The sequence below is a fragment of the Trachinotus anak genome, unplaced genomic scaffold (genome assembly GCF_046630095.1).
Source record: "Trachinotus anak isolate AG129_WGS33_773 ecotype Australia unplaced genomic scaffold, CSIRO_AGI_Tana_v1 ptg000018l, whole genome shotgun sequence".
Lineage (NCBI taxonomy): Eukaryota > Metazoa > Chordata > Actinopteri > Carangiformes > Carangidae > Trachinotus > Trachinotus anak.
Genome location: NW_027273869.1, coordinates 249,801 through 321,889, shown reverse-complemented (window position 1 = coordinate 321,889; position 72,089 = coordinate 249,801).

Genomic DNA, 72,089 nt, shown 5'->3' with positions numbered 1-72,089 from the left:
GAAACGTTTCCGTCTCTGAGGTCCACATGTATGATGTGCTACTCTTATGTCAAATTGCACAGAAAATGACTCATATGAAGTGAATACAGATCAGAAACAACAGCTGTGCGATCTCAGTGAAACTTTTCTGTTTCTGAGGTCGGCATGTGTGTCTTACTACTGTTATGTCAAATTGCACAGAAAATGACTCAGATTAAGTGAATACAGATCAGAAACAACAGTTATGCGATCTCAGTGAAACGTTTCAGTTTCTGAGGTCGGCATGTGTGTCTTACTACTCTTATGTCAAATTGCACAGAAAATGAATCAGACTGAGTGAATACAGATCAGAAACAACAGCTGTGCGATCTTTGTGAAACTTTTCAAGTTTTTGACGTTGACTTAATGAATCCCTGCTTTTAGGTCACATTGCACAGAAAATGACTCAGATGAAGTGAATACAGATCAGAAACAACAGTTATGCGACTTTGTGAAACTTTTCCGTTTCTGAGGTTCACATGTATGCCGTGCTACTCTTATGTCAAATTGCACAGAAAATGACTCATATGAAGTGAATACAGATCAGAAACAACAGCTGTGCGATCTCAGTGAAACGTTTCAGTTTCTGAGGTCGGCATGTATGTCACACTACTCTTATGTCAAATTGCACAAAATATGACTCAGCTTGAGTGAATACTGATCACAAACAACAGCTGTGCGATTTTTGTGAAACTTTTCAAGTTTTTGACGTTGACTGCTTTTAGGTCACATTGCACAGAAAATGACTCAGATGAAGTGAATACAGATCAGAAACAACAGCTGTGCGATCTCTTTGAAACTTTTCAGTTTCTGAGGTCCGCATGTATGTCTTACTACTGTTATGTCAAATTGCACAGAAAATGACTCAGATGAAGTGAATACAGATCAGAAAAAAAAGTTATGCCATCTCAGTGAAACGTTTACGTTTCTGAGGACCACATGTATGCCGTGCTACTCTTATGTCAAATTGCACAGAAAATGACTCAGATGAAGTGAATACAGATCAGAAACAACAGCTGTGCGATCTCAGTGAAACGTTTCAGTTTCTGAGGTCGGCATGTATGTCGTACTACTCTTATGTCAAATTACACAGAAAATGAATCAGACTGAGTGAATACAGATCAGAAACAACAGCTGTGCGATCTTTGTGAAACTTTTCAAGTTTTTGACGTTGACTTAATGAATCCCTGCTTTTAGGTCACATTGCACAGAAAATGACTCAGATGAAGTGAATACAGATCAGAAACAACAGCTGTGCGATCTCTTTGAAACTTTTCAGTTTCTGAGGTCCGCATGTATGTCTTACTACTCTTATGTCAAATTGCACAGAAAATGACTCAGATGAAGTGAATACAGATCAGGAACAACAGTTATGCGATCTTTGTGAAACTTTTCAAGTTTTTGACGTTGACTTAATGAATCCCTGCTTTTAGGTCACATTGCACAGCAAATAACTCAGATTGAATGAATACTGATCACAAACAACAGCTGTGCGATCTCTGTGAAACTTTTCAGTTTCTGAGGACCGCATGTATGTCGTACTACTCTTATGTCAAATTGCACAGAAAATGACTTAGACTGGGTGAATACAGATCAGAAACAACAGTTATGCGACTTTGTGAAACTTTTCAGTTTCTGAGGTCGGCATGTGTGTCTTACTACACTTATGTCAAATTGCACAGAAAATGACTCAGATGAAGTGAATACAGATCAGAAAAAACAGTTATGCGACTTTGTGAAACTTTTCAGTTTCTGAGGTCGGCATGTGTGTCTTACTACACTTATGTCAAATTGCACAGAAAATGACTCAGATGAAGTGAATACAGATCAGAAAAAACAGTTATGCGATCTCAGTGAAACGTTTCCGTTTCTGAGGTTCACATGTATGCCGTGCTACTCTTATGTCACATTGCACAGAAAATGACTCAGATGAAGTGAATACAGATCAGAAACAACAGCTGTGCGATCTTTGTGAAACTTTTCAGTTTCTGAGTTCGGCATGTATGTCGTACTACTCTTATGTCAAATTGCACAAAATATGACTCAGCTTGAGTGAATACAGATCACAAACAACAGCTGTGCGATCTTTGTGAAACTTTTCAGTTCCTGAGGTCGGCATGTGTGTCTTACTACTCTTATGTCAAATTGCACAGAAAATGACTCAGATGAAGTGAATACAGATCAGAAACAACAGCTGTGCGATCGCAGTGAAACTTTTCAGTTCCTGAGGTCGGCATGTGTGTCTTACTACACTTATGTCAAATTGCACAGAAAATGACTCAGATGAAGTGAATACAGATCAGAAAAAACAGTTATGCGATCTCAGTGAAACGTTTCCGTTTCTGAGGTCCACATGTATGATGTGCTACTCTTATGTCAAATTGCACAGAAAATGACTCATATGAAGTGAATACAGATCAGAAACAACAGCTGTGCGATCTCAGTGAAACTTTTCTGTTTCTGAGGTCGGCATGTGTGTCTTACTACTGTTATGTCAAATTGCACAGAAAATGACTCAGATGAAGTGAATACAGATCAGAAACAACAGTTATGCGATCTCAGTGAAACGTTTCAGTTTCTGAGGTCGGCATGTGTGTCTTACTACTCTTATGTCAAATTGCACAGAAAATGAATCAGACTGAGTGAATACAGATCAGAAACAACAGCTGTGCGATCGCAGTGAAACTTTTCAAGTTTTTGACGTTGACTTAATGAATCCCTGCTTTTAGGTCACATTGCACAGAAAATGACTCAGATGAAGTGAATACAGATCAGAAACAACAGTTATGCGACTTTGTGAAACTTTTCAGTTTCTGAGGTCGGCATGTGTGTCTTACTACACTTCTGTCAAATTGCACAGAAAATGACTCAGATGAAGTGAATACAGATAAAAAAAAACAGTTATGCGATCTCAGTGAAACGTTTCCGTTTCTGAGGTTCACATGTATGCCGTGCTACTCTTATGTCAAATTGCACAGAAAATGACTCATATGAAGTGAATACAGATCAGAAACAACAGTTATGCGATCTCAGTGAAACGTTTCAGTTTCTGAGGTCGGCATGTGTGTCTTACTACTCTTATGTCAAATTGCACAGAAAATGACTCAGATGAAGTGAATACAGATCAGAAACAACAGTTATGCGACTTTGTGAAACTTTTCAGTTTCTGAGGTCGGCATGTATGTCTTACTACTGTTATGTCAAATTGCACAGAAAATGACTCATATGAAGTGAATACAGATCCGAAACAACAGCTGTGCGATCTCAGTGAAACTTTTCAGTTCCTGAGGTCAGCATGTGTGTCTTACTACACTTATGTCAAATTGCACAGAAAATGACTCAGACTGAGTGAATACAGATCAGAAACAACAGTTATGCGATCTTTGTGAAACGTTTCAATTTCTGAGGTCGGCATGTATGTCGTACTACTCTTATGTCAAATTGCACAGAAAATGACTTAGACTGAGTGAATACAGATCAGAAACAACAGTTATGCGACTTTGTGAAACTTTTCAGTTCCTGAGGTCGGCATGTGTGTCTTACTACTGTTATGTCAAATTGCACAGAAAATGACTCAGATGAAGTGAATACAGATCAGAAACAACAGTTATGCGACTTTGTGAAACTTTTCAGTTTCGGCATGTGTGTCTTACTACACTTATGTCAAATTGCACAGAAAATGACTCAGATGAAGTGAATACAGATCAGAAACAACAGTTATGCGACTTTGTGAAACTTTTCTGTTTCTGAGGTCGGCATGTGTGTCTTACTACTGTTATGTCAAATTGCACAGAAAATGACTCAGATGAAGTGAATACAGATCAGAAACAACAGTTATGCGATCTCAGTGAAACGTTTCAGTTTCTGAGGTCGGCATGTATGTCGTACTACTCTTATGTCAAATTGCACAGAAAATGAATCAGACTGAGTGAATACAGATCAGAAACAACAGCTGTGCGATCTTTGTGAAACTTATCAAGTTTTTGACGTTGACTTAATGAATCCCTGCTTTTAGGTCACATTGGACAGAAAATGACTCAGATGAAGTGAATACAGATCAGGAACAACAGCTGTGCGATCTTTGTGAAACTTTTCTGTTTATGAGGTCGGCATGTGTGTCTTACTACACTTATGTCAAATTGCACAGAAAGTGACTCAGATGAAGTGAATACAGATCAGAAACAACTGCGATCTTTGTGAAACTTTTCAGTTCCTGAGGTCGGCATGTATGTCTTACTACTGTTATGTCAAATTGCACAGAAAATGACTCAGATGAAGTGAATACAGATCAGAAACAACAGTTATGCGATCTCAGTGAAACGTTTCCGTTTCTGAGGTCCACATGTATGATGTGCTACTCTTATGTCAAATTGCACAGAAAATGACTTAGACTGAGTGAATACAGATCAGAAACAACAGTTATGCGACTTTGTGAAACTTTTCTGTTTCTGAGGTCGGCATGTGTGTCTTACTACTGTTATGTCAAATTGCACAGAAAATGACTCAGATGAAGTGAATACAGATCAGAAACAACAGTTATGCGATCTCAGTGAAACGTTTCAGTTTCTGAGGTCGGCATGTATGTCGTACTACTCTTATGTCAAATTGCACAGAAAATGAATCAGACTGAGTGAATACACATCAGAAACAACAGCTGTGCGATCTTTGTGAAACTTTTCAAGTTTTTGACGTTGACTTAATGAATCCCTGCTTTTAGGTCACATTGCACAGAATATGACTCAGACTGAGTGAATACAGATCACAAACAACAGCTTTGCGATCTCTGTGAAACTTTTCAGTTTCTGAGGACGGCATGTATGTCGTACTACTCTTATGTCAAATTGCACAGAAAATGACTTAGACTGAGTGAATACAGATCAGAAACAACAGTTATGCGACTTTGTGAAACTTTTCAGTTTCTGAGGTCGGCATGTGTGTCTTACTACTGTTATGTCAAATTGCACAGAAAATGACTCAGATGAAGTGAATACAGATCAGAAACAACAGCTGTGCGATCTCAGTGAAACTTTTCAGTTCCTGAGGTCGGCATGTGTGTCTTACTACACTTATGTCAAATTGCACAGAAAATGACTCAGATGAAGTGAATACAGATCAGAAAAAACAGTTATGCGATCTCAGTGAAACTTTTCCGTCTCTGAGGTCCACATGTATGATGTGCTACTCTTATGTCAAATTGCACAGAAAATGACTCAGATGAAGTGAATACAGATCAGAAACAACAGTTATGCAACTTTGTGAAACTTTTCAGTGTCTGAGGTAGTCATGTGTGTCTTACTACACTTATGTCAAATTGCACAGAAAATGACTCAGATGAAGTGAATACAGATCAGAAACAACTGCGATCTTTGTGAAACTTTTCAGTTCCTGAGGTCGGCATGTATGTCTTACTACTGTTATGTCAAATTGCACAGAAAATGACTCAGATGAAGTGAATACAGATCAGAAAAAACAGTTATGCGATCTCAGTGAAACGTTTCCGTTTCTGATGTCCACATGTATGATGTGCTACTCTTATGTCAAATTGCACAGAAAATGACTTAGACTGAGTGAATACAGATCAGATACAACAGTTATGCGACTTTGTGAAACTTTTCTGTTTCTGAGGTCGGCATGTGTGTCTTACTACTGTTATGTCAAATTGCACAGAAAATGACTCAGATGAAGTGAATACAGATCAGAAACAACTGCGATCTTTGTGAAACTTTTCAGTTCCTGAGGTCGGCATGTATGTCTTACTACTGTTATGTCAAATTGCACAGAAAATGACTCAGATGAAGTGAATACAGATCAGAAAAAAAAGTTATGCCATCTCAGTGAAACGTTTACGTTTCTGAGGACCACATGTATGCCGTGCTACTCTTATGTCAAATTGCACAGAAAATGACTCAGATGAAGTGAATACAGATCAGAAACAACAGCTGTGCGATCTCAGTGAAACGTTTCAGTTTCTGAGGTCGGCATGTATGTCGTACTACTCTTATGTCAAATTGCACAGAAAATGAATCAGACTGAGTGAATACAGATCAGAAACAACAGCTGTGCGATCTTTGTGAAACTTTTCAAGTTTTTGACGTTGACTTAATGAATCCCTGCTTTTAGGTCACATTGCACAGAAAATGACTCAGATGAAGTGAATACAGATCAGAAACAACAGCTGTGCGATCTCTGTGAAACTTTTCAGTTCCTGAGGTCGGCATGTATGTCTTACTACTGTTATGTCAAATTGCACAGAAAATGACTCAGATGAAGTGAATACAGATCAGGAACAACAGCTGTGCGATCTTTGTGAAACTTTTCAGTTTCTGAGGACGGCATGTATGTCGTACTACTCTCATGTCAAATTGCACAAAAAATGACTCAGATTAAGTGAATACAGATCAGAAACAACAGTTATGCGACTTTGTGAAACTTTTCAGTGTCTGAGGTCGGCATGTGTGTCTTACTACTGTTATGTCAAATTGCACAAAAAATGACTCAGATTAAGTGAATACAGATCAGAAACAACAGTTATGCGACTTTGTGAAACTTTTCAGTGTCTGAGGTCGGCATGTGTGCCTTACTACACTTATGTCAAATTGCACAGAAAATGACTCAGATGAAGTGAATACAGATCAGAAACAACTGCGATCTTTGTGAAACTTTTGAGTTCCTGAGGTCGGCATGTATGTCTTACTACTGTTATGTCAAATTGCACAAAAAATGACTCAGATTAAGTGAATACAGATCAGAAACAACAGTTATGCGACTTTGTGAAACTTTTCAGTTTCTGAGGTCGGCATGTGTGTCTTACTACACTTATGTCAAATTGCACAGAAAATGACTCAGATGAAGTGAATACAGATCAGAAAAAACAGTTATGCGATCTCAGTGAAACGTTTCCGTCTCTGAGGTCCACATGTATGATGTGCTACTCTTATGTCAAATTGCACAGAAAATGACTCATATGAAGTGAATACAGATCAGAAACAACAGCTGTGCGATCTCAGTGAAACTTTTCTGTTTCTGAGGTCGGCATGTGTGTCTTACTACTGTTATGTCAAATTGCACAGAAAATGACTCAGATTAAGTGAATACAGATCAGAAACAACAGTTATGCGATCTCAGTGAAACGTTTCAGTTTCTGAGGTCGGCATGTGTGTCTTACTACTCTTATGTCAAATTGCACAGAAAATGAATCAGACTGAGTGAATACAGATCAGAAACAACAGCTGTGCGATCTTTGTGAAACTTTTCAAGTTTTTGACGTTGACTTAATGAATCCCTGCTTTTAGGTCACATTGCACAGAAAATGACTCAGATGAAGTGAATACAGATCAGAAACAACAGTTATGCGACTTTGTGAAACTTTTCCGTTTCTGAGGTTCACATGTATGCCGTGCTACTCTTATGTCAAATTGCACAGAAAATGACTCATATGAAGTGAATACAGATCAGAAACAACAGCTGTGCGATCTCAGTGAAACGTTTCAGTTTCTGAGGTCGGCATGTATGTCACACTACTCTTATGTCAAATTGCACAAAATATGACTCAGCTTGAGTGAATACTGATCACAAACAACAGCTGTGCGATTTTTGTGAAACTTTTCAAGTTTTTGACGTTGACTGCTTTTAGGTCACATTGCACAGAAAATGACTCAGATGAAGTGAATACAGATCAGAAACAACAGCTGTGCGATCTCTTTGAAACTTTTCAGTTTCTGAGGTCCGCATGTATGTCTTACTACTGTTATGTCAAATTGCACAGAAAATGACTCAGATGAAGTGAATACAGATCAGAAAAAAAAGTTATGCCATCTCAGTGAAACGTTTACGTTTCTGAGGACCACATGTATGCCGTGCTACTCTTATGTCAAATTGCACAGAAAATGACTCAGATGAAGTGAATACAGATCAGAAACAACAGCTGTGCGATCTCAGTGAAACGTTTCAGTTTCTGAGGTCGGCATGTATGTCGTACTACTCTTATGTCAAATTACACAGAAAATGAATCAGACTGAGTGAATACAGATCAGAAACAACAGCTGTGCGATCTTTGTGAAACTTTTCAAGTTTTTGACGTTGACTTAATGAATCCCTGCTTTTAGGTCACATTGCACAGAAAATGACTCAGATGAAGTGAATACAGATCAGAAACAACAGCTGTGCGATCTCTTTGAAACTTTTCAGTTTCTGAGGTCCGCATGTATGTCTTACTACTCTTATGTCAAATTGCACAGAAAATGACTCAGATGAAGTGAATACAGATCAGGAACAACAGTTATGCGATCTTTGTGAAACTTTTCAAGTTTTTGACGTTGACTTAATGAATCCCTGCTTTTAGGTCACATTGCACAGCAAATAACTCAGATTGAATGAATACTGATCACAAACAACAGCTGTGCGATCTCTGTGAAACTTTTCAGTTTCTGAGGACCGCATGTATGTCGTACTACTCTTATGTCAAATTGCACAGAAAATGACTTAGACTGGGTGAATACAGATCAGAAACAACAGTTATGCGACTTTGTGAAACTTTTCAGTTTCTGAGGTCGGCATGTGTGTCTTACTACACTTATGTCAAATTGCACAGAAAATGACTCAGATGAAGTGAATACAGATCAGAAAAAACAGTTATGCGACTTTGTGAAACTTTTCAGTTTCTGAGGTCGGCATGTGTGTCTTACTACACTTATGTCAAATTGCACAGAAAATGACTCAGATGAAGTGAATACAGATCAGAAAAAACAGTTATGCGATCTCAGTGAAACGTTTCCGTTTCTGAGGTTCACATGTATGCCGTGCTACTCTTATGTCACATTGCACAGAAAATGACTCAGATGAAGTGAATACAGATCAGAAACAACAGCTGTGCGATCTTTGTGAAACTTTTCAGTTTCTGAGTTCGGCATGTATGTCGTACTACTCTTATGTCAAATTGCACAAAATATGACTCAGCTTGAGTGAATACAGATCACAAACAACAGCTGTGCGATCTTTGTGAAACTTTTCAGTTCCTGAGGTCGGCATGTGTGTCTTACTACTCTTATGTCAAATTGCACAGAAAATGACTCAGATGAAGTGAATACAGATCAGAAACAACAGCTGTGCGATCGCAGTGAAACTTTTCAGTTCCTGAGGTCGGCATGTGTGTCTTACTACACTTATGTCAAATTGCACAGAAAATGACTCAGATGAAGTGAATACAGATCAGAAAAAACAGTTATGCGATCTCAGTGAAACGTTTCCGTTTCTGAGGTCCACATGTATGATGTGCTACTCTTATGTCAAATTGCACAGAAAATGACTCATATGAAGTGAATACAGATCAGAAACAACAGCTGTGCGATCTCAGTGAAACTTTTCTGTTTCTGAGGTCGGCATGTGTGTCTTACTACTGTTATGTCAAATTGCACAGAAAATGACTCAGATGAAGTGAATACAGATCAGAAACAACAGTTATGCGATCTCAGTGAAACGTTTCAGTTTCTGAGGTCGGCATGTGTGTCTTACTACTCTTATGTCAAATTGCACAGAAAATGAATCAGACTGAGTGAATACAGATCAGAAACAACAGCTGTGCGATCGCAGTGAAACTTTTCAAGTTTTTGACGTTGACTTAATGAATCCCTGCTTTTAGGTCACATTGCACAGAAAATGACTCAGATGAAGTGAATACAGATCAGAAACAACAGTTATGCGACTTTGTGAAACTTTTCAGTTTCTGAGGTCGGCATGTGTGTCTTACTACACTTCTGTCAAATTGCACAGAAAATGACTCAGATGAAGTGAATACAGATAAAAAAAAACAGTTATGCGATCTCAGTGAAACGTTTCCGTTTCTGAGGTTCACATGTATGCCGTGCTACTCTTATGTCAAATTGCACAGAAAATGACTCATATGAAGTGAATACAGATCAGAAACAACAGTTATGCGATCTCAGTGAAACGTTTCAGTTTCTGAGGTCGGCATGTGTGTCTTACTACTCTTATGTCAAATTGCACAGAAAATGACTCAGATGAAGTGAATACAGATCAGAAACAACAGTTATGCGACTTTGTGAAACTTTTCAGTTTCTGAGGTCGGCATGTATGTCTTACTACTGTTATGTCAAATTGCACAGAAAATGACTCATATGAAGTGAATACAGATCCGAAACAACAGCTGTGCGATCTCAGTGAAACTTTTCAGTTCCTGAGGTCAGCATGTGTGTCTTACTACACTTATGTCAAATTGCACAGAAAATGACTCAGACTGAGTGAATACAGATCAGAAACAACAGTTATGCGATCTTTGTGAAACGTTTCAATTTCTGAGGTCGGCATGTATGTCGTACTACTCTTATGTCAAATTGCACAGAAAATGACTTAGACTGAGTGAATACAGATCAGAAACAACAGTTATGCGACTTTGTGAAACTTTTCAGTTCCTGAGGTCGGCATGTGTGTCTTACTACTGTTATGTCAAATTGCACAGAAAATGACTCAGATGAAGTGAATACAGATCAGAAACAACAGTTATGCGACTTTGTGAAACTTTTCAGTTTCGGCATGTGTGTCTTACTACACTTATGTCAAATTGCACAGAAAATGACTCAGATGAAGTGAATACAGATCAGAAACAACAGTTATGCGACTTTGTGAAACTTTTCTGTTTCTGAGGTCGGCATGTGTGTCTTACTACTGTTATGTCAAATTGCACAGAAAATGACTCAGATGAAGTGAATACAGATCAGAAACAACAGTTATGCGATCTCAGTGAAACGTTTCAGTTTCTGAGGTCGGCATGTATGTCGTACTACTCTTATGTCAAATTGCACAGAAAATGAATCAGACTGAGTGAATACAGATCAGAAACAACAGCTGTGCGATCTTTGTGAAACTTATCAAGTTTTTGACGTTGACTTAATGAATCCCTGCTTTTAGGTCACATTGGACAGAAAATGACTCAGATGAAGTGAATACAGATCAGGAACAACAGCTGTGCGATCTTTGTGAAACTTTTCTGTTTATGAGGTCGGCATGTGTGTCTTACTACACTTATGTCAAATTGCACAGAAAGTGACTCAGATGAAGTGAATACAGATCAGAAACAACTGCGATCTTTGTGAAACTTTTCAGTTCCTGAGGTCGGCATGTATGTCTTACTACTGTTATGTCAAATTGCACAGAAAATGACTCAGATGAAGTGAATACAGATCAGAAACAACAGTTATGCGATCTCAGTGAAACGTTTCCGTTTCTGAGGTCCACATGTATGATGTGCTACTCTTATGTCAAATTGCACAGAAAATGACTTAGACTGAGTGAATACAGATCAGAAACAACAGTTATGCGACTTTGTGAAACTTTTCTGTTTCTGAGGTCGGCATGTGTGTCTTACTACTGTTATGTCAAATTGCACAGAAAATGACTCAGATGAAGTGAATACAGATCAGAAACAACAGTTATGCGATCTCAGTGAAACGTTTCAGTTTCTGAGGTCGGCATGTATGTCGTACTACTCTTATGTCAAATTGCACAGAAAATGAATCAGACTGAGTGAATACACATCAGAAACAACAGCTGTGCGATCTTTGTGAAACTTTTCAAGTTTTTGACGTTGACTTAATGAATCCCTGCTTTTAGGTCACATTGCACAGAATATGACTCAGACTGAGTGAATACAGATCACAAACAACAGCTTTGCGATCTCTGTGAAACTTTTCAGTTTCTGAGGACGGCATGTATGTCGTACTACTCTTATGTCAAATTGCACAGAAAATGACTTAGACTGAGTGAATACAGATCAGAAACAACAGTTATGCGACTTTGTGAAACTTTTCAGTTTCTGAGGTCGGCATGTGTGTCTTACTACTGTTATGTCAAATTGCACAGAAAATGACTCAGATGAAGTGAATACAGATCAGAAACAACAGCTGTGCGATCTCAGTGAAACTTTTCAGTTCCTGAGGTCGGCATGTGTGTCTTACTACACTTATGTCAAATTGCACAGAAAATGACTCAGATGAAGTGAATACAGATCAGAAAAAACAGTTATGCGATCTCAGTGAAACTTTTCCGTCTCTGAGGTCCACATGTATGATGTGCTACTCTTATGTCAAATTGCACAGAAAATGACTCAGATGAAGTGAATACAGATCAGAAACAACAGTTATGCAACTTTGTGAAACTTTTCAGTGTCTGAGGTAGTCATGTGTGTCTTACTACACTTATGTCAAATTGCACAGAAAATGACTCAGATGAAGTGAATACAGATCAGAAACAACTGCGATCTTTGTGAAACTTTTCAGTTCCTGAGGTCGGCATGTATGTCTTACTACTGTTATGTCAAATTGCACAGAAAATGACTCAGATGAAGTGAATACAGATCAGGAACAACAGCTGTGCGATCTCAGTGAAACTTTTCAGTTCCTGAGGTCGGCATGTGTGTCTTACTACTCTTATGTCAAATTGCACAGAAAATGACTCAGATGAAGTGAATACAGATCAGAAACAACAGCTGTGCGATCTCAGTGAAACTTTTCAGTTCCTGAGGTCGGCATGTGTGTCTTACTACACTTATGTCAAATTGCACAGAAAATGACTCAGATGAAGTGAATACAGATCAGAAAAAACAGTTATGCGATCTCAGTGAAACGTTTCCGTTTCTGAGGTCCACATGTATGATGTACTACTCTTATGTCAAATTGCACAGAAAATGACTTAGACTGAGTGAATACAGATCAGAAACAACAGTTATGCGACTTTGTGAAACTTTTCTGTTTCTGAGGTCGGCATGTGTGTCTTACTACTGTTATGTCAAATTGCACAGAAAATGACTCAGATGAAGTGAATACAGATCAGAAACAACAGTTATGCGATCTCAGTGAAACGTTTCAGTTTCTGAGGTCGGCATGTATGTCGTACTACTCTTATGTCAAATTGCACAGAAAATGAATCAGACTGAGTGAATACACATCAGAAACAACAGCTGTGCGATCTTTGTGAAACTTTTCAAGTTTTTGACGTTGACTTAATGAATCCCTGCTTTTAGGTCACATTGCACAGAATATGACTCAGACTGAGTGAATACAGATCACAAACAACAGCTTTGCGATCTCTGTGAAACTTTTCAGTTTCTGAGGACGGCATGTATGTCGTACTACTCTTATGTCAAATTGCACAGAAAATGACTTAGACTGAGTGAATACAGATCAGAAACAACAGTTATGCGACTTTGTGAAACTTTTCAGTTTCTGAGGTCGGCATGTGTGTCTTACTACTGTTATGTCAAATTGCACAGAAAATGACTCAGATGAAGTGAATACAGATCAGAAACAACAGCTGTGCGATCTCAGTGAAACTTTTCAGTTCCTGAGGTCGGCATGTGTGTCTTACTACACTTATGTCAAATTGCACAGAAAATGACTCAGATGAAGTGAATACAGATCAGAAAAAACAGTTATGCGATCTCAGTGAAACTTTTCCGTCTCTGAGGTCCACATGTATGATGTGCTACTCTTATGTCAAATTGCACAGAAAATGACTCAGATGAAGTGAATACAGATCAGAAACAACAGTTATGCAACTTTGTGAAACTTTTCAGTGTCTGAGGTAGTCATGTGTGTCTTACTACACTTATGTCAAATTGCACAGAAAATGACTCAGATGAAGTGAATACAGATCAGAAACAACTGCGATCTTTGTGAAACTTTTCAGTTCCTGAGGTCGGCATGTATGTCTTACTACTGTTATGTCAAATTGCACAGAAAATGACTCAGATGAAGTGAATACAGATCAGGAACAACAGCTGTGCGATCTCAGTGAAACTTTTCAGTTCCTGAGGTCGGCATGTGTGTCTTACTACTCTTATGTCAAATTGCACAGAAAATGACTCAGATGAAGTGAATACAGATCAGAAACAACAGCTGTGCGATCTCAGTGAAACTTTTCAGTTCCTGAGGTCGGCATGTGTGTCTTACTACACTTATGTCAAATTGCACAGAAAATGACTCAGATGAAGTGAATACAGATCAGAAAAAACAGTTATGCGATCTCAGTGAAACGTTTCCGTTTCTGAGGTCCACATGTATGATGTACTACTCTTATGTCAAATTGCACAGAAAATGACTTAGACTGAGTGAATACAGATCAGAAACAACAGTTATGCGACTTTGTGAAACTTTTCTGTTTCTGAGGTCGGCATGTGTGTCTTACTACTGTTATGTCAAATTGCACAGAAAATGACTCAGATGAAGTGAATACAGATCAGAAACAACAGTTATGCGATCTCAGTGAAACGTTTCAGTTTCTGAGGTCGGCATGTATGTCGTACTACTCTTATGTCAAATTGCACAGAAAATGAATCAGACTGAGTGAATACACATCAGAAACAACAGCTGTGCGATCTTTGTGAAACTTTTCAAGTTTTTGACGTTGACTTAATGAATCCCTGCTTTTAGGTCACATTGCACAGAATATGACTCAGACTGAGTGAATACAGATCACAAACAACAGCTTTGCGATCTCTGTGAAACTTTTCAGTTTCTGAGGACGGCATGTATGTCGTACTACTCTTATGTCAAATTGCACAGAAAATGACTTAGACTGAGTGAATACAGATCAGAAACAACAGTTATGCGACTTTGTGAAACTTTTCAGTTTCTGAGGTCGGCATGTGTGTCTTACTACTGTTATGTCAAATTGCACAGAAAATGACTCAGATGAAGTGAATACAGATCAGAAACAACAGCTGTGCGATCTCCGTGAAACTTTTCAGTTCCTGAGGTCGGCATGTGTGTCTTACTACACTTATGTCAAATTGCACAGAAAATGACTCAGATGAAGTGAATACAGATCAGAAAAAACAGTTATGCGATCTCAGTGAAACGTTTCCGTTTCTGAGGTCCACATGTATGATGTGCTACTCTTATGTCAAATTGCACAGAAAATGACTCATATGAAGTGAATACAGATCAGAAACAACAGCTGTGCGATCTCAGTGAAACTTTTCTGTTTCTGAGGTCGGCATGTGTGTCTTACTACTGTTATGTCAAATTGCACAGAAAATGACTCAGATGAAGTGAATACAGATCAGAAACAACAGTTATGCGATCTCAGTGAAACGTTTCAGTTTCTGAGGTCGGCATGTGTGTCTTACTACTCTTATGTCAAATTGCACAGAAAATGAATCAGACTGAGTGAATACAGATCAGAAACAACAGCTGTGCGATCTTTGTGAAACTTTTCAAGTTTTTGACGTTGACTTAATGAATCCCTGCTTTTAGGTCACATTGCACAGAAAATGACTCAGATGAAGTGAATACAGATCAGAAACAACAGTTATGCGACTTTGTGAAACTTTTCAGTTTCTGAGGTCGGCATGTGTGTCTTACTACACTTCTGTCAAATTGCACAGAAAATGACTCAGATGAAGTGAATACAGATAAAAAAAAACAGTTATGCGATCTCAGTGAAACGTTTCCGTTTCTGAGGTTCACATGTATGCCGTGCTACTCTTATGTCAAATTGCACAGAAAATGACTCATATGAAGTGAATACAGATCAGAAACAACAGCTGTGCGATCTCAGTGAAACGTTTCAGTTTCTGAGGTCGGCATGTGTGTCTTACTACTCTTATGTCAAATTGCACAGAAAATGACTCAGATGAAGTGAATACAGATCAGAAACAACAGTTATGCGACTTTGTGAAACTTTTCAGTTTCTGAGGTCGGCATGTATGTCTTACTACTGTTATGTCAAATTGCACAGAAAATGACTCATATGAAGTGAATACAGATCCGAAACAACAGCTGTGCGATCTCAGTGAAACTTTTCAGTTCCTGAGGTCAGCATGTGTGTCTTACTACACTTATGTCAAATTGCACAGAAAATGACTCAGACTGAGTGAATACAGATCAGAAACAACAGTTATGCGATCTTTGTGAAACGTTTCAATTTCTGAGGTCGGCATGTATGTCGTACTACTCTTATGTCAAATTGCACAGAAAATGACTTAGACTGAGTGAATACAGATCAGAAACAACAGTTATGCGACTTTGTGAAACTTTTCAGTTCCTGAGGTCGGCATGTGTGTCTTACTACTGTTATGTCAAATTGCACAGAAAATGACTCAGATGAAGTGAATACAGATCAGAAACAACAGTTATGCGACTTTGTGAAACTTTTCAGTTTCGGCATGTGTGTCTTACTACACTTATGTCAAATTGCACAGAAAATGACTCAGATGAAGTGAATACAGATCAGAAACAACAGTTATGCGACTTTGTGAAACTTTTCTGTTTCTGAGGTCGGCATGTGTGTCTTACTACTGTTATGTCAAATTGCACAGAAAATGACTCAGATGAAGTGAATACAGATCAGAAACAACAGTTATGCGATCTCAGTGAAACGTTTCAGTTTCTGAGGTCGGCATGTATGTCGTACTACTCTTATGTCAAATTGCACAGAAAATGAATCAGACTGAGTGAATACAGATCAGAAACAACAGCTGTGCGATCTTTGTGAAACTTATCAAGTTTTTGACGTTGACTTAATGAATCCCTGCTTTTAGGTCACATTGGACAGAAAATGACTCAGATGAAGTGAATACAGATCAGGAACAACAGCTGTGCGATCTTTGTGAAACTTTTCTGTTTATGAGGTCGGCATGTGTGTCTTACTACACTTATGTCAAATTGCACAGAAAGTGACTCAGATGAAGTGAATACAGATCAGAAACAACTGCGATATTTGTGAAACTTTTCAGTTCCTGAGGTCGGCATGTATGTCTTACTACTGTTATGTCAAATTGCACAGAAAATGACTCAGATGAAGTGAATACAGATCAGAAACAACAGCTGTGCGATCTCAGTGAAACTTTTCAGTTCCTGAGGTCGGCATGTATGTCTTACTACTGTTATGTCAAATTGCACAGAAAATGACTCAGATGAAGTGAATACAGATCAGAAACAACAGTTATGCGATCTCAGTGAAACTTTTCAGTTTCTGAGGTCGGCATGTGTGTCTTACTACACTTATGTCAAATTGCACAGAAAATGACTCAGATGAAGTGAATACAGATCAGAAACAACAGCTGTGCGATCTTTGTGAAACTTTTCAAGTTTTTGACGTTGACTTAATGAATCCCTGCTTTTAGGTCACATTGCACAGAAAATGACTCAGATGAAGTGAATACAGATCAGAAACAACTGCGATCTTTGTGAAACTTTTCAGTTCCTGAGGTCGGCATGTATGTCTTACTACTGTTATGTCAAATTGCACAGAAAATGACTCAGATGAAGTGAATACAGATCAGAAAAAACAGTTATGCGATCTTTGTGAAACGTTTCCGTTTCTGAGGTTCACATGTATGCCGTGCTACTCTTATGTCAAATTGCACAGAAAATGACTCATATGAAGTGAATACAGATCAGAAACAACAGTTATGCGACTTTGTGAAACTTTTCAGTTTCTGAGGTCGGCATGTGTGTCTTACTACTGTTATGTCAAATTGCACAGAAAATGACTCAGATGAAGTGAATACAGATCAGAAACAACAGTTAGGCGATCTCAGTGAAACGTTTCAGTTTCTGAGGTCGGCATGTATGTCGTACTACTGTTATATCAAATTGCACAGAAAATGACTCAGATGAAGTGAATAAAGATCAGAAACAACAGGTGTGCGATCTTTGTGAAACTTTTCAGTTCCTGAGGTCGGCATGTATGTCTTACTACTGTTATGTCAAATTGCACAGAAAATGACTCAGATGAAGTGAATACAGATCAGAAACAACAGCTGTGCGAGCTCAGTGAAACTTTTAAGTTTTTGACGTTGACTTAATGAATCCCTGCTTTTAGGTCACATTGCACAGAAAATGACTCAGATTGAATGAATACTGATCACAAACAACAGCTGTGCGATCTCTGTGAAACTTTTCAGTTTCTGAGGACGGCATGTATGTCGTACTACTCTTATGTCAAATTGCACAGAAAATGACTTAGACTGAGTGAATACAGATCAGAAACAACAGTTATGCGACTTTGTGAAACTTTTCAGTTTCTGAGGTCGGCATGTATGTCGTACTACTCTTATGTCAAATTGCACAGAAAATGAATCAGACTGAGTGAATACAGATCAGAAACAACAGCTGTGCGATCTTTGTGAAACTTTTCAAGTTTTTGACGTTGACTTAATGAATCCCTGTTTTTCCGGACCAGAGCGTTCATGAGTCCTCTGTGGGAGCTTGTGGTGGCCAGCCCTTGAGGAGCACCGGGACACTTCCCAGTTGCCTCAGTGTTGAGTGTTGCCTTGGCCTGCGCCGCGACACGGGCCTGCTCCCTGTTGGTGTCCCATCCAACTCACGACAGCCTGCGGGTCCTCGGAACGCAAAAGCTCCTCGCAAAAACAGAGCATACACTCTTACACAAAAAATACAGGGGAAAAACACTTACAAGTCAATAATACGGCCAGGACCTCAGGAGCTCAACTTATACTTAAACGTATACTTTTGTCTGTGGAGGGAGGTTTCCTGCTGAAGTGTTGGCTCGTTAAACTGTCTGTTCCTGATGAGAGGAGCTGCTGTGATTGGCTTTATCGAAGCGTCCCGTTGATCCACTTTGCTGCTGAAACATATGCTTGAGCAAGAATCAGTTAAAAGTGAAAATCATTTGATCATTATGTTGGGCGTCATTTTGGTATTGACATGATTCTAGAGGCGGAAGGAGCGTGCGTAAAAGCCACAATTACTGCCATGAGGCAGTTACAATGATCTATGGTGTTCAATTGACTGGGGAAAAACAATGATTGCCACAGCCGAGAGAAACCAAAAGACTAATAATACAATCACAAATAAAAACAACTACATAAACCACAAGGAAACAAAACAGCAGTGGCAGTCAATGTCTCTCCTGCCTCATTATTGCGCAGTCACCACACGGCTGGCTCAACACATGGCAAAGGGAATCGCTGTAACACTGGACCTGAAACAGAATAAAGCACACAGCAGCAAAGCCTCGACTTCAAAGCAAAATGAGCGGGATCCTCCTTTGATACGTCCCTGGCTTGGTGACGTCACATTCGATATGACTACTTCACCCTCGGAAGATTTTAAATAGGAGCCGTTTCTGCCATAGGTCTCATTCCACACTCCCAGAGAGGACACGCGTCTGTGACGTTTGTCGCTTTTCAGCGTTGCCGGTCTCAGACGTGGTCCGGACCAGAGCGTTCATGAGTCCTCTGTGGGAGCTTGGGACACTTCCCAGTTGCCTCATTGTTGCTTGTTTCATTCCTGCAAACTTCAGAAACTGAAAAGTGTCACAAACATCACACAAGCGTTGATTCTGACCACGATTCAATCACACTGAGTCATTTTCAGTTGTTTCAGGCTTGCAGACCTCACAAACTGAAAAGCTTGACAAAAAACACAGAAGTGCTGATTCTGACCAGTATTCACTGACACTGAGTGGTTTTCAGTTGACTTTTTTCTAAAATTTGTGTGTCATTCCTGCAAACCTCAGAAACTGAAAAGCTTCACGATAAACACAATAGTGTTGATTCTGACCACTTTTCACTCACACTGAGTCATTTTCAGTTGACTGTGCTTTAAAATTACTGTTTCATGCCTGCAAACCTCAGAAACTGAAAAGCTTCACATAAAACACACTGTTATGTTAGAAACCAGAGAACACAAATGCACTCCAGGCCTGAATGGGGCAAAGTAACAAGTGATGATGTTAATGAGCTCTTCTCTGGTGAAAGAGCTCCGGAAACCATGGGTGTTATTTCTGCCATAGGTCTCATTCCACACTCCCAGAGAGGACACGCGTCTGTGACGTTTGTCGCTTTTCAGCGTTGCCGGTCTCAGACGTGGTCCGGACCAGAGCGTTCATGAGTCCTCTGTGGGAGCTTGTGGTGGCCAGCCCTTGAGGAGCACCGGGACACTTCCCAGTTGCCTCAGTGTTGAGTGTTGCCTTGGCCTGCGCCGCGACACGGGCCTGCTCCCTGTTGGTGTCCCATCCAACTCACACGACAGCCTGCGGGTCCTCGGAACGCAAAGCTCCTCGCAAAAACAGAGCATACACTCTTACACAAAAAACACAGGGGAAAAACACTTACAAGTCAATAATACGGCCAGGACCTCAGGAGCTCAACTTATACTTAAACGTATACTTTTGTCTGTGGAGGGAGGTTTCCTGCTGAAGTGTTGGCTCGTTAAACTGTCTGTTCCTGATGAGAGGAGCTGCTGTGATTGGCTTTATCGAAGCGTCCCGTAGATCCACTTTGCTGCTGAAACATATGCTTGAGCAAGAATCAGTGAAAGTGAAAATCATTTGATCATTATGTTGGGCGTCATTTTGGTATTGACATGATTCTAGAGGCGGAAGGAGCGTGCGTAAAAGCCACAATTACTGCCATGAGGCAGTTACAATGATCTATAGTGTTCAATTGACTGGGGAAAAACAATGATTGCCACAGCCGAGAGAAACCAAAAGACTAATAATACAATCACAAATAAAAACAACTACATAAACCACAAGGAAACAAAACAGCAGTGGCAGTCAATGTCTCTCCTGCCTCATTATTGCGCAGTCACCACACGGCTGGCTCAACACATGGCAAAGGGAATCGCTGTAACACTGGACCTGAAACAGAATAAAGCACACAGCAGCAAAGCCTCGACTTCAAAGCAAAATGAGCGGGATCCTCCTTTGATACGTCCCTGGCTTGGTGACGTCACATTCGATATGACTACTTCAACCCTCGGAAGATTTTAAATAGGAGCCGTTTCTGCCATAGGTCTCATTCCACACTCCCAGAGAGGACACGCGTCTGTGACGTTTGTCGCTTTTCAGCGTTGCCGGTCTCAGACGTGGTCCGGACCAGAGCGTTCATGAGTCCTCTGTGGGAGCTTGTGGTGGGCAGCCCTTGAGGAGCACCGGGACACTTCCCAGTTGCCTCAGTTGAGTGTTGCCTTGGCCTGCGCCGCGACACGGGCCTGCTCCCTGTTGGTGTCCCATCCAACTCACGACAGCCTGCGGGTCCTCGGAACGCAAAAGCTCCTCGCAAAAACAGAGCATACACTCTTACACAAAAAATACAGGGGAAAAACACTTACAAGTCAATAATACGGCCAGGACCTCAGGAGCTCAACTTATACTTAAACGTATACTTTTGTCTGTGGAGGGAGGTTTCCTGCTGAAGTGTTGGCTCGTTAAACTGTCTGTTCCTGATGAGAGGAGCTGCTGTGATTGGCTTTATCGAAGCGTCCCGTTGATCCACTTTGCTGCTGAAACATATGCTTGAGCAAGAATCAGTGAAAGTGAAAATCATTTGATCATTACATGAAATCATTATGTTGGGCGTCATTTTGGTATTGACATGATTCTAGAGGCGGAAGGAGCGTGCGTAAAAGCCACAATTACTGCCATGAGGCAGTTACAATGATCTATGATGTTCAATTGACTGGGGAAAAACAATGATTGCCACAGCCGAGAGAAACCAAAAGACTAATAATACAATCACAAATAAAAACAACTACATAAACCACAAGGAAACAAAACAGCAGTGGCAGTCAATGTCTCTCCTGCCTCATTATTGCGCAGTCACCACACGGCTGGCTCAACACATGGCAAAGGGAATCGCTGTAACACTGGACCTGAAACAGAATAAAGCACACAGCAGCAAAGCCTCGACTTCAAAGCAAAATGAGCGGGATCCTCCTTTGATACGTCCCTGGCTTGGTGACGTCACATTCGATATGACTACTTCACCCTCGGAAGATTTTAAATAGGAGCCGTTTCTGCCATAGGTCTCATTCCACACTCCCAGAGAGGACACGCGTCTGTGACGTTTGTCGCTTTTCAGCGTTGCCGGTCTCAGACGTGGTCCGGACCAGAGCGTTCATGAGTCCTCTGTGGGAGCTTGGGACACTTCCCAGTTGCCTCATTGTTGCTTGTTTCATTCCTGCAAACTTCAGAAACTGAAAAGTGTCACAAACATCACACAAGCGTTGATTCTAACCACGATTCAATCACACTGAGTCATTTTCAGTTGTTTCATTCCTGCAGACCTCACAAACTGAAAAGCTTGACAAAAAACACAGAAGTGCTGATTCTGACCAGTATTCACTGACACTGAGTGGTTTTCAGTTGACTTTTTTCTAAAATTTGTGTGTCATTCCTGCAAACCTCAGAAACTGAAAAGCTTCACGATAAACACAATAGTGTTGATTCTGACCACTTTTCACTCACACTGAGTCATTTTCAGTTGACTGTGCTTTAAAATTACTGTTTCATGCCTGCAAACCTCAGAAACTGAAAAGCTTCACATAAAACACACTGTTATGTTAGAAACCAGAGAACACAAATGCACTCCAGGCCTGAATGGGGCAAAGTTACAAGTGATGATGTTAATGAGCTCTTCTCTGGTGAAAGAGCTCCGGAAACCATGGGTGTTATTTCTGCCATAGGTCTCATTCCACACTCCCAGAGAGGACACGCGTCTGTGACGTTTGTCGCTTTTCAGCGTTGCCGGTCTCAGACGTGGTCCGGACCAGAGCGTTCATGAGTCCTCTGTGGGAGCTTGTGGTGGGCAGCCCTTGAGGAGCACCGGGACACTTCCCAGTTGCCTCAGTGTTGAGTGTTGCCTTGGCCTGCGCCGCGACACGGGCCTGCTCCCTGTTGGTGTCCCATCCAACTCACGCGACAGCCTGCGGGTCCTCGGAACGCAAAGCTCCTCGCAAAAACAGAGCATACACTCTTACACAGAAATCACAGGGGAAAAACACTTACAAGTCAATAATACGGCCAGGACCTCAGGAGCTCAACTTATACTTAAACGTATACTTTTGTCTGTGGAGGGAGGTTTCCTGCTGAAGTGTTGGCTCGTTAAACTGTCTGTTCCTGATGAGAGGAGCTGCTGTGATTGGCTTTATCGAAGCGTCCCGTAGATCCACTTTGCTGCTGAAACATATGCTTGAGCAAGAATCAGTGAAAGTGAAAATCATTTGATCATTATGTTGGGCGTCATTTTGGTATTGACATGATTCTAGAGGCGGAAGGAGCGTGCGTAAAAGCCACAATTACTGCCATGAGGCAGTTACAATGATCTATAGTGTTCAATTGACTGGGGAAAAACAATGATTGCCACAGCCGAGAGAAACCAAAAGACTAATAATACAATCACAAATAAAAACAACTACATAAACCACAAGGAAACAAAACAGCAGTGGCAGTCAATGTCTCTCCTGCCTCATTATTGCGCAGTCACCACACGGCTGGCTCAACACATGGCAAAGGGAATCGCTGTAACACTGTTTCTGAAACAGAATAAAGCACACAGCAGCAAAGCCTCGACTTCAAAGCAAAATGAGCGGGATCCTCCTTTGATACGTCCCTGGCTTGGTGACGTCACATTCGATATGACTACTTCAACCCTCGGAAGATTTTAAATAGGAGCCGTTTCTGCCATAGGTCTCATTCCACACTCCCAGAGAGGACACGCGTCTGTGACGTTTGTCGCTTTTCAGCGTTGCCGGTCTCAGACGTGGTCCGGACCAGAGCGTTCATGAGTCCTCTGTGGGAGCTTGTGGTGGGCAGCCCTTGAGGAGCACCGGGACACTTCCCAGTTGCCTCAGTGTTGAGTGTTGCCTTGGCCTGCGCCGCGACACGGGCCTGCTCCCTGTTGGTGTCCCATCCAACTCACGACAGCCTGCGGGTCCTCGGAACGCAAAAGCTCCTCGCAAAAACAGAGCATACACTCTTACACAAAAAATACAGGGGAAAAACACTTACAAGTCAATAATACGGCCAGGACCTCAGGAGCTCAACTTATACTTAAACGTATACTTTTGTCTGTGGAGGGAGGTTTCCTGCTGAAGTGTTGGCTCGTTAAACTGTCTGTTCCTGATGAGAGGAGCTGCTGTGATTGGCTTTATCGAAGCGTCCCGTTGATCCACTTTGCTGCTGAAACATATGCTTGAGCAAGAATCAGTGAAAGTGAAAATCATTTGATCATTACATGAAATCATTATGTTGGGCGTCATTTTGGTATTGACATGATTTTAGAGGCGGAAGGAGCGTGCGTAAAAGCCACAATTACTGCCATGAGGCAGTTACAATGATCTATAGTGTTCAATTGACTGGGGAAAAACAATGATTGCCACAGCCGAGAGAAACCAAAAGACTAATAATACAATCACAAATAAAAACAACTACATAAACCACAAGGAAACAAAACAGCAGTGGCAGTCAATGTCTCTCCTGCCTCATTATTGCGCAGTCACCACACGGCTGGCTCAACACATGGCAAAGGGAATCGCTGTAACACTGGACCTGAAACAGAATAAAGCACACAGCAGCAAAGCCTCGACTTCAAAGCAAAATGAGCGGGATCCTCCTTTGATACTTCCCTGGCTTGGTGACGTCACATTCGATATGACTACTTCACCCTCGGAAGATTTTAAATAGGAGCCGTTTCTGCCATAGGTCTCATTCCACACTCCCAGAGAGGACACGCGTCTGTGACGTTTGTCGCTTTTCAGCGTTGCCGGTCTCAGACGTGGTCCGGACCAGAGCGTTCATGAGTCCTCTGTGGGAGCTTGGGACACTTCCCAGTTGCCTCATTGTTGCTTGTTTCATTCCTGCAAACTTCAGAAACTGAAAAGTTTCACAAACATCACACAAGCGTTGATTCGGACCACGATTCAATCACACTGAGTCATTTTCAGTTGTTTCAGGCTTGCAGACCTCACAAACTGAAAAGCTTGACAAAAAACACATAAGTGCTGATTCTGACCAGTATTCTCTCACACTGAGTGGTTTTCAGTTGACTTTTTTCTAAAATTTGTGTGTCATTCCTGCAAACCTCAGAAACTGAAAAGCTTCACGATAAACACAATAGTGTTGATTCTGACCACTTTTCACTCACACTGAGTCATTTTCAGTTGACTGTGCTTTAAAATTACTGTTTCATGCCTGCAAACCTCAGAAACTGAAAAGCTTCACATAAAACACACTGTTATGTTAGAAACCAGAGAACACAAATGCACTCCAGGCCTGAATGGGGCAAAGTTACAAGTGATGATGTTAATGAGCTCTTCTCTGGTGAAAGAGCTCCGGAAACCATGGGTGTTATTTCTGCCATAGGTCTCATTCCACACTCCCAGAGAGGACACGCGTCTGTGACGTTTGTCGCTTTTCAGCGTTGCCGGTCTCAGACGTGGTCCGGACCAGAGCGTTCATGAGTCCTCTGTGGGAGCTTGTGGTGGGCAGCCCTTGAGGAGCACCGGGACACTTCCCAGTTGCCTCAGTGTTGAGTGTTGCCTTGGCCTGCCCCGCGACACGGGCCTGCTCCCTGTTGGTGTCCCATCCAACTCACACGACAGCCTGCGGGTCCTCGGAACGCAAAGCTCCTCGCAAAAACAGAGCATACACTCTTACACAAAAAACACAGGGGAAAACACTTACAAGTCAATAATACGGGCAGGACCTCAGGAGCTCAACTTATACTTAAACGTATACTTTTGTCTGTGGAGGGAGGTTTCCTGCTGAAGTGTTGGCTCGTTAAACTGTCTGTTCCTGATGAAAGGAGCTGCTGTGATTGGCTTTATCGAAGCGTCCCGTAGATCCACTTTGCTGCTGAAACATATGCTTGAGCAAGAATCAGTGAAAGTGAAAATCATTTGATCATTACATGAAATCATTATGTTGGGCGTCATTTTGGTATTGACATGATTCTAGAGGCGGAAGGAGCGTGCGTAAAAGCCACAATTACTGCCATGAGGCAGTTACAATGATCTATAGTGTTCAATTGACTGGGGAAAAACAATGATTGCCACAGCCGAGAGAAACCAAAAGACTAATAATACAATCACAAATAAAAACAACTACATAAACCACAAGGAAACAAAACAGCAGTGGCAGTCAATGTCTCTCCTGCCTCATTATTGCGCAGTCACCACACGGCTGGCTCAACACATGGCAAAGGGAATCGCTGTAACACTGGACCTGAAACAGAATAAAGCACACAGCAGCAAAGCCTCGACTTCAAAGCAAAATGAGCGGGATCCTCCTTTGATACGTCCCTGGCTTGGTGACGTCACATTCGATATGACTACTTCAACCCTCGGAAGATTTTAAATAGGAGCCGTTTCTGCCATAGGTCTCATTCCACACTCCCAGAGAGGACACGCGTCTGTGACGTTTGTCGCTTTTCAGCGTTGCCGGTCTCAGACGTGGTCCGGACCAGAGCGTTCATGAGTCCTCTGTGGGAGCTTGTGGTGGGCAGCCCTTGAGGAGCACCGGGACACTTCCCAGTTGCCTCAGTGTTGAGTGTTGCCTTGGCCTGCGCCGCGACACGGGCCTGCTCCCTGTTGGTGTCCCATCCAACTCACGACAGCCTGCGGGTCCTCGGAACGCAAAAGCTCCTCGCAAAAACAGAGCATACACTCTTACACAAAAAATACAGGGGAAAAACACTTACAAGTCAATAATACGGCCAGGACCTCAGGAGCTCAACTTATACTTAAACGTATACTTTTGTCTGTGGAGGGAGGTTTCCTGCTGAAGTGTTGGCTCGTTAAACTGTCTGTTCCTGATGAGAGGAGCTGCTGTGATTGGCTTTATCGAAGCGTCCCGTTGATCCACTTTGCTGCTGAAACATATGCTTGAGCAAGAATCAGTGAAAGTGAAAATCATTTGATCATTACATGAAATCATTATGTTGGGCGTCATTTTGGTATTGACATGATTCTAGAGGCGGAAGGAGCGTGCGTAAAAGCCACAATTACTGCCATGAGGCAGTTACAATGATCTATGATGTTCAATTGACTGGGGAAAAACAATGATTGCCACAGCCGAGAGAAACCAAAAGACTAATAATACAATCACAAATAAAAACAACTACATAAACCACAAGGAAACAAAACAGCAGTGGCAGTCAATGTCTCTCCTGCCTCATTATTGCGCAGTCACCACACGGCTGGCTCAACACATGGCAAAGGGAATCGCTGTAACACTGGACCTGAAACAGAATAAAGCACACAGCAGCAAAGCCTCGACTTCAAAGCAAAATGAGCGGGATCCTCCTTTGATACGTCCCTGGCTTGGTGACGTCACATTCGATATGACTACTTCACCCTCGGAAGATTTTAAATAGGAGCCGTTTCTGCCATAGGTCTCATTCCACACTCCCAGAGAGGACACGCGTCTGTGACGTTTGTCGCTTTTCAGCGTTGCCGGTCTCAGACGTGGTCCGGACCAGAGCGTTCATGAGTCCTCTGTGGGAGCTTGTGGTGGGCAGCCCTTGAGGAGCACCGGGACACTTCCCAGTTGCCTCAGTGTTGAGTGTTGCCTTGGCCTGCGCCGCGACACGGGCCTGCTCCCTGTTGGTGTCCCATCCAACTCACACGACAGCCTGCGGGTCCTCGGAACGCAAAGCTCCTCGCAAAAACAGAGCATACACTCTTACACAAAAAACACAGGGGAAAAACACTTACAAGTCAATAATACGGCCAGGACCTCAGGAGCTCAACTTATACTTAAACGTATACTTTTGTCTGTGGAGGGAGGTTTCCTGCTGAAGTGTTGGCTCGTTAAACTGTCTGTTCCTGATGAGAGGAGCTGCTGTGATTGGCTTTATCGAAGCATCCCGTAGATCCACTTTGCTGCTGAAACATATGCTTGAGCAAGAATCAGTGAAAGTGAAAATCATTTGATCATTATGTTGGGCGTCATTTTGGTATTGACATGATTCTAGAGGCGGAAGGAGCGTGCGTAAAAGCCACAATTACTGCCATGAGGCAGTTACAATGATCTATAGTGTTCAATTGACTGGGGAAAAACAATGATTGCCACAGCCGAGAGAAACCAAAAGACTAATAATACAATCACAAATAAAAACAACTACATAAACCACAAGGAAACAAAACAGCAGTGGCAGTCAATGTCTCTCCTGCCTCATTATTGCGCAGTCACCACACGGCTGGCTCAACACATGGCAAAGGGAATCGCTGTAACACTGGACCTGAAACAGAATAAAGCACACAGCAGCAAAGCCTCGACTTCAAAGCAAAATGAGCGGGATCCTCCTTTGATACGTCCCTGGCTTGGTGACGTCACATTCGATATGACTACTTCACCCTCGGAAGATTTTAAATAGGAGCCGTTTCTGCCATAGGTCTCATTCCACACTCCCAGAGAGGACACGCGTCTGTGACGTTTGTCGCTTTTCAGCGTTGCCGGTCTCAGACGTGGTCCGGACCAGAGCGTTCATGAGTCCTCTGTGGGAGCTTGTGGTGGGCAGCCCTTGAGGAGCACCGGGACACTTCCCAGTTGCCTCAGTGTTGAGTGTTGCCTTGGCCTGCGCCGCGACACGGGCCTGCTTCCTGTTGGTGTCCCATCCAACTCACGACAGCCTGCGGGTCCTCGGAACGCAAAAGCTCCTCGCAAAAACAGAGCATACACTCTTACACAAAAAATACAGGGGAAAAACATTTACAAGTCAATAATACGGCCAGGACCTCAGGAGCTCAACTTATACTTAAACGTATACTTTTGTCTGTGGAGGGAGGTTTCCTGCTGAAGTGTTGGCTCGTTAAACTGTCTGTTCCTGATGAGAGGAGCTGCTGTGATTGGCTTTATCGAAGCGTCCCGTTGATCCACTTTGCTGCTGAAACATATGCTTGAGCAAGAATCAGTGAAAGTGAAAATCATTTGATCATTACATGAAATCATTATGTTGGGCGTCATTTTGGTATTGACATGATTCTAGAGGCGGAAGGAGCGTGCGTAAAAGCCACAATTACTGCCATGAGGCAGTTACAATGATCTATGATGTTCAATTGACTGGGGAAAAACAATGATTGCCACAGCCGAGAGAAACCAAAAGACTAATAATACAATCACAAATAAAAACAACTACATAAACCACAAGGAAACAAAACAGCAGTGGCAGTCAATGTCTCTCCTGCCTCATTATTGCGCAGTCACCACACGGCTGGCTCAACACATGGCAAAGGGAATCGCTGTAACACTGGACCTGAAACAGAATAAAGCACACAGCAGCAAAGCCTCGACTTCAAAGCAAAATGAGCGGGATCCTCCTTTGATACGTCCCTGGCTTGGTGACGTCACATTCGATATGACTACTTCACCCTCGGAAGATTTTAAATAGGAGCCGTTTCTGCCATAGGTCTCATTCCACAATCCCAGAGAGGACACGCGTCTGTGACGTTTGTCGCTTTTCAGCGTTGCCGGTCTCAGACGTGGTCCGGACCAGAGCGTTCATGAGTCCTCTGTGGGAGCTTGGGACACTTCCCAGTTGCCTCATTGTTGCTTGTTTCATTCCTGCAAACTTCAGAAACTGAAAAGTTTCACAAACATCACACAAGCGTTGATTCGGACCACGATTCAATCACACTGAGTCATTTTCAGTTGTTTCAGGCTTGCAGACCTCACAAACTGAAAAGCTTGACAAAAAACACAGAAGTGCTGATTCTGACCAGTATTCTCTCACACTGAGTGGTTTTCAGTTGACTTTTTTCTAAAATTTGTGTGTCATTCCTGCAAACCTCAGAAACTGAAAAGCTTCACGATAAACACTATAGTGTTGATTCTGACCACTTTTCACTCACACTGAGTCATTTTCAGTTGACTGTGCTTTAAAATTACTGTTTCATGCCTGCAAACCTCAGAAACTGAAAAGCTTCACATAAAACACACTGTTATGTTAGAAACCAGAGAACACAAATGCACTCCAGGCCTGAATGGGGCAAAGTAACAAGTGATGATGTTAATGAGCTCTTCTCTGGTGAAAGAGCTCCGGAAACCATGGGTGTTATTTCTGTCATAGGTCTCATTCCACACTCCCAGAGAGGACACGCGTCTGTGACGTTTGTCGCTTTTCAGCGTTGCCGGTCTCAGACGTGGTCCGGACCAGGGCGTTCATGAGTCCTCTGTGGGAGCTTGTGGTGGGCAGCCCTTGAGGAGCACCGGGACACTTCCCAGTTGCCTCAGTGTTGAGTGTTGCCTTGGCCTGCGCCGCGACACGGGCCTGCTCCCTGTTGGTGTCCCATCCAACTCACACGACAGCCTGCGGGTCCTCGGAACGCAAAGCTCCTCGCAAAAACAGAGCATACACTCTTACACAAAAAACACAGGGGAAAAACACTTACAAGTCAATAATACGGCCAGGACCTCAGGAGCTCAACTTATACTTAAACGTATACTTTTGTCTGTGGAGGGAGGTTTCCTGCTGAAGTGTTGGCTCGTTAAACTGTCTGTTCCTGATGAGAGGAGCTGCTGTGATTGGCTTTATCGAAGCGTCCCGTAGATCCACTTTGCTGCTGAAACATATGCTTGAGCAAGAATCAGTTAAAAGTGAAAATCATTTGATCATTATGTTGGGCGTCATTTTGGTATTGACATGATTCTAGAGGCGGAAGGAGCGTGCGTAAAAGCCACAATTACTGCCATGAGGCAGTTACAATGATCTATGGTGTTCAATTGACTGGGGAAAAACAATGATTGCCACAGCCGAGAGAAACCAAAAGACTAATAATACAATCACAAATAAAAACAACTACATAAACCACAAGGAAACAAAACAGCAGTGGCAGTCAATGTCTCTCCTGCCTCATTATTGCGCAGTCACCACACGGCTGGCTCAACACATGGCAAAGGGAATCGCTGTAACACTGGACCTGAAACAGAATAAAGCACACAGCAGCAAAGCCTCGACTTCAAAGCAAAATGAGCGGGATCCTCCTTTGATACGTCCCTGGCTTGGTGACGTCACATTCGATATGACTACTTCACCCTCGGAAGATTTTAAATAGGAGCCGTTTCTGCCATAGGTCTCATTCCACACTCCCAGAGAGGACACGCGTCTGTGACGTTTGTCGCTTTTCAGCGTTGCCGGTCTCAGACGTGGTCCGGACCAGAGCGTTCATGAGTCCTCTGTGGGAGCTTGGGACACTTCCCAGTTGCCTCATTGTTGCTTGTTTCATTCCTGCAAACTTCAGAAACTGAAAAGTGTCACAAACATCACACAAGCGTTGATTCTAACCACGATTCAATCACACTGAGTCATTTTCAGTTGTTTCAGGCTTGCAGACCTCACAAACTGAAAAGCTTGACAAAAAACACAGAAGTGCTGATTCTGACCAGTATTCACTGACACTGAGTGGTTTTCAGTTGACTTTTTTCTAAAATTTGTGTGTCATTCCTGCAAACCTCAGAAACTGAAAAGCTTGACGATAAACACAATAGTGTTGATTCTGACCACTTTTCACTCACACTGAGTCATTTTCAGTTGACTGTGCTTTAAAATTACTGTTTCATGCCTGCAAACCTCAGAAACTGAAAAGCTTCACATAAAACACACTGTTATGTTAGAAACCAGAGAACACAAATGCACTCCAGGCCTGAATGGGGCAAAGTAACAAGTGATGATGTTAATGAGCTCTTCTCTGGTGAAAGAGCTCCGGAAACCATGGGTGTTATTTCTGCCATAGGTCTCATTCCACACTCCCAGAGAGGACACGCGTCTGTGACGTTTGTCGCTTTTCAGCGTTGCCGGTCTCAGACGTGGTCCGGACCAGAGCGTTCATGAGTCCTCTGTGGGAGCTTGTGGTGGGCAGCCCTTGAGGAGCACCGGGACACTTCCCAGTTGCCTCAGTGTTGAGTGTTGCCTTGGCCTGCGCCGCGACACGGGCCTGCTCCCTGTTGGTGTCCCATCCAACTCACGCGACAGCCTGCGGGTCCTCGGAACGCAAAGCTCCTCGCAAAAACAGAGCATACACTCTTACACAAAAAACACAGGGGAAAAACACTTACAAGTCAATAATACGGCCAGGACCTCAGGAGCTCAACTTATACTTAAACGTATACTTTTGTCTGTGGAGGGAGGTTTCCTGCTGAAGTGTTGGCTCGTTAAACTGTCTGTTCCTGATGAGAGGAGCTGCTGTGATTGGCTTTATCGAAGCGTCCTGTAGATCCACTTTGCTGCTGAAACATATGCTTGAGCAAGAATCAGTGAAAGTGAAAATCATTTGATCATTATGTTGGGCGTCATTTTGGTATTGACATGATTCTAGAGGCGGAAGGAGCGTGCGTAAAAGCCACAATTACTGCCATGAGGCAGTTACAATGATCTATAGTGTTCAATTGACTGGGGAAAAACAATGATTGCCACAGCCGAGAGAAACCAAAAGACTAATAATACAATCACAAATAAAAACAACTACATAAACCACAAGGAAACAAAACAGCAGTGGCAGTCAATGTCTCTCCTGCCTCATTATTGCGCAGTCACCACACGGCTGGCTCAACACATGGCAAAGGGAATCGCTGTAACACTGGACCTGAAACAGAATAAAGCACACAGCAGCAAAGCCTCGACTTCAAAGCAAAATGAGCGGGATCCTCCTTTGATACGTCCCTGGCTTGGTGACGTCACATTCGATATGACTACTTCACCCTCGGAAGATTTTAAATAGGAGCCGTTTCTGCCATAGGTCTCATTCCACACTCCCAGAGAGGACACGCGTCTGTGACGTTTGTCGCTTTTCAGCGTTGCCGGTCTCAGACGTGGTCCGGACCAGAGCGTTCATGAGTCCTCTGTGGGAGCTTGTGGTGGGCAGCCCTTGAGGAGCACCGGGACACTTCCCAGTTGCCTCAGTGTTGAGTGTTGCCTTGGCCTGCGCCGCGACACGGGCCTGCTCCCTGTTGGTGTCCCATCCAACTCACACGACAGCCTGCGGGTCCTCGGAACGCAAAGCTCCTCGCAAAAACAGAGCATACACTCTTACACAAAAAACACAGGGGAAAAACACTTACAAGTCAATAATACGGCCAGGACCTCAGGAGCTCAACTTATACTTAAACGTATACTTTTGTCTGTGGAGGGAGGTTTCCTGCTGAAGTGTTGGCTCGTTAAACTGTCTGTTCCTGATGAGAGGAGCTGCTGTGATTGGCTTTATCGAAGCATCCCGTAGATCCACTTTGCTGCTGAAACATATGCTTGAGCAAGAATCAGTGAAAGTGAAAATCATTTGATCATTATGTTGGGCGTCATTTTGGTATTGACATGATTCTAGAGGCGGAAGGAGCGTGCGTAAAAGCCACAATTACTGCCATGAGGCAGTTACAATGATCTATAGTGTTCAATTGACTGGGGAAAAACAATGATTGCCACAGCCGAGAGAAACCAAAAGACTAATAATACAATCACAAATAAAAACAACTACATAAACCACAAGGAAACAAAACAGCAGTGGCAGTCAATGTCTCTCCTGCCTCATTATTGCGCAGTCACCACACGGCTGGCTCAACACATGGCAAAGGGAATCGCTGTAACACTGGACCTGAAACAGAATAAAGCACACAGCAGCAAAGCCTCGACTTCAAAGCAAAATGAGCGGGATCCTCCTTTGATACGTCCCTGGCTTGGTGACGTCACATTCGATATGACTACTTCACCCTCGGAAGATTTTAAATAGGAGCCGTTTCTGCCATAGGTCTCATTCCACACTCCCAGAGAGGACACGCGTCTGTGACGTTTGTCGCTTTTCAGCGTTGCCGGTCTCAGACGTGGTCCGGACCAGAGCGTTCATGAGTCCTCTGTGGGAGCTTGTGGTGGGCAGCCCTTGAGGAGCACCGGGACACTTCCCAGTTGCCTCAGTGTTGCTTGTTTCATTCCTGCAAACTTCAGAAACTGAAAAGTGTCACAAACATCACACAAGCGTTGATTCTGACCACGATTCAATCACACTGAGTCATTTTCAGTTGTTTCATTCCTGCAGACCCCACAAACTGAAAAGCTTGACAAAAAACACAGAAGTGCTGATTCTGACCAGTATTCACTGACACTGAGTGGTTTTCAGTTGACTTTTTTCTAAAATTTGTGTGTCATTCCTGCAAACCTCAGAAACTGAAAAGCTTGACGATAAACACAATAGTGTTGATTCTGACCACTTTTCACTCACACTGAGTCATTTTCAGTTGACTGTGCTTTAAAATTACTGTTTCATGCCTGCAAACCTCAGAAACTGAAAAGCTTCACATAAAACACACTGTTATGTTAGAAACCAGAGAACACAAATGCACTCCAGGCCTGAATGGGGCAAAGTAACAAGTGATGATGTTAATGAGCTCTTCTCTGGTGAAAGAGCTCCGGAAACCATGGGTGTTATTTCTGCCATAGGTCTCATTCCACACTCCCAGAGAGGACACGCGTCTGTGACGTTTGTCGCTTTTCAGCGTTGCCGGTCTCAGACGTGGTCCGGACCAGAGCGTTCATGAGTCCTCTGTGGGAGCTTGTGGTGGGCAGCCCTTGAGGAGCACCGGGACACTTCCCAGTTGCCTCAGTGTTGAGTGTTGCCTTGGCCTGCGCCGCGACACGGGCCTGCTCCCTGTTGGTGTCCCATCCAACTCACGCGACAGCCTGCGGGTCCTCGGAACGCAAAGCTCCTCGCAAAAACAGAGCATACACTCTTACACAAAAAACACAGGGGAAAAACACTTACAAGTCAATAATACGGCCAGGACCTCAGGAGCTCAACTTATACTTAAACGTATACTTTTGTCTGTGGAGGGAGGTTTCCTGCTGAAGTGTTGGCTCGTTAAACTGTCTGTTCCTGATGAGAGGAGCTGCTGTGATTGGCTTTATCGAAGCTTCCCGTTGATCCACTTTGCTGCTGAAACATATGCTTGAGCAAGAATCAGTGAAAGTGAAAATCATTTGATCATTACATGAAATCATTATGTTGGGCGTCATTTTGGTATTGACATGATTCTAGAGGCGGAAGGAGCGTGCGTAAAAGCCACAATTACTGCCATGAGGCAGTTACAATGATCTATGATGTTCAATTGACTGGGGAAAAAAAATGATTGCCACAGCCGAGAGAAACCAAAAGACTAATAATACAATCACAAATAAAAACAACTACATAAACCACAAGGAAACAAAACAGCAGTGGCAGTCAATGTCTCTCCTGCCTCATTATTGCGCAGTCACCACACGGCTGGCTCAACACATGGCAAAGGGAATCGCTGTAACACTGGACCTGAAACAGAATAAAGCACACAGCAGCAAAGCCTCGACTTCAAAGCAAAATGAGCGGGATCCTCCTTTGATACGTCCCTGGCTTGGTGACGTCACATTCGATATGACTACTTCACCCTCGGAAGATTTTAAATAGGAGCCGTTTCTGCCATAGGTCTCATTCCACAATCCCAGAGAGGACACGCGTCTGTGACGTTTGTCGCTTTTCAGCGTTGCCGGTCTCAGACGTGGTCCGGACCAGAGCGTTCATGAGTCCTCTGTGGGAGCTTGGGACACTTCCCAGTTGCCTCATTGTTGCTTGTTTCATTCCTGCAAACTTCAGAAACTGAAAAGTTTCACAAACATCACACAAGCGTTGATTCGGACCACGATTCAATCACACTGAGTCATTTTCAGTTGTTTCAGGCTTGCAGACCTCACAAACTGAAAAGCTTGACAAAAAACACATAAGTGCTGATTCTGACCAGTATTCTCTCACACTGAGTGGTTTTCAGTTGACTTTTTTCTAAAATTTGTGTGTCATTCCTGCAAACCTCAGAAACTGAAAAGCTTGACGATAAACACAATAGTGTTGATTCTGACCACTTTTCACTCACACTGAGTCATTTTCAGTTGACTGTGCTTTAAAATTACTGTTTCATGCCTGCAAACCTCAGAAACTGAAAAGCTTCACATAAAACACACTGTTATGTTAGAAACCAGAGAACACAAATGCACTCCAGGCCTGAATGGGGCAAAGTAACAAGTGATGATGTTAATGAGCTCTTCTCTGGTGAAAGAGCTCCGGAAACCATGGGTGTTATTTCTGCCATAGGTCTCATTCCACACTCCCAGAGAGGACACGCGTTTGTGACGTTTGTCGCTTTTCAGCGTTGCCGGTCTCAGACGTGGTCCGGACCAGAGCGTTCATGAGTCCTCTGTGGGAGCTTGTGGTGGGCAGCCCTTGAGGAGCACCGGGACACTTCCCAGTTGCCTCAGTGTTGAGTGTTGCCTTGGCCTGCGCCGCGACACGGGCCTGCTCCCTGTTGGTGTCCCATCCAACTCACACGACAGCCTGCGGGTCCTCGGAACGCAAAGCTCCTCGCAAAAACAGAGCATACACTCTTACACAAAAAACACAGGGGAAAAACACTTACAAGTCAATAATACGGCCAGGACCTCAGGAGCTCAACTTATACTTAAACGTATACTTTTGTCTGTGGAGGGAGGTTTCCTGCTGAAGTGTTGGCTCGTTAAACTGTCTGTTCCTGATGAGAGGAGCTGCTGTGATTGGCTTTATCGAAGCTTCCCGTTGATCCACTTTGCTGCTGAAACATATGCTTGAGCAAGAATCAGTGAAAGTGAAAATCATTTGATCATTACATGAAATCATTATGTTGGGCGTCATTTTGGTATTGACATGATTCTAGAGGCGGAAGGAGCGTGCGTAAAAGCCACAATTACTGCCATGAGGCAGTTACAATGATCTATGATGTTCAATTGACTGGGGAAAAAAAATGATTGCCACAGCCGAGAGAAACCAAAAGACTAATAATACAATCACAAATAAAAACAACTACATAAACCACAAGGAAACAAAACAGCAGTGGCAGTCAATGTCTCTCCTGCCTCATTATTGCGCAGTCACCACACGGCTGGCTCAACACATGGCAAAGGGAATCGCTGTAACACTGGACCTGAAACAGAATAAAGCACACAGCAGCAAAGCCTCGACTTCAAAGCAAAATGAGCGGGATCCTCCTTTGATACGTCCCTGGCTTGTTGACGTCACATTCGATATGACTACTTCACCCTCGGAAGATTTTAAATAGGAGCCGTTTCTGCCATAGGTCTCATTCCACACTCCCAGAGAGGACACGCGTCTGTGACGTTTGTCGCTTTTCAGCGTTGCCGGTCTCAGACGTGGTCCGGACCAGAGCGTTCATGAGTCCTCTGTGGGAGCTTGGGACACTTCCCAGTTGCCTCATTGTTGCTTGTTTCATTCCTGCAAACCTCAGAAACTGAAAAGTGTCACAAACATCACACAAGCGTTGATTCTAACCACGGTTCAATCACACTGAGTCATTTTCAGTTGTTTCAGGCCTGCAGACCTCACAAACTGAAAAGCTTGACAAAAAACACATAAGTGCTGATTCTGACCAGTATTCACTGACACTGAGTGGTTTTCAGTTGACTTTTTTCTAAAATTTGTGTGTCATTCCTGCAAACCTCAGAAACTGAAAAGCTTCACGATAAACACAATAGTGTTGATTCTGACCACTTTTCAGTCACACTGAGTCATTTTCAGTTGACTGTGCTTTAAAATTACTGTTTCATGCCTGCAAACCTCAGAAACTGAAAAGCTTCACATAAAACACACTGTTATGTTAGAAACCAGAGAACACAAATGCACTCCAGGCCTGAATGGGGCAAAGTAACAAGTGATGATGTTAATGAGCTCTTCTCTGGTGAAAGAGCTCCGGAAACCATGGGTGTTATTTCTGCCATAGGTCTCATTCCACACTCCCAGAGAGGACACGCGTCTGTGACGTTTGTCGCTTTTCAGCGTTGCCGGTCTCAGACGTGGTCCGGACCAGAGCGTTCATGAGTCCTCTGTGGGAGCTTGTGGTGGGCAGCCCTTGAGGAGCACCGGGACACTTCCCAGTTGCCTCAGTGTTGAGTGTTGCCTTGGCCTGCGCCGCGACACGGGCCTGCTCCCTGTTGGTGTCCCATCCAACTCACACGACAGCCTGCGGGTCCTCGGAACGCAAAGCTCCTCGCAAAAACAGAGCATACACTCTTACACAAAAAACACAGGGGAAAAACACTTACAAGTCAATAATACGGCCAGGACCTCAGGAGCTCAACTTATACTTAAACGTATACTTTTGTCTGTGGAGGGAGGTTTCCTGCTGAAGTGTTGGCTCGTTAAACTGTCTGTTCCTGATGAGAGGAGCTGCTGTGATTGGCTTTATCGAAGCGTCCAGTTGATCCACTTTGCTGCTGAAACATATGCTTGAGCAAGAATCAGTGAAAGTGAAAATCATTTGATCATTATGTTGGGCGTCATTTTGGTATTGACATGATTCTAGAGGCGGAAGGAGCGTGCGTAAAAGCCACAATTACTGCCATGAGGCAGTTACAATGATCTATAGTGTTCAATTGACTGGGGAAAAACAATGATTGCCACAGCCGAGAGAAACCAAAAGACTAATAATACAATCACAAATAAAAACAACTACATAAACCACAAGGAAACAAAACAGCAGTGGCAGTCAATGTCTCTCCTGCCTCATTATTGCGCAGTCACCACACGGCTGGCTCAACACATGGCAAAGGGAATCGCTGTAACACTGGACCTGAAACAGAATAAAGCACACAGCAGCAAAGCCTCGACTTCAAAGCAAAATGAGCGGGATCCTCCTTTGATACGTCCCTGGCTTGGTGACGTCACATTCGATATGACTACTTCAACCCTCGGAAGATTTTAAATAGGAGCCGTTTCTGCCATAGGTCTCATTCCACACTCCCAGAGAGGACACGCGTCTGTGACGTTTGTCGCTTTTCAGCGTTGCCGGTCTCAGACGTGGTCCGGACCAGAGCGTTCATGAGTCCTCTGTGGGAGCTTGTGGTGGGCAGCCCTTGAGGAGCACCGGGACACTTCCCAGTTGCCTCAGTGTTGAGTGTTGCCTTGGCCTGCGCCGCGACACGGGCCTGCTCCCTGTTGGTGTCCCATCCAACTCACGACAGCCTGCGGGTCCTCGGAACGCAAAAGCTCCTCGCAAAAACAGAGCATACACTCTTACACAAAAAATACAGGGGAAAAACACTTACAAGTCAATAATACGGCCAGGACCTCAGGAGCTCAACTTATACTTAAACGTATACTTTTGTCTGTGGAGGGAGGTTTCCTGCTGAAGTGTTGGCTCGTTAAACTGTCTGTTCCTGATGAGAGGAGCTGCTGTGATTGGCTTTATCGAAGCGTCCCGTTGATCCACTTTGCTGCTGAAACATATGCTTGAGCAAGAATCAGTGAAAGTGAAAATCATTTGATCATTACATGAAATCATTATGTTGGGCGTCATTTTGGTATTGACATGATTCTAGAGGCGGAAGGAGCGTGCGTAAAAGCCACAATTACTGCCATGAGGCAGTTACAATGATCTATAGTGTTCAATTGACTGGGGAAAAACAATGATTGCCACAGCCGAGAGAAACCAAAAGACTAATAATACAATCACAAATAAAAACAACTACATAAACCACAAGGAAACAAAACAGCAGTGGCAGTCAATGTCTCTCCTGCCTCATTATTGCGCAGTCACCACACGGCTGGCTCAACACATGGCAAAGGGAATCGCTGTAACACTGGACCTGAAACAGAATAAAGCACACAGCAGCAAAGCCTCGACTTCAAAGCAAAATGAGCGGGATCCTCCTTTGATACGTCCCTGGCTTGGTGACGTCACATTCGATATGACTACTTCACCCTCGGAAGATTTTAAATAGGAGCCGTTTCTGCCATAGGTCTCATTCCACACTCCCAGAGAGGACACGCGTCTGTGACGTTTGTCGCTTTTCAGCGTTGCCGGTCTCAGACGTGGTCCGGACCAGAGCGTTCATGAGTCCTCTGTGGGAGCTTGTGGTGGGCAGCCCTTGAGGAGCACCGGGACACTTCCCAGTTGCCTCAGTGTTGAGTGTTGCCTTGGCCTGCGCCGCGACACGGGCCTGCTCCCTGTTGGTGTCCCATCCAACTCACACGACAGCCTGCGGGTCCTCGGAACGCAAAGCTCCTCGCAAAAACAGAGCATACACTCTTACACAAAAAACACAGGGGAAAAACACTTACAAGTCAATAATACGGCCAGGACCTCAGGAGCTCAACTTATACTTAAACGTATACTTTTGTCTGTGGAGGGAGGTTTCCTGCTGAAGTGTTGGCTCGTTAAACTGTCTGTTCCTGATGAAAGGAGCTGCTGTGATTGGCTTTATCGAAGCGTCCCGTAGATCCACTTTGCTGCTGAAACATATGCTTGAGCATGAATCAGGGAAAGTGAAAATCATTTGATCATTACATGAAATCATTATGTTGGGCGTCATTTTGGTATTGACATGATTCTAGAGGCGGAAGGAGCGTGCGTAAAAGCCACAATTACTGCCATGAGGCAGTTACAATGATCTATAGTGTTCAATTGACTGGGGAAAAACAATGATTGCCACAGCCGAGAGAAACCAAAAGACTAATAATACAATCACAAATAAAAACAACTACATAAACCACAAGGAAACAAAACAGCAGTGGCAGTCAATGTCTCTCCTGCCTCATTATTGCGCAGTCACCACACGGCTGGCTCAACACATGGCAAAGGGAATCGCTGTAACACTGGACCTGAAACAGAATAAAGCACACAGCAGCAAAGCCTCGACTTCAAAGCAAAATGAGCGGGATCCTCCTTTGATACGTCCCTGGCTTGGTGACGTCACATTCGATATGACTACTTCACCCTCGGAAGATTTTAAATAGGAGCCGTTTCTGCCATAGGTCTCATTCCACACTCCCAGAGAGGACACGCGTCTGTGACGTTTGTCGCTTTTCAGCGTTGCCAGTCTCAGACGTGGTCCAGACCAGAGCGTTCATGAGTCCTCTGTGGGAGCTTGTGGTGGGCAGCCCTTGAGGAGCACCGGGACACTTCCCAGTTGCCTCAGTGTTGCTTGTTTCATTCCTGCAAACTTCAGAAACTGAAAAGTGTCACAAACATCACACAAGCGCTGATTCTGACCACGATTCAATCACACTGAGTCATTTTCAGTTGTTTCATTCCTGCAGACCCCACAAACTGAAAAGCTTGACAAAAAACACAGAAGTGCTGATTCTGACCAGTATTCACTGACACTGAGTGGTTTTCAGTTAATTCAGTTAAAAGTGAAAATCATTTGATCATTATGTTGGGCGTCATTTTGGTATTGACATGATTCTAGAGGCGGAAGGAGCGTGCGTAAAATCCACAATTACTGCCATGAGGCAGTTACAATGATCTATAGTGTTCAATTGACTGGGGAAAAACAATGATTGCCACAGCCGAGAGAAACCAAAAGACTAATAATACAATCACAAATAAAAACAACTACATAAACCACAAGGAAACAAAACAGCAGTGGCAGTCAATGTCTCTCCTGCCTCATTATTGCGCAGTCACCACACGGCTGGCTCAACACATGGCAAAGGGAATCGCTGTAACACTGGACCTGAAACAGAATAAAGCACACAGCAGCAAAGCCTCGACTTCAAAGCAAAATGAGCGGGATCCTCCTTTGATACGTCCCTGGCTTGGTGACGTCACATTCGATATGACTACTTCACCCTCGGAAGATTTTAAATAGGAGCCGTTTCTGCCATAGGTCTCATTCCACACTCCCAGAGAGGACACGCGTCTGTGACGTTTGTCGCTTTTCAGCGTTGCCGGTCTCAGACGTGGTCCGGACCAGAGCGTTCATGAGTCCTCTGTGGGAGCTTGTGGTGGGCAGCCCTTGAGGAGCACCGGGACACTTCCCAGTTGCCTCAGTGTTGAGTGTTGCCTTGGCCTGCGCCGCGACACGGGCCTGCTCCCTGTTGGTGTCCCATCCAACTCACACGACAGCCTGCGGGTCCTCGGAACGCAAAGCTCCTCGCAAAAACAGAGCATACACTCTTACACAAAAAACACAGGGGAAAAACACTTACAAGTCAATAATACGGCCAGGACCTCAGGAGCTCAACTTATACTTAAACGTATACTTTTGTCTGTGGAGGGAGGTTTCCTGCTGAAGTGTTGGCTCGTTAAACTGTCTGTTCCTGATGAAAGGAGCTGCTGTGATTGGCTTTATCGAAGCGTCCCGTAGATCCACTTTGCTGCTGAAACATATGCTTGAGCATGAATCAGGGAAAGTGAAAATCATTTGATCATTACATGAAATCATTATGTTGGGCGTCATTTTGGTATTGACATGATTCTAGAGGCGGAAGGAGCGTGCGTAAAAGCCACAATTACTGCCATGAGGCAGTTACAATGATCTATAGTGTTCAATTGACTGGGGAAAAACAATGATTGCCACAGCCGAGAGAAACCAAAAGACTAATAATACAATCACAAATAAAAACAACTACATAAACCACAAGGAAACAAAACAGCAGTGGCAGTCAATGTCTCTCCTGCCTCATTATTGCGCAGTCACCACACGGCTGGCTCAACACATGGCAAAGGGAATCGCTGTAACACTGGACCTGAAACAGAATAAAGCACACAGCAGCAAAGCCTCGACTTCAAAGCAAAATGAGCGGGATCCTCCTTTGATACGTCCCTGGCTTGGTGACGTCACATTCGATATGACTACTTCACCCTCGGAAGATTTTAAATAGGAGCCGTTTCTGCCATAGGTCTCATTCCACACTCCCAGAGAGGACACGCGTCTGTGACGTTTGTCGCTTTTCAGCGTTGCCAGTCTCAGACGTGGTCCAGACCAGAGCGTTCATGAGTCCTCTGTGGGAGCTTGTGGTGGGCAGCCCTTGAGGAGCACCGGGACACTTCCCAGTTGCCTCAGTGTTGCTTGTTTCATTCCTGCAAACTTCAGAAACTGAAAAGTGTCACAAACATCACACAAGCGCTGATTCTGACCACGATTCAATCACACTGAGTCATTTTCAGTTGTTTCATTCCTGCAGACCCCACAAACTGAAAAGCTTGACAAAAAACACAGAAGTGCTGATTCTGACCAGTATTCACTGACACTGAGTGGTTTTCAGTTAATTCAGTTAAAAGTGAAAATCATTTGATCATTATGTTGGGCGTCATTTTGGTATTGACATGATTCTAGAGGCGGAAGGAGCGTGCGTAAAATCCACAATTACTGCCATGAGGCAGTTACAATGATCTATAGTGTTCAATTGACTGGGGAAAAACAATGATTGCCACAGCCGAGAGAAACCAAAAGACTAATAATACAATCACAAATAAAAACAACTACATAAACCACAAGGAAACAAAACAGCAGTGGCAGTCAATGTCTCTCCTGCCTCATTATTGCGCAGTCACCACACGGCTGGCTCAACACATGGCAAAGGGAATCGCTGTAACACTGGACCTGAAACAGAATAAAGCACACAGCAGCAAAGCCTCGACTTCAAAGCAAAATGAGCGGGATCCTCCTTTGATACGTCCCTGGCTTGGTGACGTCACATTCGATATGACTACTTCACCCTCGGAAGATTTTAAATAGGAGCCGTTTCTGCCATAGGTCTCATTCCACACTCCCAGAGAGGACACGCGTCTGTGACGTTTGTCGCTTTTCAGCGTTGCCGGTCTCAGACGTGGTCCGGACCAGAGCGTTCATGAGTCCTCTGTGGGAGCTTGTGGTGGGCAGCCCTTGAGGAGCACCGGGACACTTCCCAGTTGCCTCAGTGTTGAGTGTTGCCTTGGCCTGCGCCGCGACACGGGCCTGCTCCCTGTTGGTGTCCCATCCAACTCACACGACAGCCTGCGGGTCCTCGGAACGCAAAGCTCCTCGCAAAAACAGAGCATACACTCTTACACAAAAAATACAGGGGAAAAACACTTACAAGTCAATAATACGGCCAGGACCTCAGGAGCTCAACTTATACTTAAACGTATACTTTTGTCTGTGGAGGGAGGTTTCCTGCTGAAGTGTTGGCTCGTTAAACTGTCTGTTCCTGATGAGAGGAGCTGCTGTGATTGGCTTTATCGAAGCGTCCCGTTGATCCACTTTGCTGCTGAAACATATGCTTGAGCAAGAATCAGTGAAAGTGAAAATCATTTGATCATTACATGAAATCATTATGTTGGGCGTCATTTTGGTATTGACATGATTCTAGAGGCGGAAGGAGCGTGCGTAAAAGCCACAATTACTGCCATGAGGCAGTTACAATGATCTATGATGTTCAATTGACTGGGGAAAAACAATGATTGCCACAGCCGAGAGAAACCAAAAGACTAATAATACAATCACAAATAAAAACAACTACATAAACCACAAGGAAACAAAACAGCAGTGGCAGTCAATGTCTCTCCTGCCTCATTATTGCGCAGTCACCACACGGCTGGCTCAACACATGGCAAAGGGAATCGCTGTAACACTGGACCTGAAACAGAATAAAGCACACAGCAGCAAAGCCTCGACTTCAAAGCAAAATGAGCGGGATCCACCTTTGATACGTCCCTGGCTTGGTGACGTCACATTCGATATGACTACTTCACCCTCGGAAGATTTTAAATAGGAGCCGTTTCTGCCATAGGTCTCATTCCACACTCCCAGAGAGGACACGCGTCTGTGACGTTTGTCGCTTTTCAGCGTTGCCGGTCTCAGACGTGGTCCGGACCAGAGCGTTCATGAGTCCTCTGTGGGAGCTTGTGGTGGGCAGCCCTTGAGGAGCACCGGGACACTTCCCAGTTGCCTCAGTGTTGAGTGTTGCCTTGGCCTGCGCCGCGACACGGGCCTGCTCCCTGTTGGTGTCCCATCCAACTCACACGACAGCCTGCGGGTCCTCGGAACGCAAAGCTCCTCGCAAAAACAGAGCATACACTCTTACACAAAAAACACAGGGGAAAAACACTTACAAGTCAATAATACGGCCAGGACCTCAGGAGCTCAACTTATACTTAAACGTATACTTTTGTCTGTGGAGGGAGGTTTCCTGCTGAAGTGTTGGCTCGTTAAACTGTCTGTTCCTGATGAAAGGAGCTGCTGTGATTGGCTTTATCGAAGCGTCCCGTAGATCCACTTTGCTGCTGAAACATATGCTTGAGCATGAATCAGGGAAAGTGAAAATCATTTGATCATTATGTTGGGCGTCATTTTGGTATTGACATGATTCTAGAGGCGGAAGGAGCGTGCGTAAAAGCCACAATTACTGCCATGAGGCAGTTACAATGATCTATAGTGTTCAATTGACTGGGGAAAAACAATGATTGCCACAGCCGAGAGAAACCAAAAGACTAATAATACAATCACAAATAAAAACAACTACATAAACCACAAGGAAACAAAACAGCAGTGGCAGTCAATGTCTCTCCTGCCTCATTATTGCGCAGTCACCACACGGCTGGCTCAACACATGGCAAAGGGAATCGCTGTAACACTGGACCTGAAACAGAATAAAGCACACAGCAGCAAAGCCTCGACTTCAAAGCAAAATGAGCGGGATCCTCCTTTGATACGTATCTGGCTTGGTGACGTCACATTCGATATGACTACTTCACCCTCGGAAGATTTTAAATAGGAGCCGTTTCTGCCATAGGTCTCATTCCACACTCCCAGAGAGGACACGCGTCTGTGACGTTTGTCGCTTTTCAGCGTTGCCGGTCTCAGACGTGGTCCGGACCAGAGCGTTCATGAGTCCTCTGTGGGAGCTTGTGGTGGGCAGCCCTTGAGGAGCACCGGGACACTTCCCAGTTGCCTCAGTGTAGCTTGTTTCATTCCTGCAAACTTCAGAAACTGAAAAGTGTCACAAACATCACACAAGCGTTGATTCTGACCACGATTCAATCACACTGAGTCATTTTCAGTTGTTTCATTCCTGCAGACCCCACAAACTGAAAAGCTTGACAAAAAACACAGAAGTGCTGATTCTGACCAGTATTCACTGACACTGAGTGGTTTTCAGTTAATTCAGTTAAAAGTGAAAATCATTTGATCATTATGTTGGGCGTCATTTTGGTATTGACATGATTCTAGAGGCGGAAGGAGCGTGCGTAAAATCCACAATTACTGCCATGAGGCAGTTACAATGATCTATAGTGTTCAATTGACTGGGGAAAAACAATGATTGCCACAGCCGAGAGAAACCAAAAGACTAATAATACAATCACAAATAAAAACAACTACATAAACCACAAGGAAACAAAACAGCAGTGGCAGTCAATGTCTCTCCTGCCTCATTATTGCGCAGTCACCACACGGCTGGCTCAACACATGGCAAAGGGAATCGCTGTAACACTGGACCTGAAACAGAATAAAGCACACAGCAGCAAAGCCTCGACTTCAAAGCAAAATGAGCGGGATCCTCCTTTGATACGTCCCTGGCTTGGTGACGTCACATTCGATATGACTACTTCACCCTCGGAAGATTTTAAATAGGAGCCGTTTCTGCCATAGGTCTCATTCCACACTCCCAGAGAGGACACGCGTCTGTGACGTTTGTCGCTTTTCAGCGTTGCCGGTCTCAGACGTGGTCCGGACCAGAGCGTTCATGAGTCCTCTGTGGGAGCTTGTGGTGGGCAGCCCTTGAGGAGCACCGGGACACTTCCCAGTTGCCTCAGTGTTGAGTGTTGCCTTGGCCTGCGCCGCGACACGGGCCTGCTCCCTGTTGGTGTCCCATCCAACTCACACGACAGCCTGCGGGTCCTCGGAACGCAAAGCTCCTCGCAAAAACAGAGCATACACTCTTACACAAAAAACACAGGCGAAAAACACTTACAAGTCAATAATACGGCCAGGACCTCAGGAGCTCAACTTATACTTAAACGTATACTTTTGTCTGTGGAGGGAGGTTTCCTGCTGAAGTGTTGGCTCGTTAAACTGTCTGTTCCTGATGAGAGGAGCTGCTGTGATTGGCTTTATCGAAGCGTCCCGTAGATCCACTTTGCTGCTGAAACATATGCTTGAGCAAGAATCAGTTAAAAGTGAAAATCATTTGATCATTATGTTGGGCGTCATTTTGGTATTGACATGATTTTAGAGGCGGAAGGAGCGTGCGTAAAAGCCACAATTACTGCCATGAGGCAGTTACAATGATCTATAGTGTTCAATTGACTGGGGAAAAACAATGATTGCCACAGCCGAGAGAAACCAAAAGACTAATAATACAATCACAAATAAAAACAACTACATAAACCACAAGGAAACAAAACAGCAGTGGCAGTCAATGTCTCTCCTGCCTCATTATTGCGCAGTCACCACACGGCTGGCTCAACACATGGCAAAGGGAATCGCTGTAACACTGGACCTGAAACAGAATAAAGCACACAGCAGCAAAGCCTCGACTTCAAAGCAAAATGAGCGGGATCCTCCTTTGATACGTCCCTGGCTTGGTGACGTCACATTCGATATGACTACTTCACCCTCGGAAGATTTTAAATAGGAGCCGTTTCTGCCATAGGTCTCATTCCACACTCCCAGAGAGGACACGCGTCTGTGACGTTTGTCGCTTTTCAGCGTTGCCGGTCTCAGACGTGGTCCGGACCAGAGCGTTCATGAGTCCTCTGTGGGAGCTTGTGGTGGGCAGCCCTTGAGGAGCACCGGGACACTTCCCAGTTGCCTCAGTGTTGAGTGTTGCCTTGGCCTGCGCCGCGACACGGGCCTGCTCCCTGTTGGTGTCCCATCCAACTCACGACAGCCTGCGGGTCCTCGGAACGCAAAAGCTCCTCGCAAAAACAGAGCATACACTCTTACACAAAAAATACAGGGGAAAAACACTTACAAGTCAATAATACGGCCAGGACCTCAGGAGCTCAACTTATACTTAAACGTATACTTTTGTCTGTGGAGGGAGGTTTCCTGCTGAAGTGTTGGCTCGTTAAACTGTCTGTTCCTGATGAGAGGAGCTGCTGTGATTGGCTTTATCGAAGCGTCCCGTTGATCCACTTTGCTGCTGAAACATATGCTTGAGCAAGAATCAGTGAAAGTGAAAATCATTTGATCATTACATGAAATCATTATGTTGGGCGTCATTTTGGTATTGACATGATTCTAGAGGCGGAAGGAGCGTGCGTAAAAGCCACAATTACTGCCATGAGGCAGTTACAATGATCTATAGTGTTCAATTGACTGGGGAAAAACAATGATTGCCACAGCCGAGAGAAACCAAAAGACTAATAATACAATCACAAATAAAAACAACTACATAAACCACAAGGAAACAAAACAGCAGTGGCAGTCAATGTCTCTCCTGCCTCATTATTGCGCAGTCACCACACGGCTGGCTCAACACATGGCAAAGGGAATCGCTGTAACACTGGACCTGAAACAGAATAAAGCACACAGCAGCAAAGCCTCGACTTCAAAGCAAAATGAGCGGGATCCTCCTTTGATACGTCCCTGGCTTGGTGACGTCACATTCGATATGACTACTTCACCCTCGGAAGATTTTAAATAGGAGCCGTTTCTGCCATAGGTCTCATTCCACACTCCCAGAGAGGACACGCGTCTGTGACGTTTGTCGCTTTTCAGCGTTGCCGGTCTCAGACGTGGTCCGGACCAGAGCGTTCATGAGTCCTCTGTGGGAGCTTGTGGTGGGCAGCCCTTGAGGAGCACCGGGACACTTCCCAGTTGCCTCAGTGTTGAGTGTTGCCTTGGCCTGCGCCGCGACACGGGCCTGCTCCCTGTTGGTGTCCCATCCAACTCACGACAGCCTGCGGGTCCTCGGAACGCAAAAGCTCCTCGCAAAAACAGAGCATACACTCTTACACAAAAAACACAGGGGAAAAACACTTACAAGTCAATAATACGGCCAGGACCTCAGGAGCTCAACTTATACTTAAACGTATACTTTTGTCTGTGGAGGGAGGTTTCCTGCTGAAGTGTTGGCTCGTTAAACTGTCTGTTCCTGATGAGAGGAGCTGCTGTGATTGGCTTTATCGAAGCGTCCCGTTGATCCACTTTGCTGCTGAAACATATGCTTGAGCAAGAATCAGTGAAAGTGAAAATCATTTGATCATTATGTTGGGCGTCATTTTGGTATTGACATGATTCTAGAGGCGGAAGGAGCGTGCGTAAAAGCCACAATTACTGCCATGAGGCAGTTACAATGATCTATAGTGTTCAATTGACTGGGGAAAAACAATGATTGCCACAGCCGAGAGAAACCAAAAGACTAATAATACAATCACAAATAAAAACAACTACATAAACCACAAGGAAACAAAACAGCAGTGGCAGTCAATGTCTCTCCTGCCTCATTATTGCGCAGTCACCACACGGCTGGCTCAACACATGGCAAAGGGAATCGCTGTAACACTGGACCTGAAACAGAATAAAGCACACAGCAGCAAAGCCTCGACTTCAAAGCAAAATGAGCGGGATCCTCCTTTGATACGTCCCTGGCTTGGTGACGTCACATTCGATATGACTACTTCAACCCTCGGAAGATTTTAAATAGGAGCCGTTTCTGCCATAGGTCTCATTCCACACTCCCAGAGAGGACACGCGTCTGTGACGTTTGTCGCTTTTCAGCGTTGCCGGTCTCAGACGTGGTCCGGACCAGAGCGTTCATGAGTCCTCTGTGGGAGCTTGTGGTGGGCAGCCCTTGAGGAGCACCGGGACACTTCCCAGTTGCCTCAGTGTTGAGTGTTGCCTTGGCCTGCGCCGCGACACGGGCCTGCTCCCTGTTGGTGTCCCATCCAACTCACGACAGCCTGCGGGTCCTCGGAACGCAAAAGCTCCTCGCAAAAACAGAGCATACACTCTTACACAAAAAACACAGGGGAAAAACACTTACAAGTCAATAATACGGCCAGGACCTCAGGAGCTCAACTTATACTTAAACGTATACTTTTGTCTGTGGAGGGAGGTTTCCTGCTGAAGTGTTGGCTCGTTAAACTGTCTGTTCCTGATGAGAGGAGCTGCTGTGATTGGCTTTATCGAAGCGTCCCGTTGATCCACTTTGCTGCTGAAACATATGCTTGAGCAAGAATCAGTGAAAGTGAAAATCATTTGATCATTACATGAAATCATTATGTTGGGCGTCATTTTGGTATTGACATGATTCTAGAGGCGGAAGGAGCGTGCGTAAAAGCCACAATTACTGCCATGAGGCAGTTACAATGATCTATGATGTTCAATTGACTGGGGAAAAACAATGATTGCCACAGCCGAGAGAAACCAAAAGACTAATAATACAATCACAAATAAAAACAACTACATAAACCACAAGGAAACAAAACAGCAGTGGCAGTCAATGTCTCTCCTGCCTCATTATTGCGCAGTCACCACACGGCTGGCTCAACACATGGCAAAGGGAATCGCTGTAACACTGGACCTGAAACAGAATAAAGCACACAGCAGCAAAGCCTCGACTTCAAAGCAAAATGAGCGGGATCCTCCTTTGATACGTCCCTGGCTTGGTGACGTCACATTGGATATGACTACTTCACCCTCGGAAGATTTTAAATAGGAGCCGTTTCTGCCATAGGTCTCATTCCACACTCCCAGAGAGGACACGCGTCTGTGACGTTTGTCGCTTTTCAGCGTTGCCGGTCTCAGACGTGGTCCGGACCAGAGCGTTCATGAGTCCTCTGTGGGAGCTTGTGGTGGGCAGCCCTTGAGGAGCACCGGGACACTTCCCAGTTGCCTCAGTGTTGAGTGTTGCCTTGGCCTGCGCCGCGACACGGGCCTGCTCCCTGTTGGTGTCCCATCCAACTCACGCGACAGCCTGCGGGTCCTCGGAACGCAAAGCTCCTCGCAAAAACAGAGCATACACTCTTACACAAAAAACACAGGGGAAAAACACTTACAAGTCAATAATACGGCCAGGACCTCAGGAGCTCAACTTATACTTAAACGTATACTTTTGTCTGTGGAGGGAGGTTTCCTGCTGAAGTGTTGGCTCGTTAAACTGTCTGTTCCTGATGAGAGGAGCTGCTGTGATTGGCTTTATCGAAGCGTCCCGTAGATCCACTTTGCTGCTGAAACATATGCTTGAGCAAGAATCAGTTAAAAGTGAAAATCATTTGATCATTATGTTGGGCATCATTTTGGTATTGACATGATTTTAGAGGCGGAAGGAGCGTGCGTAAAAGCCACAATTACTGCCATGAGGCAGTTACAATGATCTATAGTGTTCAATTGACTGGGGAAAAACAATGATTGCCACAGCCGAGAGAAACCAAAAGACTAATAATACAATCACAAATAAAAACAACTACATAAACCACAAGGAAACAAAACAGCAGTGGCAGTCAATGTCTCTCCTGCCTCATTATTGCGCAGTCACCACACGGCTGGCTCAACACATGGCAAAGGGAATCGCTGTAACACTGGACCTGAAACAGAATAAAGCACACAGCAGCAAAGCCTCGACTTCAAAGCAAAATGAGCGGGATCCTCCTTTGATACGTCCCTGGCTTGGTGACGTCACATTCGATATGACTACTTCACCCTCGGAAGATTTTAAATAGGAGCCGTTTCTGCCATAGGTCTCATTCCACAATCCCAGAGAGGACACGCGTCTGTGACGTTTGTCGCTTTTCAGCGTTGCCGGTCTCAGACGTGGTCCGGACCAGAGCGTTCATGAGTCCTCTGTGGGAGCTTGGGACACTTCCCAGTTGCCTCATTGTTGCTTGTTTCATTCCTGCAAACTTCAGAAACTGAAAAGTGTCACAAACATCACACAAGCGTTGATTCTAACCACGATTCAATCACACTGAGTCATTTTCAGTTGTTTCAGGCTTGCAGACCTCACAAACTGAAAAGCTTGACAAAAAACACATAAGTGCTGATTCTGACCAGTATTCTCTCACACTGAGTGGTTTTCAGTTGACTTTTTTCTAAAATTTGTGTCATTCCTGCAAACCTCAGAAACTGAAAAGCTTCACGATAAACACAATAGTGTTGATTCTGACCACTTTTCACTCACACTGAGTCATTTTCAGTTGACTGTGCTTTAAAATGACTGTTTCATGCCTGCAAACCTCAGAAACTGAAAAGCTTCACATAAAACACACTGTTATGTTAGAAACCAGAGAACACAAATGCACTCCAGGCCTGAATGGGGCAAAGTAACAAGTGATGATGTTAATGAGCTCTTCTCTGGTGAAAGAGCTCCGGAAACCATGGGTGTTATTTCTGCCATAGGTCTCATTCCACACTCCCAGAGAGGACACGCGTCTGTGACGTTTGTCGCTTTTCAGCGTTGCCGGTCTCAGACGTGGTCCGGACCAGAGCGTTCATGAGTCCTCTGTGGGAGCTTGTGGTGGGCAGCCCTTGAGGAGCACCGGGACACTTCCCAGTTGCCTCAGTGTTGAGTGTTGCCTTGGCCTGCGCCGCGACACGGGCCTGCTCCCTGTTGGTGTCCCATCCAACTCACGCGACAGCCTGCGGGTCCTCGGAACGCAAAGCTCCTCGCAAAAACAGAGCATACACTCTTACACAAAAAACACAGGGGAAAAACACTTACAAGTCAATAATACGGCCAGGACCTCAGGAGCTCAACTTATACTTAAACGTATACTTTTGTCTGTGGAGGGAGGTTTCCTGCTGAAGTGTTGGCTCGTTAAACTGTCTGTTCCTGATGAGAGGAGCTGCTGTGATTGGCTTTATCGAAGCGTCCCGTAGATCCACTTTGCTGCTGAAACATATGCTTGAGCAAGAATCAGTTAAAAGTGAAAATCATTTGATCATTATGTTGGGCGTCATTTTGGTATTGACATGATTCTAGAGGCGGAAGGAGCGTGCGTAAAAGCCACAATTACTGCCATGAGGCAGTTACAATGATCTATGGTGTTCAATTGACTGGGGAAAAACAATGATTGCCACAGCCGAGAGAAACCAAAAGACTAATAATACAATCACAAATAAAAACAACTACATAAACCACAAGGAAACAAAACAGCAGTGGCAGTCAATGTCTCTCCTGCCTCATTATTGCACAGTCACCACACGGCTGGCTCAACACATGGCAAAGGGAATCGCTGTAACACTGGACCTGAAACAGAATAAAGCACACAGCAGCAAAGCCTCGACTTCAAAGCAAAATGAGCGGGATCCTCCTTTGATACGTCCCTGGCTTGGTGACGTCACATTCGATATGACTACTTCACCCTCGGAAGATTTTAAATAGGAGCCGTTTCTGCCATAGGTCTCATTCCACAATCCCAGAGAGGACACGCGTCTGTGACGTTTGTCGCTTTTCAGCGTTGCCGGTCTCAGACGTGGTCCGGACCAGAGCGTTCATGAGTCCTCTGTGGGAGCTTGGGACACTTCCCAGTTGCCTCATTGTTGCTTGTTTCATTCCTGCAAACTTCAGAAACTGAAAAGTGTCACAAACATCACACAAGCGTTGATTCTAACCACGATTCAATCACACTGAGTCATTTTCAGTTGTTTCAGGCTTGCAGACCTCACAAACTGAAAAGCTTGACAAAAAACACATAAGTGCTGATTCTGACCAGTATTCTCTCACACTGAGTGGTTTTCAGTTGACTTTTTTCTAAAATTTGTGTGTCATTCCTGCAAACCTCAGAAACTGAAAAGCTTCACGATAAACACAATAGTGTTGATTCTGACCACTTTTCACTCACACTGAGTCATTTTCAGTTGACTGTGCTTTAAAATGACTGTTTCATGCCTGCAAACCTCAGAAACTGAAAAGCTTCACATAAAACACACTGTTATGTTAGAAACCAGAGAACACAAATGCACTCCAGGCCTGAATGGGGCAAAGTTACAAGTGATGATGTTAATGAGCTCTTCTCTGGTGAAAGAGCTCCGGAAACCATGGGTGTTATTTCTGCCATAGGTCTCATTCCACACTCCCAGAGAGGACACGCGTCTGTGACGTTTGTCGCTTTTCAGCGTTGCCGGTCTCAGACGTGGTCCGGACCAGAGCGTTCATGAGTCCTCTGTGGGAGCTTGTGGTGGGCAGCCCTTGAGGAGCACCGGGACACTTCCCAGTTGCCTCAGTGTTGAGTGTTGCCTTGGCCTGCGCCGCGACACGGGCCTGCTCCCTGTTGGTGTCCCATCCAACTCACGACAGCCTGCGGGTCCTCGGAACGCAAAAGCTCCTCGCAAAAACAGAGCATACACTCTTACACAAAAAATACAGGGGAAAAACACTTACAAGTCAATAATACGGCCAGGACCTCAGGAGCTCAACTTATACTTAAACGTATACTTTTGTCTGTGGAGGGAGGTTTCCTGCTGAAGTGTTGGCTCGTTAAACTGTCTGTTCCTGATGAGAGGAGCTGCTGTGATTGGCTTTATCGAAGCGTCCCGTTGATCCACTTTGCTGCTGAAACATATGCTTGAGCAAGAATCAGTGAAAGTGAAAATCATTTGATCATTACATGAAATCATTATGTTGGGCGTCATTTTGGTATTGACATGATTCTAGAGGCGGAAGGAGCGTGCGTAAAAGCCACAATTACTGCCATGAGGCAGTTACAATGATCTATGATGTTCAATTGACTGGGGAAAAACAATGATTGCCACAGCCGAGAGAAACCAAAAGACTAATAATACAATCACAAATAAAAACAACTACATAAACCACAAGGAAACAAAACAGCAGTGGCAGTCAATGTCTCTCCTGCCTCATTATTGCGCAGTCACCACACGGCTGGCTCAACACATGGCAAAGGGAATCGCTGTAACACTGGACCTGAAACAGAATAAAGCACACAGCAGCAAAGCCTCGACTTCAAAGCAAAATGAGCGGGATCCTCCTTTGATACGTCCCTGGCTTGGTGACGTCACATTGGATATGACTACTTCACCCTCGGAAGATTTTAAATAGGAGCCGTTTCTGCCATAGGTCTCATTCCACACTCCCAGAGAGGACACGCGTCTGTGACGTTTGTCGCTTTTCAGCGTTGCCGGTCTCAGACGTGGTCCGGACCAGAGCGTTCATGAGTCCTCTGTGGGAGCTTGTGGTGGGCAGCCCTTGAGGAGCACCGGGACACTTCCCAGTTGCCTCAGTGTTGAGTGTTGCCTTGGCCTGCGCCGCGACACGGGCCTGCTCCCTGTTGGTGTCCCATTCAACTCACGACAGCCTGCGGGTCCTCGGAACGCAAAAGCTCCTCGCAAAAACAGAGCATACACTCTTACACAAAAAACACAGGGGAAAAACACTTACAAGTCAATAATACGGCCAGGACCTCAGGAGCTCAACTTATACTTAAACGTATACTTTTGTCTGTGGAGGGAGGTTTCCTGCTGAAGTGTTGGCTCGTTAAACTGTCTGTTCCTGATGAGAGGAGCTGCTGTGATTGGCTTTATCGAAGCGTCCCGTTGATCCACTTTGCTGCTGAAACATATGCTTGAGCAAGAATCAGTGAAAGTGAAAATCATTTGATCATTATGTTGGGCGTCATTTTGGTATTGACATGATTCTAGAGGCGGAAGGAGCGTGCGTAAAAGCCACAATTACTGCCATGAGGCAGTTACAATGATCTATAGTGTTCAATTGACTGGGGAAAAACAATGATTGCCACAGCCGAGAGAAACCAAAAGACTAATAATACAATCACAAATAAAAACAACTACATAAACCACAAGGAAACAAAACAGCAGTGGCAGTCAATGTCTCTCCTGCCTCATTATTGCGCAGTCACCACACGGCTGGCTCAACACATGGCAAAGGGAATCGCTGTAACACTGGACCTGAAACAGAATAAAGCACACAGCAGCAAAGCCTCGACTTCAAAGCAAAATGAGCGGGATCCTCCTTTGATACGTCCCTGGCTTGGTGACGTCACATTCGATATGACTACTTCAACCCTCGGAAGATTTTAAATAGGAGCCGTTTCTGCCATAGGTCTCATTCCACACTCCCAGAGAGGACACGCGTCTGTGACGTTTGTCGCTTTTCAGCGTTGCCGGTCTCAGACGTGGTCCGGACCAGAGCGTTCATGAGTCCTCTGTGGGAGCTTGTGGTGGGCAGCCCTTGAGGAGCACCGGGACACTTCCCAGTTGCCTCAGTGTTGAGTGTTGCCTTGGCCTGCGCCGCGACACGGGCCTGCTCCCTGTTGGTGTCCCATCCAACTCACGACAGCCTGCGGGTCCTCGGAACGCAAAAGCTCCTCGCAAAAACAGAGCATACACTCTTACACAAAAAACACAGGGGAAAAACACTTACAAGTCAATAATACGGCCAGGACCTCAGGAGCTCAACTTATACTTAAACGTATACTTTTGTCTGTGGAGGGAGGTTTCCTGCTGAAGTGTTGGCTCGTTAAACTGTCTGTTCCTGATGAGAGGAGCTGCTGTGATTGGCTTTATCGAAGCGTCCCGTTGATCCACTTTGCTGCTGAAACATATGCTTGAGCAAGAATCAGTGAAAGTGAAAATCATTTGATCATTATGTTGGGCGTCATTTTGGTATTGACATGATTCTAGAGGCGGAAGGAGCGTGCGTAAAAGCCACAATTACTGCCATGAGGCAGTTACAATGATCTATAGTGTTCAATTGACTGGGGAAAAACAATGATTGCCACAGCCGAGAGAAACCAAAAGACTAATAATACAATCACAAATAAAAACAACTACATAAACCACAAGGAAACAAAACAGCAGTGGCAGTCAATGTCTCTCCTGCCTCATTATTGCGCAGTCACCACACGGCTGGCTCAACACATGGCAAAGGGAATCGCTGTAACACTGGACCTGAAACAGAATAAAGCACACAGCAGCAAAGCCTCGACTTCAAAGCAAAATGAGCGGGATCCTCCTTTGATACGTCCCTGGCTTGGTGACGTCACATTCGATATGACTACTTCACCCTCGGAAGATTTTAAATAGGAGCCGTTTCTGCCATAGGTCTCATTCCACACTCCCAGAGAGGACACGCGTCTGTGACGTTTGTCGCTTTTCAGCGTTGCCGGTCTCAGACGTGGTCCGGACCAGAGCGTTCATGAGTCCTCTGTGGGAGCTTGTGGTGGGCAGCCCTTGAGGAGCACCGGGACACTTCCCAGTTGCCTCAGTGTTGAGTGTTGCCTTGGCCTGCGCCGCGACACGGGCCTGCTCCCTGTTGGTGTCCCATCCAACTCACGACAGCCTGCGGGTCCTCGGAACGCAAAAGCTCCTCGCAAAAACAGAGCATACACTCTTACACAAAAAACACAGGGGAAAAACACTTACAAGTCAATAATACGGCCAGGACCTCAGGAGCTCAACTTATACTTAAACGTATACTTTTGTCTGTGGAGGGAGGTTTCCTGCTGAAGTGTTGGCTCGTTAAACTGTCTGTTCCTGATGAGAGGAGCTGCTGTGATTGGCTTTATCGAAGCGTCCCGTTGATCCACTTTGCTGCTGAAACATATGCTTGAGCAAGAATCAGTGAAAGTGAAAATCATTTGATCATTACATGAAATCATTATGTTGGGCGTCATTTTGGTATTGACATGATTCTAGAGGCGGAAGGAGCGTGCGTAAAAGCCACAATTACTGCCATGAGGCAGTTACAATGATCTATGATGTTCAATTGACTGGGGAAAAACAATGATTGCCACAGCCGAGAGAAACCAAAAGACTAATAATACAATCACAAATAAAAACAACTACATAAACCACAAGGAAACAAAACAGCAGTGGCAGTCAATGTCTCTCCTGCCTCATTATTGCGCAGTCACCACACGGCTGGCTCAACACATGGCAAAGGGAATCGCTGTAACACTGGACCTGAAACAGAATAAAGCACACAGCAGCAAAGCCTCGACTTCAAAGCAAAATGAGCGGGATCCTCCTTTGATACGTCCCTGGCTTGGTGACGTCACATTGGATATGACTACTTCACCCTCGGAAGATTTTAAATAGGAGCCGTTTCTGCCATAGGTCTCATTCCACACTCCCAGAGAGGACACGCGTCTGTGACGTTTGTCGCTTTTCAGCGTTGCCGGTCTCAGACGTGGTCCGGACCAGAGCGTTCATGAGTCCTCTGTGGGAGCTTGTGGTGGGCAGCCCTTGAGGAGCACCGGGACACTTCCCAGTTGCCTCAGTGTTGAGTGTTGCCTTGGCCTGCGCCGCGACACGGGCCTGCTCCCTGTTGGTGTCCCATCCAACTCACGCGACAGCCTGCGGGTCCTCGGAACGCAAAGCTCCTCGCAAAAACAGAGCATACACTCTTACACAAAAAACACAGGGGAAAAACACTTACAAGTCAATAATACGGCCAGGACCTCAGGAGCTCAACTTATACTTAAACGTATACTTTTGTCTGTGGAGGGAGGTTTCCTGCTGAAGTGTTGGCTCGTTAAACTGTCTGTTCCTGATGAGAGGAGCTGCTGTGATTGGCTTTATCGAAGCGTCCCGTAGATCCACTTTGCTGCTGAAACATATGCTTGAGCAAGAATCAGTTAAAAGTGAAAATCATTTGATCATTATGTTGGGCGTCATTTTGGTATTGACATGATTTTAGAGGCGGAAGGAGCGTGCGTAAAAGCCACAATTACTGCCATGAGGCAGTTACAATGATCTATAGTGTTCAATTGACTGGGGAAAAACAATGATTGCCACAGCCGAGAGAAACCAAAAGACTAATAATACAATCACAAATAAAAACAACTACATAAACCACAAGGAAACAAAACAGCAGTGGCAGTCAATGTCTCTCCTGCCTCATTATTGCGCAGTCACCACACGGCTGGCTCAACACATGGCAAAGGGAATCGCTGTAACACTGGACCTGAAACAGAATAAAGCACACAGCAGCAAAGCCTCGACTTCAAAGCAAAATGAGCGGGATCCTCCTTTGATACGTCCCTGGCTTGGTGACGTCACATTCGATATGACTACTTCACCCTCGGAAGATTTTAAATAGGAGCCGTTTCTGCCATAGGTCTCATTCCACAATCCCAGAGAGGACACGCGTCTGTGACGTTTGTCGCTTTTCAGCGTTGCCGGTCTCAGACGTGGTCCGGACCAGAGCGTTCATGAGTCCTCTGTGGGAGCTTGGGACACTTCCCAGTTGCCTCATTGTTGCTTGTTTCATTCCTGCAAACTTCAGAAACTGAAAAGTGTCACAAACATCACACAAGCGTTGATTCTAACCACGATTCAATCACACTGAGTCATTTTCAGTTGTTTCAGGCTTGCAGACCTCACAAACTGAAAAGCTTGACAAAAAACACATAAGTGCTGATTCTGACCAGTATTCTCTCACACTGAGTGGTTTTCAGTTGACTTTTTTCTAAAATTTCTGTCATTCCTGCAAACCTCAGAAACTGAAAAGCTTCACGATAAACACAATAGTGTTGATTCTGACCACTTTTCACTCACACTGAGTCATTTTCAGTTGACTGTGCTTTAAAATTACTGTTTCATGCCTGCAAACCTCAGAAACTGAAAAGCTTCACATAAAACACACTGTTATGTTAGAAACCAGAGAACACAAATGCACTCCAGGCCTGAATGGGGCAAAGTAACAAGTGATGATGTTAATGAGCTCTTCTCTGGTGAAAGAGCTCCGGAAACCATGGGTGTTATTTCTGCCATAGGTCTCATTCCACACTCCCAGAGAGGACACGCGTCTGTGACGTTTGTCGCTTTTCAGCGTTGCCGGTCTCAGACGTGGTCCGGACCAGAGCGTTCATGAGTCCTCTGTGGGAGCTTGTGGTGGGCAGCCCTTGAGGAGCACCGGGACACTTCCCAGTTGCCTCAGTGTTGAGTGTTGCCTTGGCCTGCGCCGCGACACGGGCCTGCTCCCTGTTGGTGTCCCATCCAACTCACGCGACAGCCTGCGGGTCCTCGGAACGCAAAGCTCCTCGCAAAAACAGAGCATACACTCTTACACAAAAAACACAGGGGAAAAACACTTACAAGTCAATAATACGGCCAGGACCTCAGGAGCTCAACTTATACTTAAACGTATACTTTTGTCTGTGGAGGGAGGTTTCCTGCTGAAGTGTTGGCTCGTTAAACTGTCTGTTCCTGATGAGAGGAGCTGCTGTGATTGGCTTTATCGAAGCGTCCCGTAGATCCACTTTGCTGCTGAAACATATGCTTGAGCAAGAATCAGTTAAAAGTGAAAATCATTTGATCATTATGTTGGGCGTCATTTTGGTATTGACATGATTCTAGAGGCGGAAGGAGCGTGCGTAAAAGCCACAATTACTGCCATGAGGCAGTTACAATGATCTATGGTGTTCAATTGACTGGGGAAAAACAATGATTGCCACAGCCGAGAGAAACCAAAAGACTAATAATACAATCACAAATAAAAACAACTACATAAACCACAAGGAAACAAAACAGCAGTGGCAGTCAATGTCTCTCCTGCCTCATTATTGCGCAGTCACCACACGGCTGGCTCAACACATGGCAAAGGGAATCGCTGTAACACTGGACCTGAAACAGAATAAAGCACACAGCAGCAAAGCCTCGACTTCAAAGCAAAATGAGCGGGATCCTCCTTTGATACGTCCCTGGCTTGGTGACGTCACATTCGATATGACTACTTCACCCTCGGAAGATTTTAAATAGGAGCCGTTTCTGCCATAGGTCTCATTCCACAATCCCAGAGAGGACACGCGTCTGTGACGTTTGTCGCTTTTCAGCGTTGCCGGTCTCAGACGTGGTCCGGACCAGAGCGTTCATGAGTCCTCTGTGGGAGCTTGGGACACTTCCCAGTTGCCTCATTGTTGCTTGTTTCATTCCTGCAAACTTCAGAAACTGAAAAGTGTCACAAACATCACACAAGCGTTGATTCTAACCACGATTCAATCACACTGAGTCATTTTCAGTTGTTTCAGGCTTGCAGACCTCACAAACTGAAAAGCTTGACAAAAAACACATAAGTGCTGATTCTGACCAGTATTCTCTCACACTGAGTGGTTTTCAGTTGACTTTTTTCTAAAATTTGTGTGTCATTCCTGCAAACCTCAGAAACTGAAAAGCTTCACGATAAACACAATAGTGTTGATTCTGACCACTTTTCAGTCACACTGAGTCATTTTCAGTTGACTGTGCTTTAAAATTACTGTTTCATGCCTGCAAACCTCAGAAACTGAAAAGCTTCACATAAAACACACTGTTATGTTAGAAACCAGAGAACACAAATGCACTCCAGGCCTGAATGGGGCAAAGTAACAAGTCATGATGTTAATGAGCTCTTCTCTGGTGAAAGAGCTCCGGAAACCATGGGTGTTATTTCTGCCATAGGTCTCATTCCACACTCCCAGAGAGGACACGCGTCTGTGACGTTTGTCGCTTTTCAGCGTTGCCGGTCTCAGACGTGGTCCGGACCAGAGCGTTCATGAGTCCTCTGTGGGAGCTTGTGGTGGGCAGCCCTTGAGGAGCACCGGGACACTTCCCAGTTGCCTCAGTGTTGAGTGTTGCCTTGGCCTGCGCCGCGACACGGGCCTGCTCCCTGTTGGTGTCCCATCCAACTCACGCGACAGCCTGCGGGTCCTCGGAACGCAAAGCTCCTCGCAAAAACAGAGCATACACTCTTACACAAAAAACACAGGGGAAAAACACTTACAAGTCAATAATACGGCCAGGACCTCAGGAGCTCAACTTATACTTAAACGTATACTTTTGTCTGTGGAGGGAGGTTTCCTGCTGAAGTGTTGGCTCGTTAAACTGTCTGTTCCTGATGAGAGGAGCTGCTGTGATTGGCTTTATCGAAGCGTCCCGTAGATCCACTTTGCTGCTGAAACATATGCTTGAGCAAGAATCAGTGAAAGTGAAAATCATTTGATCATTATGTTGGGCGTCATTTTGGTATTGACATGATTCTAGAGGCGGAAGGGGCGTGCGTAAAAGCCACAATTACTGCCATGAGGCAGTTACAATGATCTATGATGTTCAATTGACTGGGGAAAAACAATGATTGCCACAGCCGAGAGAAACCAAAAGACTAATAATACAATCACAAATAAAAACAACTACATAAACCACAAGGAAACAAAACAGCAGTGGCAGTCAATGTCTCTCCTGCCTCATTATTGCGCAGTCACCACACGGCTGGCTCAACACATGGCAAAGGGAATCGCTGTAACACTGGACCTGAAACAGAATAAAGCACACAGCAGCAAAGCCTCGACTTCAAAGCAAAATGAGCGGGATCCTCCTTTGATACGTCCCTGGCTTGGTGACGTCACATTCGATATGACTACTTCACCCTCGGAAGATTTTAAATAGGAGCCGTTTCTGCCATAGGTCTCATTCCACAATCCCAGAGAGGACACGCGTCTGTGACGTTTGTCGCTTTTCAGCGTTGCCGGTCTCAGACGTGGTCCGGACCAGAGCGTTCATGAGTCCTCTGTGGGAGCTTGGGACACTTCCCAGTTGCCTCATTGTTGCTTGTTTCATTCCTGCAAACTTCAGAAACTGAAAAGTTTCACAAACATCACACAAGCGTTGATTCTGACCACGATTCAATCACACTGAGTCATTTTCAGTTGTTTCAGGCCTGCAGACCTCACAAACTGAAAAGCTTGACAAAAAACACAGAAGTGCTGATTCTGACCAGTATTCACTGACACTGAGTGGTTTTCAGTTGTCTTTTTTATAAAATTTGTGTGTCATTCCTGCAAACCTCAGAAACTGAAAAGCTTCACGATAAACACAATAGTGTTGATTCTGACCACTTTTCACTCACACTGAGTCATTTTCAGTTGACTGTGCTTTAAAATTACTGTTTCATGTCTGCAAACCTCAGAAACTGAAAAGCTTCACATAAAACACACTGTTATGTTAGAAACCAGAGAACACAAATGCACTCCAGGCCTGAATGGGGCAAAGTAACAAGTGATGATGTTAATGAGCTCTTCTCTGGTGAAAGAGCTCCGGAAACCATGGGTGTTATTTCTGCCATAGGTCTCATTCCACACTCCCAGAGAGTACACGCGTCTGTGACGTTTGTCGCTTTTTAGCGTTGCCGGTCTCAGACGTGGTCCGGACCAGAGCGTTCATGAGTCCTCTGTGGGAGCTTGTGGTGGGCAGCCCTTGAGGAGCACCGGGACACTTCCCAGTTGCCTCAGTGTTGAGTGTTGCCTTGGCCTGCGCCGCGACACGGGCCTGCTCCCTGTTGGTGTCCCATCCAACTCACGACAGCCTGCGGGTCCTCGGAACGCAAAAGCTCCTCGCAAAAACAGAGCATACACTCTTACACAAAAAATACAGGGGAAAAACACTTACAAGTCAATAATACGGCCAGGACCTCAGGAGCTCAACTTATACTTAAACGTATACTTTTGTCTGTGGAGGGAGGTTTCCTGCTGAAGTGTTGGCTCGTTAAACTGTCTGTTCCTGATGAGAGGAGCTGCTGTGATTGGCTTTATCGAAGCGTCCCGTTGATCCACTTTGCTGCTGAAACATATGCTTGAGCAAGAATCAGTGAAAGTGAAAATCATTTGATCATTATGTTGGGCGTCATTTTGGTATTGACATGATTCTAGAGGCGGAAGGAGCGTGCGTAAAAGCCACAATTACTGCCATGAGGCAGTTACAATGATCTATGATGTTCAATTGACTGGGGAAAAACAATGATTGCCACAGCCGAGAGAAACCAAAAGACTAATAATACAATCACAAATAAAAACAACTACATAAACCACAAGGAAACAAAACAGCAGTGGCAGTCAATGTCTCTCCTGCCTCATTATTGCGCAGTCACCACACGGCTGGCTCAACACATGGCAAAGGGAATCGCTGTAACACTGGACCTGAAACAGAATAAAGCACACAGCAGCAAAGCCTCGACTTCAAAGCCAAATGAGCGGGATCCTCCTTTGATACGTCCCTGGCTTGGTGACGTCACATTGGATATGACTACTTCACCCTCGGAAGATTTTAAATAGGAGCCGTTTCTGCCATAGGTCTCATTCCACACTCCCAGAGAGGACACGCGTCTGTGACGTTTGTCGCTTTTCAGCGTTGCCGGTCTCAGACGTGGTCCGGACCAGAGCGTTCATGAGTCCTCTGTGGGAGCTTGTGGTGGGCAGCCCTTGAGGAGCACCGGGACACTTCCCAGTTGCCTCAGTGTTGAGTGTTGCCTTGGCCTGCGCCGCGACACGGGCCTGCTCCCTGTTGGTGTCCCATCCAACTCACGCGACAGCCTGCGGGTCCTCGGAACGCAAAGCTCCTCGCAAAAACAGAGCATACACTCTTACACAAAAAACACAGGGGAAAAACACTTACAAGTCAATAATACGGCCAGGACCTCAGGAGCTCAACTTATACTTAAACGTATACTTTTGTCTGTGGAGGGAGGTTTCCTGCTGAAGTGTTGGCTCGTTAAACTGTCTGTTCCTGATGAGAGGAGCTGCTGTGATTGGCTTTATCGAAGCGTCCCGTAGATCCACTTTGCTGCAGAAACATATGCTTGAGCAAGAATCAGTGAAAGTGAAAATCATTTGATCATTACATGAAATCATTATGTTGGGCGTCATTTTGGTATTGACATGATTCTAGAGGCGGAAGGAGCGTGCGTAAAAGCCACAATTACTGCCATGAGGCAGTTACAATGATCTATAGTGTTCAATTGACTGGGGAAAAACAATGATTGCCACAGCCGAGAGAAACCAAAAGACTAATAATACAATCACAAATAAAAACAACTACATAAACCACAAGGAAACAAAACAGCAGTGGCAGTCAATGTCTCTCCTGCCTCATTATTGCGCAGTCACCACACGGCTGGCTCAACACATGGCAAAGGGAATCGCTGTAACACTGGACCTGAAACAGAATAAAGCACACAGCAGCAAAGCCTCGACTTCAAAGCAAAATGAGCGGGATCCTCCTTTGATACGTCCCTGGCTTGGTGACGTCACATTCGATATGACTACTTCACCCTCGGAAGATTTTAAATAGGAGCCGTTTCTGCCATAGGTCTCATTCCACACTCCCAGAGAGGACACGCGTCTGTGACGTTTGTCGCTTTTCAGCGTTGCCGGTCTCAGACGTGGTCCGGACCAGAGCGTTCATGAGTCCTCTGTGGGAGCTTGTGGTGGGCAGCCCTTGAGGAGCACCGGGACACTTCCCAGTTGCCTCAGTGTTGAGTGTTGCCTTGGCCTGCGCCGCGACACGGGCCTGCTCCCTGTTGGTGTCCCATCCAACTCACACGACAGCCTGCGGGTCCTCGGAACGCAAAGCTCCTCGCAACAACAGAGCATACACTCTTACACAAAAAACACAGGGGAAAAACACTTACAAGTCAATAATACGGCCAGGACCTCAGGAGCTCAACTTATACTTAAACGTATACTTTTGTCTGTGGAGGGAGGTTTCCTGCTGAAGTGTTGGCTCGTTAAACTGTCTGTTCCTGATGAGAGGAGCTGCTGTGATTGGCTTTATCGAAGCGTCCCGTAGATCCACTTTGCTGCTGAAACATATGCTTGACAAAAAACACAGAAGTGCTGATTCTGACCAGTATTCACTGACACTGAGTGGTTTTCAGTTGTCTTTTTTATAAAATTTGTGTGTCATTCCTGCAAACCTCAGAAACTGAAAAGCTTCACGATAAACACAATAGTGTTGATTCTGACCACTTTTCACTCACACTGAGTCATTTTCACTTGACTGTGCTTTAAAATTACTGTTTCATGTCTGCAAACCTCAGAAACTGAAAAGCTTCACATAAAACACACTGTTATGTTAGAAACCAGAGAACACAAATGCACTCCAGGCCTGAATGGGGCAAAGTAACAAGTGATGATGTTAATGAGCTCTTCTCTGGTGAAAGAGCTCCGGAAACCATGGGTGTTATTTCTGCCATAGGTCTCATTCCACACTCCCAGAGAGTACACGCGTCTGTGACGTTTGTCGCTTTTTAGCGTTGCCGGTCTCAGACGTGGTCCGGACCAGAGCGTTCATGAGTCCTCTGTGGGAGCTTGGGACACTTCCCAGTTGCCTCATTGTTGCTTGTTTCATTCCTGCAAACTTCAGAAACTGAAAAGTTTCACAAACATCACACAAGCGTTGATTCTGACCACGATTCAATCACACTGAGTCATTTTCAGTTGTTTCAGGCCTGCAGACCTCACAAACTGAAAAGCTTGACAAAAAACACAGAAGTGCTGATTCTGACCAGTATTCACTGACACTGAGTGGTTTTCAGTTGTCTTTTTTATAAAATTTGTGTGTCATTCCTGCAAACCTCAGAAACTGAAAAGCTTCACGATAAACACAATAGTGTTGATTCTGACCACTTTTCACTCACACTGAGTCATTTTCAGTTGACTGTGCTTTAAAATTACTGTTTCATGTCTGCAAACCTCAGAAACTGAAAAGCTTCACATAAAACACACTGTTATGTTAGAAACCAGAGAACACAAATGCACTCCAGGCCTGAATGGGGCAAAGTAACAAGTGATGATGTTAATGAGCTCTTCTCTGGTGAAAGAGCTCCGGAAACCATGGGTGTTATTTCTGCCATAGGTCTCATTCCACACTCCCAGAGAGTACACGCGTCTGTGACGTTTGTCGCTTTTTAGCGTTGCCGGTCTCAGACGTGGTCCGGACCAGAGCGTTCATGAGTCCTCTGTGGGAGCTTGTGGTGGGCAGCCCTTGAGGAGCACCGGGACACTTCCCAGTTGCCTCAGTGTTGAGTGTTGCCTTGGCCTGCGCCGCGACACGGGCCTGCTCCCTGTTGGTGTCCCATCCAACTCACGACAGCCTGCGGGTCCTCGGAACGCAAAAGCTCCTCGCAAAAACAGAGCATACACTCTTACACAAAAAATACAGGGGAAAAACACTTACAAGTCAATAATACGGCCAGGACCTCAGGAGCTCAACTTATACTTAAACGTATACTTTTGTCTGTGGAGGGAGGTTTCCTGCTGAAGTGTTGGCTCGTTAAACTGTCTGTTCCTGATGAGAGGAGCTGCTGTGATTGGCTTTATCGAAGCGTCCCGTTGATCCACTTTGCTGCTGAAACATATGCTTGAGCAAGAATCAGTGAAAGTGAAAATCATTTGATCATTATGTTGGGCGTCATTTTGGTATTGACATGATTCTAGAGGCGGAAGGAGCGTGCGTAAAAGCCACAATTACTGCCATGAGGCAGTTACAATGATCTATGATGTTCAATTGACTGGGGAAAAACAATGATTGCCACAGCCGAGAGAAACCAAAAGACTAATAATACAATCACAAATAAAAACAACTACATAAACCACAAGGAAACAAAACAGCAGTGGCAGTCAATGTCTCTCCTGCCTCATTATTGCGCAGTCACCACACGGCTGGCTCAACACATGGCAAAGGGAATCGCTGTAACACTGGACCTGAAACAGAATAAAGCACACAGCAGCAAAGCCTCGACTTCAAAGCCAAATGAGCGGGATCCTCCTTTGATACGTCCCTGGCTTGGTGACGTCACATTGGATATGACTACTTCACCCTCGGAAGATTTTAAATAGGAGCCGTTTCTGCCATAGGTCTCATTCCACACTCCCAGAGAGGACACGCGTCTGTGACGTTTGTCGCTTTTCAGCGTTGCCGGTCTCAGACGTGGTCCGGACCAGAGCGTTCATGAGTCCTCTGTGGGAGCTTGTGGTGGGCAGCCCTTGAGGAGCACCGGGACACTTCCCAGTTGCCTCAGTGTTGAGTGTTGCCTTGGCCTGCGCCGCGACACGGGCCTGCTCCCTGTTGGTGTCCCATCCAACTCACGCGACAGCCTGCGGGTCCTCGGAACGCAAAGCTCCTCGCAAAAACAGAGCATACACTCTTACACAAAAAACACAGGGGAAAAACACTTACAAGTCAATAATACGGCCAGGACCTCAGGAGCTCAACTTATACTTAAACGTATACTTTTGTCTGTGGAGGGAGGTTTCCTGCTGAAGTGTTGGCTCGTTAAACTGTCTGTTCCTGATGAGAGGAGCTGCTGTGATTGGCTTTATCGAAGCGTCCCGTAGATCCACTTTGCTGCAGAAACATATGCTTGAGCAAGAATCAGTGAAAGTGAAAATCATTTGATCATTACATGAAATCATTATGTTGGGCGTCATTTTGGTATTGACATGATTCTAGAGGCGGAAGGAGCGTGCGTAAAAGCCACAATTACTGCCATGAGGCAGTTACAATGATCTATAGTGTTCAATTGACTGGGGAAAAACAATGATTGCCACAGCCGAGAGAAACCAAAAGACTAATAATACAATCACAAATAAAAACAACTACATAAACCACAAGGAAACAAAACAGCAGTGGCAGTCAATGTCTCTCCTGCCTCATTATTGCGCAGTCACCACACGGCTGGCTCAACACATGGCAAAGGGAATCGCTGTAACACTGGACCTGAAACAGAATAAAGCACACAGCAGCAAAGCCTCGACTTCAAAGCAAAATGAGCGGGATCCTCCTTTGATACGTCCCTGGCTTGGTGACGTCACATTCGATATGACTACTTCACCCTCGGAAGATTTTAAATAGGAGCCGTTTCTGCCATAGGTCTCATTCCACACTCCCAGAGAGGACACGCGTCTGTGACGTTTGTCGCTTTTCAGCGTTGCCGGTCTCAGACGTGGTCCGGACCAGAGCGTTCATGAGTCCTCTGTGGGAGCTTGTGGTGGGCAGCCCTTGAGGAGCACCGGGACACTTCCCAGTTGCCTCAGTGTTGAGTGTTGCCTTGGCCTGCGCCGCGACACGGGCCTGCTCCCTGTTGGTGTCCCATCCAACTCACACGACAGCCTGCGGGTCCTCGGAACGCAAAGCTCCTCGCAACAACAGAGCATACACTCTTACACAAAAAACACAGGGGAAAAACACTTACAAGTCAATAATACGGCCAGGACCTCAGGAGCTCAACTTATACTTAAACGTATACTTTTGTCTGTGGAGGGAGGTTTCCTGCTGAAGTGTTGGCTCGTTAAACTGTCTGTTCCTGATGAGAGGAGCTGCTGTGATTGGCTTTATCGAAGCGTCCCGTAGATCCACTTTGCTGCTGAAACATATGCTTGAGCAAGAATCAGTTAAAAGTGAAAATCATTTGATCATTATGTTGGGCGTCATTTTGGTATTGACATGATTTTAGAGGCGGAAGGAGCGTGCGTAAAAGCCACAATTACTGCCATGAGGCAGTTACAATGATCTATAGTGTTCAATTGACTGGGGAAAAACAATGATTGCCACAGCCGAGAGAAACCAAAAGACTAATAATACAATCACAAATAAAAACAACTACATAAACCACAAGGAAACAAAACAGCAGTGGCAGTCAATGTCTCTCCTGCCTCATTATTGCGCAGTCACCACACGGCTGGCTCAACACATGGCAAAGGGAATCGCTGTAACACTGGACCTGAAACAGAATAAAGCACACAGCAGCAAAGCCTCGACTTCAAAGCAAAATGAGCGGGATCCTCCTTTGATACGTCCCTGGCTTGGTGACGTCACATTCGATATGACTACTTCACCCTCGGAAGATTTTAAATAGGAGCCGTTTCTGCCATAGGTCTCATTCCACACTCCCAGAGAGGACACGCGTCTGTGACGTTTGTCGCTTTTCAGCGTTGCCGGTCTCAGACGTGGTCCGGACCAGAGCGTTCATGAGTCCTCTGTGGGAGCTTGTGGTGGGCAGCCCTTGAGGAGCACCGGGACACTTCCCAGTTGCCTCAGTGTTGAGTGTTGCCTTGGCCTGCGCCGCGACACGGGCCTGCTCCCTGTTGGTGTCCCATCCAACTCACACGACAGCCTGCGGGTCCTCGGAACGCAAAGCTCCTCGCAACAACAGAGCATACACTCTTACACAAAAAACACAGGGGAAAAACACTTACAAGTCAATAATACGGCCAGGACCTCAGGAGCTCAACTTATACTTAAACGTATACTTTTGTCTGTGGAGGGAGGTTTCCTGCTGAAGTGTTGGCTCGTTAAACTGTCTGTTCCTGATGAGAGGAGCTGCTGTGATTGGCTTTATCGAAGCGTCCCGTAGATCCACTTTGCTGCTGAAACATATGCTTGAGCAAGAATCAGTTAAAAGTGAAAATCATTTGATCATTATGTTGGGCGTCATTTTGGTATTGACATGATTTTAGAGGCGGAAGGAGCGTGCGTAAAAGCCACAATTACTGCCATGAGGCAGTTACAATGATCTATAGTGTTCAATTGACTGGGGAAAAACAATGATTGCCACAGCCGAGAGAAACCAAAAGACTAATAATACAATCACAAATAAAAACAACTACATAAACCACAAGGAAACAAAACAGCAGTGGCAGTCAATGTCTCTCCTGCCTCATTATTGCGCAGTCACCACACGGCTGGCTCAACACATGGCAAAGGGAATCGCTGTAACACTGGACCTGAAACAGAATAAAGCACACAGCAGCAAAGCCTCGACTTCAAAGCAAAATGAGCGGGATCCTCCTTTGATACGTCCCTGGCTTGGTGACGTCACATTCGATATGACTACTTCACCCTCGGAAGATTTTAAATAGGAGCCGTTTCTGCCATAGGTCTCATTCCACACTCCCAGAGAGGACACGCGTCTGTGACGTTTGTCGCTTTTCAGCGTTGCCGGTCTCAGACGTGGTCCGGACCAGAGCGTTCATGAGTCCTCTGTGGGAGCTTGGGACACTTCCCAGTTGCCTCATTGTTGCTTGTTTCATTCCTGCAAACTTCAGAAACTGAAAAGTTTCACAAACATCACACAAGCGTTGATTCGGACCACGATTCAATCACACTGAGTCATTTTCAGTTGTTTCAGGCTTGCAGACCTCACAAACTGAAAAGCTTGACAAAAAACACATAAGTGCTGATTCTGACCAGTATTCTCTCACACTGAGTGGTTTTCAGTTGACTTTTTTCTAAAATTTGTGTGTCATTCCTGCAAACCTCAGAAACTGAAAAGCTTCACGATAAACACAATAGTGTTGATTCTGACCACTTTTCACTCACACTGAGTCATTTTCAGTTGACTGTGCTTTAAAATTACTGTTTCATGCCTGCAAACCTCAGAAACTGAAAAGCTTCACATAAAACACACTGTTATGTTAGAAACCAGATAACACAAATGCACTCCAGGCCTGAATGGGGCAAAGTAACAAGTGATGATGTTAATGAGCTCTTCTCTGGTGAAAGAGCTCCGGAAACCATGGGTGTTATTTCTGCCATAGGTCTCATTCCACACTCCCAGAGAGGACACGCGTCTGTGACGTTTGTCGCTTTTCAGCGTTGCCGGTCTCAGACGTGGTCCGGACCAGAGCGTTCATGAGTCCTCTGTGGGAGCTTGTGGTGGGCAGCCCTTGAGGAGCACCGGGACACTTCCCAGTTGCCTCAGTGTTGAGTGTTGCCTTGGCCTGCGCCGCGACACGGGCCTGCTCCCTGTTGGTGTCCCATCCAACTCACGCGACAGCCTGCGGGTCCTCGGAACGCAAAGCTCCTCGCAAAAACAGAGCATACACTCTTACACAAAAAACACAGGGGAAAAACACTTACAAGTCAATAATACGGCCAGGACCTCAGGAGCTCAACTTATACTTAAACGTATACTTTTGTCTGTGGAGGGAGGTTTCCTGCTGAAGTGTTGGCTCGTTAAACTGTCTGTTCCTGATGAGAGGAGCTGCTGTGATTGGCTTTATCGAAGCGTCCCGTAGATCCACTTTGCTGCTGAAACATATGCTTGAGCAAGAATCAGTTAAAAGTGAAAATCATTTGATCATTATGTTGGGCGTCATTTTGGTATTGACATGATTCTAGAGGCGGAAGGAGCGTGCGTAAAAGCCACAATTACTGCCATGAGGCAGTTACAATGATCTATGATGTTCAATTGACTGGGGAAAAACAATGATTGCCACAGCCGAGAGAAACCAAAAGACTAATAATACAATCACAAATAAAAACAACTACATAAACCACAAGGAAACAAAACAGCAGTGGCAGTCAATGTCTCTCCTGCCTCATTATTGCGCAGTCACCACACGGCTGGCTCAACACATGGCAAAGGGAATCGCTGTAACACTGGACCTGAAACAGAATAAAGCACACAGCAGCAAAGCCTCGACTTCAAAGCAAAATGAGCGGGATCCTCCTTTGATACGTCCCTGGCTTGGTGACGTCACATTCGATATGACTACTTCACCCTCGGAAGATTTTAAATAGGAGCCGTTTCTGCCATAGGTCTCATTCCACACTCCCAGAGAGGACACGCGTCTGTGACGTTTGTCGCTTTTCAGCGTTGCCGGTCTCAGACGTGGTCCGGACCAGAGCGTTCATGAGTCCTCTGTGGGAGCTTGTGGTGGGCAGCCCTTGAGGAGCACCGGGACACTTCCCAGTTGCCTCAGTGTTGAGTGTTGCCTTGGCCTGCGCCGCGACACGGGCCTGCTCCCTGTTGGTGTCCCATCCAACTCACGCGACAGCCTGCGGGTCCTCGGAACGCAAAGCTCCTCGCAAAAACAGA